The sequence below is a fragment of the Temnothorax americanus genome, unplaced genomic scaffold, assembly GCF_048541705.1.
Source record: "Temnothorax americanus isolate GAGA-0224 unplaced genomic scaffold, ASM4854170v1 Scaffold48, whole genome shotgun sequence".
Taxonomy (NCBI): domain Eukaryota; kingdom Metazoa; phylum Arthropoda; class Insecta; order Hymenoptera; family Formicidae; genus Temnothorax; species Temnothorax americanus.
In genome coordinates, this window is record NW_027509635.1 from 180,283 (window position 1) to 252,371 (window position 72,089).

Sequence of the window (72,089 nt, forward strand, 5' to 3'; positions counted from 1 at the left end):
TTTAAATAATTTAAGACTATAAATTAATAAAATATGTATATAAAATAAATACAAGTTTTTTTTTTTTAATGTCATATATATGTTTTTAGGGGGATAATTATAGTATAGCTGATTATTATTGGCCACTGAGCTTTTTTGAGATTTAAAATTAATTAATAAAGATTAAATATAATATTTTTTAACAATATTCAAACTGTTTTTTCATTAATTTAACATAAAAATATGTTTTAATTGTTATTGATTATTTGATAAATAACTGTAGAATATAGCAAAGAGTGATTCTCTCCAAATTTTTAGGAAATCACGTTCTTATGTGACAACAAAACGATTTAACAAGTATTTGCGACAAGACGCGGTTTCCCTTAATTATTATTAATTTTTTATTAATAATTTATTTTACTGCAATCGATAGCAAAGAGCGATTCTCTCTAAATTTTTAGGGAATCACGTTTTTGTGATAACAAAACGATTTAGCAAGTATTTGCGACAAGACGCGGTTTCCCTTAGAGATTCTTTATCGTGTCACGAAGATTTTTATTGATAAGTTCAATCATGTTTTAATAATAATAAAAAATGTAACAATTTTTTCAGAAAAAATCACGACAATTTTTTGAAAGTGTGACCATTTCCGTAATTTTTTTTTGAAAAATCCCTCTTGACACAATAAAGAATCTCATTAGGAATATGTATACAAAAATGAAGTTAATTGGACGAATGCTGAGGCAGTTATCATGCCCACCGTTTTGAAAAATGGTGTTTCGAGAAAAACGAGAAACCGCTACATTTATTTTTTTATTTTTTTTTTAGTGTATGTTTTCTTTCCAGCAAAAGACACTCTTCACAATAAAAAAGATTCAACTGAATTGGTCTAATAGTTTTCTGGCAATCCCTCAACCACTTTTTAGAGCCGAGAAACGTATATGACCCCTTAAGAGGCTCACAAAGAATCGAACTTAATAAATAAACATAATTAAAAGAATAACGCAAATACATTAGAATCTTAACTTACAAAATTAAAAACAAAGTTTAATCGCCGCGTATAAATTAATCTATTTCCTTCAGGATAGCGGTGGATTATGGGAATAATCTGGAAAAAAGAGGAATGAGTAAGTACTATATAATAATAAGTATGGAAATTCTATATAAGGAAAATAGACGGGGATAACGCCATTAGGATAAAGTCTAAATTTTTTAAGATTTTTAAATGTTGTTTTATTTTATTAATTTCTCAGTTAGTCTAGTCCGTCGATTCCGTCAATTCGATTGATCCTTAATAAGACAATATTAACAAAAAAGTGTGCAAATTAGAAACTTGCACATTGCTTCCTTATCATTACAGATCGCTACCATCCCAGGTAGCAAGCACTCGTCATTTTGACGTCAATATTTGGTCATAATTGATCAGTAACGTCATTCGTCGATTAAGTGACGTATATTTAACGTCATGTTTTAATACGTCAAACAGACTTTGTAAAATGACATTATATAGACGTTTAATTGACTACCCAGATAGCAGACAGTCGTCATAATGACGTGATTCTTACGTCATTTTATGACGCATGTTACGTCATTTATTCCTAAAGTTTAACGTAAAAATGACATATTTTTCACAATATTTTTCACAGGTATATTCCTACATTTATAAAGTGTTTCGTAACTTTATGATTGACGTGGTGAATTTATGGTATAAGTGGATCTAGTTGCGTGTGTAATTATAGTTTTCTGACAACTACTTCATGCAGTGTTAGAACTATCAAGAAGATATCATTACATAATTTTTTAACACTTTAAAGATGTACCTGTTATACACAAGTACAGTTAATAAGGAAGCATCAGGGTGAGAAGATCGTCACTGTCCACTGGATCATCGAAGTCAAGCGACTCCGACGCGGTACTGTACTAGAATGGGTGACCGCCTTGAGAGAGCGGCTATATGCACATGGCATGTAACGAAACAGTTAAAAAAGCTTTTTTTTCTTAAATAAAGAAAAAGAATATATTTTTATAAACGTTTATCAAGTAGACAATTTAAAATTTTAATTTCATAAAAAACATTTCTAGAAACCGGTATGTCGTACATTGGACCTATTTTTGCCGTCAATAAAACGTCAGAAAATGACGTCTTTGGGATGTGACTTAGGACCGTGTAAAATACGTCATTTTTACGTTAAACTCTAGGAATAAATGACGTAACATACGTCATAAAATGACGTAAAAATCACGTCATTATGACGACTGTCTGCTACCTGGGATAGCTCCTATTTTATTTTGCTCACAAAGCTCTTTTTATGAGGAAGCTTGTATTTTATTTGATGCGTAATTATTAGTATTTATTAGTTTGGCTTCCTCATAGAGGAAGCTTTATGAGCGAAATAAAATAGGAGCAATGGTAGCGATCTGTAATGATGAGGAAGCAATGTGCAAATTTCTAATTTGCACACTTTTTTTCATTTTAAATTTAACCTTTTTATGAATTGAAAAAGGGTCAGCTTAGAAGCACAAGTGGGGTTTTACAATTGACGCAATGTCAAATTGATATTGACTTTGGGAGTTCAGGCTACATGGTCCATATATATGAACTTTCGCATATAGACCTTTGATCGCATATAAAGCTGGATCTAATCCATGAAGTAGTATAAGGAGACATGATTAGATAGTGTCAAGAAGCAAAAGATGGTCACGAAAAATGTTCTGTGTAGAGGGGAAGTTCGCTGAACGGAATAACTTGCAACATTTCGTCGCCATCTTTCCACCAATAAGTTAGAACAAGAGAAAAGTATATTTGTTTCATTCTAACCTATTGCACTTGCACTTGCTTGCACTAGTTCAAAAGTGTAACGAAAACGAACAGGTTTTATATGTGCAATGTGCAATGTGTGAATCTGTTGATTTGTAAAGGTTACTGATGCAATCGCATTTGGTCAATTCGTCCCAAAAGGACTTAAAAATTGTGGCCGTATCAGGCCGTATTGTGTCATCTTGTGTGACAGAAATCAAGTGCCAGCTTCGTTAAGAGGTAAGGAAGAAGAAGCTTTTATAACCTAAAATTATTTCCATGTATATTAAATTAAGTAATTATTAATATTTAATTTTGAGCAATATTTTTTTTGTTATTATTAATTAGATTTTGTATATTTTCTAAGTCCAAACACACATTAATATAAATAGTATATTTTTGCTGTATTAATATTTTCAACTTTTTACTCATAATAGATGTTTTACTTTAGATGTCTCAAGTTTAATGCTCTTAATTTTGATTACATTATAGATAAAGTAAATTCTGAAAAAAATGGCTTGTTGCGTTAAAGGATGCAGCAGCAGAGGAGGCAGAAAAGGAGACGAAAAGAAAAGTTTGTTTACACCTCGTACAGTAAGTATTTATATTTAAAGAAGTACTTTGTTTCAAGTTTTTTCTACAGTTAGAATAAAAAACAGTGAAAATAAGCATTGGGTCGAAAATAAAACGACTTATTTTGAATTATTCGCTGGCGACGGAAATTGTTTTGTTTAAAAAACAGTGAAGCCTATAGCACACACGATGCTTTTTTGCCTGCTAAATTGCTTGCAAGCTCTTGTGCTAGCGAATTGGCAGACAAAATGATTATCAACTCTGTCTATTGATTCGCTAGTACAGGAGCCGGCAAGTAATAAATAGCATTGTGTGCTGTAAGCTTAAGAGTATATTTATTTTAAGCATATTTGTTTATTACTGACAGTTCACTGTCAGTACTGAAAATCTATAATGTGCATGACATAAACTATAGATTTACAGTACTGGCAATGAACTGTCAGTAATAAACAAACATGCCTTTTATGTTATTTATTTTATTTCAAAACAAAAATTTAATTTTTTTTATAGAATGATATGTTTATCTCATGGTAAAATATTATGTGTACAAAAAATGTACAAATAAAAAAAGGTAGTAGAATTTGTGAGTTGCACTTCAAGTCCGAAGATATTATTAAAGAAAATGCATTTTTACAAAAAGAATATAAAACTAAAAAAATAATAAAAACTTGTTTTTTGAAAACATTAATTGTTTATAATTATAATATACATATATTTTATACCTATATTTTTTGTAAGTTTAATACCAAGTTAAACAAAATGTTTATTTTAGAAACTAAAAAGCACACAATTTTATTTTATAATACAATTATTTTATAAAATAATTTGTTTAACATTTATTTAATTTTTAATTTCTTTATAAAAATCACATATGTGTATATATATATATATATACATATATATATATATATATATACATAATTATACTACACGTAAAAATATGTATACATAATTTACATTAAAATAACATAATACCTGATATGATACTCTTTGATCTTTCATGATCGTACAAATATAACAATTTCAGTATCTAATATGAATTGAACTATCGAAATAAATATTACATATTACAATTAAATTTACATTTAAGCTATCTTAATTTCACGATTGTTTCTTTTTTCTCCCGACTGCTGCCAACCTTCGGTTGGCGAAGACAAGGGAGTATGCGTTTCACGGAGGCCGAATCTTTTTGTTACCTTAGTTCTCGATAACTACAACATACTTTTATATGTGCTTCCGTATATAAGTTTCTTATTGATCAAGCAGGGTTTATAGCGTATAATTATCATTAATCTTTGAGTTAATAAAAAAGCGAAAAAACGATATATTACATTTATATGTTCTCTTATTGGCTATCGACTGAGTTACAGAGGAAATTGATTAACCAATGACATGCATCCACATGGGGAATTTTAGTGAGATTTTAGTTGCCTCTATGGGCTTCGACAGAACGTATAGCTTTTCTATTCATCGCTGCACGCTCATTGGATATCGCGCGGCGTGCACGATGTTATCGCGCGCGCTGGCTGCTTTATTGCTCACATGTCATATTTGGCCGGTAGTTAGAGGTTAGGTTTGTTTATACAAGCTTAATCTTCACAAAATTAAATAAAAATATGGTAATTCTTCAGTTTAGCTACAGCAGCACAAAAAACGATGAACTTAGGTTCATTCGACGCGTTTTTGCACGAAACGAAAGAATCTGGCAGAAAAAAATGTCGCTCTGCCCCGCGACGCGAGATATTAATCGTTAAAGTTGACAGGAATCAGGTTATGATTCCTGTCATACCGACGACATGTAGCAACACTAAACGTGCCCTGCGGCCACATGCGCATGCTCAGTTGTCGCACGCGCATGTAAAACTGCGCCAATTTTAAATGAATCAATCGTGCAGAATAACCAAGCATCTCGATTCAAGCAGTTAGGTCTCACGCTGAGAGTTTCTTTAGTTTAATTATGCGTGGGAAGCATGCATGTGCTTTATAATTTCGCCGAAGGCCCCCCTCGCACCCCCGTGTGTGTGTGTGTGTGTGTGTGTGTGTGTGTGTGTGTGTGTGTGTGTGTGTGTGTGTGTGTGTGTGTGTGTGTGCTTCCCCCGCATAATTAAATTAAAGAAACTCCAAGCGTGAGACCTAATTGCTTGAATCGAGATGCTTGGTTATTCTGCACGATTTATCTGTTTAATGATTTTCGTTAAAGCAGGGCACACACACACGTGTGTATGTCCTGCTTTATAGAAGTTGTGATTTTCGTTAAAAACAAAGCGTCATTTAATCTATTGTACATAAGTTAGATGACGCGTTTTAAACACTTGGTAAATATGTATAATAGCGGATCCAGCCCCAATGACCTTGACCTTGACATATGTTGTCAAGGTCACCCTCCTGAATGACCTTCGGAAGGTTTTAGCCGTCGCTCGTTACACGTTAAAAAGTTATAAACAAAAAAAGTTTGGAAAATATAGCAGCTATTTTGAGTATTGAAAAGTTCACGCATACACTTTCCACGCGAACCTAGGTCCACCCCCACCCTCCCCCTGCTTTCGGGGGATGTGCGGTAGCCCGTTTCTTGTTTACGTGTATACTGTTTATGCATACACAATATATATGTCGAAATAGTTCACGCATACACTTTCCACGCGAACCTAGGTCCACCCCCACCCTCCCCCTGCTTTCGGGGGATGTGCGGTAGCCCGTTCCTTGTTTACGTGTATACTGTTTATGCATACACAATATATATGTCGAAATAGTTCACGCATACACTTTCCACGCGAACCTAGGTCCACCCCCACCCTCCCCCTGCTTTCGGGGGATGTGCGGTAGCCCGTTCCTTGTTTACGTGTATACTGTTTATGCATACACAATATATATGTCGAAATAGTTCACGCATACACTTTCCACGCGAACCTAGGTCCACCCCCACCCTCCCCCTGCTTTCGGGGGATGTGCGGTAGCCCGTTTCTTGTTTACGTGTATACTGTTTATGCATACACAATATATATGTCGTAATAGTTCACGCATACACTTTCCACGCGAACCTAGGTTCACCCCCACCCTCCCCCTGCTTTCAGGGGATGTGCGGTAGCGACATATATATTGTGTGTGCATAAACAGTACACACGTAAGCGAGAAAGGGGCTACCGCACATCCCCCGAAAGCAGGGGGAGGGTGGGGGTGGACCTAGGTTCGCGTGGAAAGTGTATGCGTGAACTATTTTGACATATATATTGTGTATGCATAAACAGTATACACGTAAACAAGGAACGGGCTACCGCACATCCCCCCAAAGCAGGGGGGTGGTGGGGGTGGACCTAGTTTCGCGTGGAAGTGTATGCGTGAACTATTTCGACATATATATTAGTTATTTATGCCTTTCAATATTCAAAATAGCTGCTATATTTCACTTTGCATGCGCGTGCGACCACTGAGCATGCGCATGTGGCCGCAGGGCATGGTCGTTAGTCGCTGCATCTCGTCGGTATGACAGGAATCATAACCTGATTCCTGTCAACTTTAACAATTAATATCTCGCGTCGCGGGGCAGAGCGACACTTTTTTCTGCCAGATTCTTTCGTTTCGTGCAAAAACGCGTCGAATGAACCTAAGTTCATCGTTTTTTGTGCTGCTGTAGCTAAACTGAAGAATTACCAAAAATATAATAAATAGTGTGATAAACAGTAATACACTGCCTAATACAAGTTTGTTTATTGAATCATTTCCTCGGAAATACCATGTGGTATCAGGTATCTTATATGTGTGTATACATACAGGGTGTCAAGTAATAATTAAGCGGATCACTGCTCGTGATGGGCAGCTAGAGCGGGTAAAACTGAATCGAAGTCTTACTGTTTTGTAAGTATTTCAATAATTAATAATAAAATAATTATTAAAGACACGCGAATCAAGATGCGTTTGTGCGATTCGACGAGAAGGAGCAGTCAAATGTTTATGTTGCTATTAGGCCGCGACGAGACATTAGGAGGAACGCTAATGTTTATAACAAAAATTATTAACTATACATAAGTGACACTCATTGTCATTATTGTTTATAAAGCACTCCTCTTTCATAATATTTCGCTATGCACATAGTAACGTAAACGTTGGGCTGCTCCTTCTCGGCAAATCGTGTGGATGCACACTGATTAATTCTCTTATCTTTATTAATTAATTTCTTATTAATTATTGAGAAACTTACAGTACGACAAAAGACGTTTAATTTGATTCAGTTTAAATCACTCTTCCTGTCCACGAGAAGTGGTCCGCTTATTATTACCTAATACCCTATATATATGGTTATATAATTGTAAATTTATTATATATATAAATAAAAATCATTAAAAATGTTAAAAAGATAGAGAAAATTACTTAAGTCATAATTAATCTCATACTATTGTGTATAAGATTTAGATTATGCCTATAGTACCTATATTTTCGTTTCTGCATAGCATAGAAATATATGTATTGCTTTTAAAAGTATAAAATAAATAAATAATTAAAATCTCGCAACAGCAGCAAAAAGATGAGTAAACAAAAATTATAATAATATAAAATAAATAAAAACCAAAAAATTAATTAGTAAAAAAACAGATTTAAAAAACTAAAAATTAAAAACTTAAAAAATTTAATAAAAAGGCAGAAAACAAATTAACAAACAAATTGTTAAAAAAAAAAAAGACTCGACTGCTGCCTAACCAGGTTAAATTAAAAATGCAGAAAATAAAAATTAATAAATAAAAACACTTATAAAAAAAATAAATATAATAACTAAAATTTAAAATACAATTTAAAAACAAAATTAAAAACAGAAACTTATATAAAAATTTAAAAACAAAAAATTATACAAAAACAAATTTAACCAAAAACAAAAACAAAAAATAAAAAAAATTTAAAAACTTAGAAAAAAATTAAAAACAAAAACTTATAATAAAAATTTAAAAAAATTTAAAAACAAAAATTTATAAAAAAAATTTAAAAACAAAAACTTATAATAAATAAATTTAATTAAAAAAATTAAAAACAAAACATAATTTAAATAAAAATTAGGAACAAAAAATTAAACAATAAAAAAATTGTTTTAAAAAAAAACTCCCGACTGCTGCCTAACTAGGTTAAATTAAATGCAAAAAATAAAAATTAAAAAAATTTAATAACTGCAATTTAAAAAAAGTAAAAACAAAATTTAAAATTGTTAAAAACAAAAACTTATATAAAAAAATTTAAAAACAATAACTTATACAAAAATTTAACCAAAAACAGGTTTATTTGGTAATAAAAATGTATATATATATAATACACATATAATAATAAGTATAAAATACAAAATTAAAAACTTTTCTAAAAATTTAAAATAATATTAATTATAAAATATTTATATATTATATATTTATATAATAATTACCATATTTTATTAATACAATTGACACACTATTAGGAAATATTATCTAATAACAAATATGATTGAAAATATATACAAATACTTGATTACTTACTACAATTTATTCTTCTTATTATTATATTAGGCATTACAGATATAATTATTAATTGAATTATTTAAAAGAGCAGTCGGGAGACGCCACGCCAAATTTTATACTTAATATTTCAACATATATTTTTGCTTCTCTTTTTTTGTATATATACGCAGTTAAACAACTTAAATACAGAATTTTCTTTGACATCTAAAACGTGATTGAGAAACACTTGGCGTAGCGTCTTCCGACTGCTCTTTTAAAATATGCAATTAATAATTATATCTGTAATGCCTAATATAATAATAAGAAGAATAAATTGTAGTAAGTAATCAAGTATTTGTATATATTTTCAATCATATTTGTTATTAGATAATATTTCCTAATAGTGTGTCAATTGTATTAAAATAATATGGTAATTATTATATAAATATATAATATATAAATATTTTATAATTAATATTATTTTAAATTTTTTTAGAAGTTTTTAATTTTGTATTTTATACTTATTATTATATGTGTATTATATATATATATATATATATACATTTTTATTACCAAATAAACCTGTTTTTGGTTAAATTTTTGTATAAGTTATTGTTTTTAAATTTTGTTTTTTCCTTTTTTAAATTGCAGTTATTAAATTTTTTTAATTTTTATTTTCTGCATTTAATTTAACCTAGTTAGGCAGCAGTCGGGAGTTTTTTTTTTTTAACAATTTTTTTATTGTTTAATTTTTTGTTTCTAATTTTTATTTAAATTGTTTTGTTTTTAATTTTTTTAATTAAATTTATTTATTATAAGTTTTTGTTTTTAAATTTTTTTTATTATAAGTTTTTGTTTTTAAATTTTTTATAAATTTTTGTTTTGAAATTTTTTTTAATTTTTATTATAAGTTTTTGTTTTTAATTTTTTTTCTAAGTTTTTAAATTTTTTTTATTTTTTGTTTTTGTTTTTGGTTAAATTTGTTTTTGTATAATTTTTTGTTTTTAAATTTTTATATAAGTTTTTGTTTTTAATTTTTTTTAAATTTTATTTTAAATTTTAGTTATTAAATTTATTTTTTTTATAAGTGTTTTTATTTATTAATTTTTATTTTCTGCATTTTTAATTTAACCCGGTTAGGCAGCAGTCGAGTCTTTTTTTTTAAACAATTTGTTTGTTAATTTGTTTTTTGCCTTTTTATTAAATTTTTTAATTTTTTAATTTTTAGTTTTTTAAATCTGTTTTTCTTATAATTTATCAACAACTTGTAACAATTCATTTAATTCTTCAATATTTACAATTACAATAAATTTTGAAAGAGAATGAATTTCATCATTTATATAAATATTAACCTGTCCATTTGATAAAAAAGCAATTCTTTTTTTTACACTATAATCACTTTCTACTTTTTGGAAACCAAAAAACTTTTCATTTCCTCTTGAATAACTCCACTCTGTAGACGGAAGAGTTATCAACTCCAAATTATCTTGCAAATATTTAAAATATATATGTCTATTCTTATGTTCCATTGTGTTTTATTCTTAAATTCCTTATGCTTCTCTACTTGTATCCGGGATTCGTCTTTCTGAAATATATTTAATTATATTAATTTTAATTAAGGTAAAGGTATTTAAATTATATATTTCATTTTAATTTTAACATTTATTTTTGCTTATTTATAATTATATAATATATACTTACGCGTATTATTATTTATTTTAGTATAGGCCCAATGAAAAACGTTTTTATACGTTTATAAAATATTATATTTACTTATGAAACACATTTCTGATATATTTTACATTTATTACCGTATACACGTGTGATCATGTGTTTCTAACCTTTTCGTGTCTCAACAGCTATCACAATTTCAAGATGGCGACGAAATGTTGCAAGCTATTCCATTTAGCGAACATTCCTCCATACGGAACATTTTTTGTGACCACTTCGTGACTACGGAGTCATGTCTCCTTATACTACTTCATGATCTAATCAACCAAATCTTAAAGAATTATATGTGAAATTTGGGGTAAAAAAGACTGAAGAATATAATAAAATTAGAAATAGACCAATATCTAAAAATTTGCGGAAGTTAGAGCAATCACAAACATTTCTACAAAAATTCTAAATTTTATTAAAAAATAACCGCTTTACCGATCATCGCCAAATTCAATCCCAACCTTCCTTACATGATACTCTATCGATTAAAAAAAAAAAAAAAATGCATCCCGATATCTAAAAAATTACGGAAGTTAGAGCATAAACGGACAACAAAACGTTACATACACACACACGCACACACACACACACACACACACACACACACACACTAATTTCCTTTTCGATTAGCCTTGCTGACGCGAGTACAAATGCCCAAGTGTATGAGACTAATGTTTATTATCTAAGATTAATTACTTTTAGGACCTCTGGCGTATGACGATCCCGAATTTATTGCCGCGAGTCTGGTAAAGAGATAAACCATCTGGAAGGTTTCTTACAATTTCTCTTACAATATCATTACATTTGTGTAGTGAAACATGCAAAGTAAACCTGTCAGTATAGCCCGCTTGCTGATCGACAAACCGTCAGTCCATACACGGTTAGTTTTTGTTTCTTATCCCGGTCTATTAGGTGTCTAAGAAAGAAATCGTGGAGTCTACAGAATGTAATACTAATAAAAATGTTTGTTTTTCAAAGTGATAAAAATAACTGCTGGATGAATTTCCTAAACAAATTTTTATTAGATGTCGGGCTTGTTCTAAAAGTTAATAAAAACATGTTACAATTTTTTTGCAGCAAATATATATATATTTATATTGATTTCTTTAACAAAAACTATAAAAAAATTTAAAAGCGAGTGTATGTGTTAGTTTGAAACAATATTTCATAATGTATAATTAATTTTACCACATATTAATAATATATTTTAACACACATATTTAAAAACATTAAAAATCGGAATGTTGCACAGCCAATCTTTTGAGCAAAACAAAAATAGATATTTGTTTAATATAAATTTTTTAATATAAAAATTTATTAAGCGAGAATAACAATCGTTTACGTTTCGATTTACTTTTAGTCTTTATTAGAACATAGATTAAATCGCTAAAATTACATTACAATAAATATAGAAAAAGTTATTAGCAGAAATAAAAAATTAATCTTATAAATAAATAATTTTAATAAGTCGTCGGGATCAAACGCATTATGTCGAAATAGATATTGAGAGATAATGGCTGATAGTCAATCTTAACCCTCCGTCTGTATGTTTTCTTTTAACCTTCCCAGTGCATACGTGAGTCTGTCGCGTTCGACGTTATTTTCTCTACTTTAAGTATTTTTAAAAATCTGAAAAAAATCACAAAACATCTACAGTGTAGTTGACGATTTTATAGTCATTTTGATAAACATTATTTATTTAATAGTTTATTTTTAATATATATATATATATATATATATATATATATATATATATAAACTTTGAATAAGAATAAAGGAAAGAGGTGAATTTCTTTAAAAATTCACAATTTTTTTTCTAGGCAGTAAAAAAAATCCTTTTAAGGTTTTTTACTTCAGAGGGAAGTGTTAAAAAAAAATATAATGCAGTTAATATCTTCAAAAAAGTTTAATTATTTAGGAGAGTCAAAATGGTACTTTTTAGGTAGGAAAGATCGTTGATAAATGAAAAATTAAAGATACAATTATTTATATTATGGCATATATGACATTTTTTTAAAATTTATTACAAATTTATGTAATATATGTTAAAAAAAATTCCTCTGCCAAACTTCGGCCACTGTCCAAAATTCAATTTTTTGGGAATAACTAAACTAGAGAAGCAACATTGTTACTTAGAGGGAGTTTCTCTAGTGGCGGACACCTAAGGTTTTCATTGGATAAATAAAAAACATAAACTTTAGTATTTTATTTTGCATTTAGGACAAGTTAACAATCATAGACATCAAAATTAAAGAAACAAAATAATCAACGTTGCCTTATTAATCAGCCAAAACTAACTCCAAACTTTGGTATACGGTTTTAAAAGAACGAAAAATGGCACTTAGTACCGGACATAGGTAAAATAAGAACTGTAACGTCGGACAGTCTCAAAATGGTTTACATCTATCACAAATATAATTACCTGAATTCTCGGGGATATCAACACAAGCCTCGTGAGCCCATCTCTGGCAAATGAAACATTGAATCCAGTCCTCATCATTGTCCTCTAAGCAAACTACACGAACTGTCTGTTTGTTCATAGTTTTGATATCAACACTTCGTAGTTTTCTTGATTTTCTCTTGCTGTGTGTGATCTGTCTTTTTAAATTGCTTTTTTAAGTTTTTTCTTTTTCTCTTTAACTTCTTTTTTCATTTTCTTTCTCTTCTGCTATTAATTTATAAGGAAATGAGGTGAGTATTTTACTTTTTTTGGACTTTCTTTTCCTTGACTCAGACCGCTTTTTTGCAGCATCAAGCAAAAGGGATAGTTTAAGAATGTTGTTGTAAACATTTTGAGCATTGCTTGTAGACGGTAGAACGTTTAAAGTCATCTCAACAGTGTTATTAAAAACAAATTTAGGATGACTAGAAACTTCAAGGTTTTCGTAGAATTGGAGGTCAAATCTTGATGTCTACTGCCAATAGTTTTTAAAAATGCTAATATTTTAAACGTTCAAGAATAGGGGACAAAGCTTTGTTCGACACCAAGGAATATCAGCACAAGCCTAAGCAAAAAATAAAACAACATACGCAAAAAATAAAACAAACTGTGTAAAACTATGTCTAATAAGTTGGGCAACACAAGTTAGGCAAACAAAATTTGTAAAATACTTATCAAATTGCATAAAAAACTATTTAAAATAATATTCATCACGATAACTTGATAGAAATAGCAATCTCCGCCTTAGAGGATGCAACGTTTTCCTACCAAACGCGACAATCAACCGCTCTTATAGTTACTGCGTGCACGACTGAAGCAAGTCGAAACGTGCATGGTTCTTTCGTTCCGTCCCCCCGTACTTTCCGCGGGTACAAACTGCTCTGTGGCATTTCTAGTTTTAAAGTTTATGTGTCCGGCAGTAGTGCCGTCCGGCGCCGGCGCTAAGAAAACTCCCTCTACAGATAAAAACTATGTCGAGTGTATACTTGGGTCTAAAACGTCCGTGCAAGATTTGATTTGCTCGGCTTTTTGCACTAAAAAAAATATTGTTCGTAGTATCAGTGAATGAGCTCATTGACTTGAAATTCATTGAACTTTTAATTGATAATATAAGATGACATTGAATATTTTTCATTAACAAATAATTTGATTTATTAATATAACAAATCACTGTTTATTAATATACTGTACTCAAGTATATCATAACTTAATGTAACATTTAATTAAACCAATGAAAAAGTTCATTCTTCTAATGAACGTGTTCAGTGGAATAAAAAAACTCATTCATTAAATGTGTACCATAAAATTTCGTAGAAGTGATAAAATACATTCATCATATTAACGTATTATTTTATAAATTAATAAAGTTTGTACATTGGCTCAATAACCGAATTTATTGAACCAATGTATCGAAATATCGATGAAAATCGTATGCATGATTCAATTATATTATTTATTGACTCAATAAAGTCTTTCGTTATTATAATAAATCCATGGCAGATTTTTAATGTACATATTTATTGTTACAATGAATTGTAGTAATAGTTTAATATTTAAATTATTCTTTTATAAACCCAAAATCATTATGATAATAAAATAACTCATTGAATCAATTTTAATAAATTTTTTATTACTACAATGAATGCTTTTATTGCATTCATGTACAGTTTTGGTTCAGTGTGGGTCCTTGGATTCCTTCCTACTTTTTTAGAGGAGGGAGCCAAACATGTAGGCTTGCCGGTTCTAAAGTTACGAGCAGATGTTGGCACAGACGCCGCCGTAGATCCACGTATACACACGGAGGGTTAAACATATAAGTCAATTATTACGGCGGTCAAAAGTGTGGTTGGAAATTAAAATTACAAGTCGCAATTAATAAACAGTTATAAAAACTTTTGTTGATAATAAAGTGCGAAAATGGAGTTCCGTACTATTAAAATTAAAGTTTAAAATGAAGTTAGAGTATGTATGAGCCCCGACTTATTGGTCATTATATATATGTATAAAATACAAAAAACAGAATAACTAACCCCATGCAGGCAAAATATAAATATATAATAAACTAGGATTAAAACTTATAAGTGGTCAATGTAATAAAAGGAAAGGATTCTAATAATCAACCGATAACGTCTTATCTGTATGATGTTTTGTGTCAGACTAACGCAGAACAAAGAATATATAATCGTTATACAAGAGAAAAACAAAATAATGAGAACGAAATATTTTTAGACTTCATGTTTTATCTTGGCTGTATTGGAAAGCTCCCTAAGAATGTCAAAATAAGAACCATTCAATAATTCCGTGTTTTTGTTTAAATTAATTCCACTGATCCAAGTGTGTTATTTTTACATGCATTTACATGCTAAAAATATGACACATTAAACTGAAACTTTTTTTACATGTTTTTTGTGTTAAATTACGTCATCTAACACGGTTAATCATATTAAATTAAAAGTTAATGCGTTCAATCGTGTTAAATGATGTGATTTAAAAGGTCAACAAGAAATGTGTGTAAGAAGAGCTTCAGCTAAAATAACACACTTGGATTTGCAGTGTTTGGAAATCAATTGTTTATGATAATTAAGCTCAGAATCCAGAATTCTAATATTATTTCAGTCAAATATGTGGTTGAACTGTAATAATATGTTCTGATGTCACTGAATGTTTAGCCTGATCCATTTTTATGTTGTTTTGATGTTCCTTTATTCTGTGATATGATGCGTAACTGTCTCTTGGTTTGGCCCACATAAGAGGCGTCGCACAGTGGTCCCAAAACCCCAAAACCTGGCCAAAAGTCAAATTTTCAAATATTTAATAGAGTATTCAAATATAAAATTATATTATTATCTTAAATGTTTAGTGAACCGGACGTGTTTCGCGTGTAGACACGGACGACACGTTTTAACGTGTTCGGACGTGTTCCGCCCAAACAAAAAAATTTTTTAAAGTATAGCGACTGATACTGTCTGCTTGCAATTGCTTTTTATAGACTTTGCCACTCAACCGTATAGTAACCAAACAATGAAAAACACTGGCCGTATTGACCTCGTACTAGAGGCAGGAGCCATTAAACCTAAGAAGAAGAAGAAGAAGTTTAGTGAACCAATTTATGCAATAATTATTTTATGAATATGCATTGCAACTTTGAAATACTTCCTCAAAGTCAGATAATCTTATGCACGCGTTTCATAGCATTTTACAACTATGACATTGTGCTGTCTCCCACAATGATAATATATTCTATAAATTTTTAATTCCTTTGAATGACAACTTAATAAGGTCTCATTTTAACATATATTGTAATAGAAAATGCAATATGATGTTTTTATTAACATTTATAATATATTCTTTAAACAGTAAAAATTTTACAAACGGATATGAACAAATTTGTCAATATAAAAAGTGCGACGCAGAGTAACGCATTCTTTCTTATTTTATAACAAAGATTACAAAGCATAGAAAAAAAATAGAATAAAAAAAGAATTAGCTGCTTATAGCTGGTCCTTGCAAAATAAAGCACAATGTAGTGGCGCCTAATGATAGAATTCAGAGACGCGGTAGTGTGTCTCGCGCCAAGTATACACAAAGCGACACCGCATATATTGCTAGTTCATAAGATTAGTAATGACATTAGATGATAGTCTAATGTCTCTTTGTCTTCTTTTGTTTATTTATCGCAGTATGTCAGTTGTATATGTATGGTTTGTCAACAGCTCAATAATGCCTTGTAGTTAGTTCTTTGTCTTAGTTCAACCCGAATAGAAGCACAATGTATTCGGGAAATATAAGTCGCCGCGAAATTCACGCAATTATTTTAGAAAATAAAAGTGAATCAGAGCATGTGCGGAAGCAATGTGTTTTATATTATTTAATCAATTTATTTAATTTAAGTGTGTAAAGATGAAAATATGGAAAAAAATAACTATAACAATGTATATGAGAATTAAAGCATTTTTTTCATATATATTTTAATAAATAGAGAAGTAGCAGCGTATTAATAAACATTTTTTATGTTAAAATAAATATATATGTCCGCCATATTGGATCCGCCATTTTTCATAATTTTGACTTTTGATTCGTAATCAGTGACCTCGAAAACCCCTGTATACCAAGTTTTGGCTAAATCTGATATTTTTTAAATATATATGTCCGCCATATTGAATACGCCATTTTGTTTTTCGTAATTTTGATTTTTGATTCGCACTCAGCGACCTCGAAAACCTCTGTATACCAAGTTTTATTTAAATTGAAAAACGCCTTCATATTTGGCCCAAGTTTTTTGGATTTTGGACCACTGTGCGTCGCAGTCTTTGCACTATAAACTACATTGTTTTTTGTAAACCGAGAATTCCTATCCTTGTGGATTTTTATAAATTTATTTAACTTATTTAGACGACACACAGTATTGCAAATTTTGATTTATTTATTATAGAAACAACGCGTTCTGTGGCAGCATTTATAAAAGGAATAAGTACAACATATTGCTATAACATTTTGCTATCTTAGCTATCGGTGTCGCTATTGTTAACTATGCTGTTATCATTTAATGGTTTATTAAAAACTAACTTTCTCTGTCTGAATTAAATTGATCTGTGAAAACACCTAATCAATAGGTGAACCATTGCCAATTAATATGTTGATAATTAATTCTAAATTTTTATTGTTATAATGCACGGGTGAAACTATAAATTCTCTATCTACTAAACTGTATATAGCTCCCTTTTTGTGTTGTATAAGGGGTGGAAAAAAAGAATAATACTCTTTCCAAAAATCTTTGTTTATAAAACCAATCTGTAACAATTTTATTGTCTCTAAAAATTAATGAGGTCTAAAAAACTCAACCAACGGTTCTCTTCATATTCTATAGTAAATTGTAGACGTTTAAGGTAACTATTAAACTTGTTCAGTATATCGGGAATCATATCTACTGGCACCGCTAATATGATATCATGTATCGGCGGTATGACGGGAATCGAATAGATTAAGTTAATTATTAAGGAGATTGGTTGCCGTCACACATTGCGAGGCAGGCGGCGAGAGAGAACGGCTGCCAACTTTAAGTAATCAAATTTTTCGACTTGTGAAATAAACAAGTTTGAGTAAATGAATATGTGAAATACATTTAATTATTATAGCTATTTCTTAAGGTTTTAAATTGTTGTTTGTACAATTGAAACCAAAATACATTGAAATGTTGCAATATGCTGTTTCATTTTTACAATTTCTTGATAACTATGCAGACAAATCACTTCAGTCGTAAAAGTTCTTCCTAAATATGTAAATAATTATTTGCATCTATTTTTATTAAATTCTTATTATTATTAATATGCTTTCGAGAGTTACATTACAGGTGTCGTAACATTTTTGCTATGTCGCCTATGTATAAGAAAGAGAGATAAAGAGTATAACTTCAATAATTAATTACTCGACAACCGTGCAGACAATTGTCTCCAACTTTGGCATGGACGACAGATTCCCATAGATGAATAGCCTCCATAAATTTGAACTAATTTTTATCACATTGATTTGAGCAACCAACCTTCTTAATTACCCGTTTCTCCAGAAATTCTGCATAACGATATCTGCGATGATTGGGGATAGTGGAGATTCTATCAGTAATCTAAATGCTTGTTCATGAATAGTATTGTTAAAAACAAAAAATAATTTGAAGATATGTCAAACTTTACGGCGGAGATGAATTTATTTCGTGGTATCTTGATGGTTGGTTCTATAAATTCTCACCTTTAATTATGCCATCAATAGCAAAATTGATAGGAACGTTCGTAAATAACAATGTGACATCACGCGTTATTTTTAAGAAATCGTTGCATAATTCGAAGCTATTGTTAACAGTTTCAAGGATTTGGAAGATGTAAAGTGAGGATTTTTTGCAAGAAAGTTGCTAAAGAATAAAGGGCAGTTAACTGAGGATACAATAATTCTAAACGGCAAATTTTTTTTGTAAAATTTGGATGGGCCATAGGCTTTAAGAAGAGTCGAGTCACTGGATTATAGAGGAAGTTCAGGTATTTCGAACCACCCTAAGGTTTCTTCAATATAACTTGAAAACAAATTAATTAAAAGACGGCGATACGAGTCAAGCGCGGCGCGGTACGTGGTGCGCAACTAGAGAATTAATAGTTACAGAAGTAACGAATTACAATGTATATACGTATATACATATATATTCCAACTTAATAAACTGCGCGCCGATTGTTTGTCGGACTTGAAACACAGTTATCGTTGGAACATTAATACCCTTCCCTCCCCGGAATTAAATCTATACGATTTGTTTCAAGTCCAACAAACAATCGGCGCGCAGTTTATTAAGTTGGAATATATGTATATACGTATACAATACATTGTAATTCATTACTTCTGTAACTATTAATTCTCTAGTTGCGCACCACGTACCGCGCTTGACTCGTATCGCCGTCTTTTAATTCATTTGTTGACATTTTCACGAGTCTAATGATATATTTATAACTTGAAAACTATTAAGGACGTTCACCGGTCCTTATACTAGAGAAAATCGATTTTCTCTAGATTTTCTTGAAACTGTGAATATACGTTAATTTAGGTGTGCTTTATGCGTGATATAAATTTCAGTACCTCTTGCGGTATAAAAATTGAGATACTGACCCTCAAAGTTTCAACTTTTACTAAATTTTGGTAAAAGTTAAAACTTTGAGGCTCATTGTCAGTGTCTCAATTTTAATACCGCAAGAGGTACCTAAATTTATACCACTCATAAAGCACACCTAAATTAACGTATATTCACAGTCACAGTTTCAAGAAAATCTATAGAATTTCGATTTTCTCTAGTATAAGGACCGGTGAACGTCCTTAAAAGATAGCTGAACTTTGTTTACGCTGAGTTATAATGCAAAATGTTTGTTACAACGTGTTTCTAATTTCGTTTATTTATAGTGAGTTTAATGTTATAGTAAAATTTTCAAAGGTAGATTTTTTTTAGGTAATTTGAATTTTATTGGGCATTTATTAATCTTGCAAAAAAAATAATTTTTATCATGTTTTAAGGCGTTAGCAATAAGTGTTTAAGGTATTAATAATAAAATAGTCTCTAATAAATTATTATATCATACATTTATTTTATTGTAATTGTTGTACCGTACCTCTGATTCGAGGGATCGGCACGGAGTTTTTTTGGATCCGCCGGGAGGAAGGAGGAATAATGTTGCCAGAGTTTTCTACTTGACGATTATTTTAATAAAAGACCTTTTATTCTTGATACACTTGTTTCGTTGATTTCGTTGCCCTGACTCGTGGGCGTTCTCAATAGGATAGTTTTCGTTGGTCGTGCGCGATTAGCCTTACGTTCTAGACTGCCCGCCGCTTCTCGAAAGGGCGGGCTTTTATCACTCGCGTATTTGCTTCCGCGATGCTGACTTAGCTGTCAGCGCTTTTGCTTCCGGGTGAGTGACCGAGATGTCACTTGCAACACCCGGAATGCCAGCTCAGGTGGATTTGGCAATATTCGGAAGAAGCGCTGACAGCTAGGTGTCGAAATAACGACACGGCGACTTCCGCCTCACAACATCCCTCCCCCCTGGGGGAAAGAAAAACTGAGATTTCAAATTGAAGTTTTTCGCATTTATTCATCTTGTGATGTATTGTCATTTTCTAAAATTTTGTGTTTCTATTGTTATTATTATTATTTTATGCTCTTCGTTGTGTGAGGAAGTCGCGTCGCGTATTTTTGTTTGTTTTTCTTTTTACGCTCTTACATAGATCTGCACCTCGCATGATGCGTGCGCTGTTATGAGATATACGGGATAGGTTGTATCGCATACAAATTCTGTTGTGTCGGAGCGCGTACATTTGTCTAGGTTATTTCCTTTTAGTGTTAGGTAATTTCGATCTTCTTTATTAATAACCAATAGAGTATATGAGGTTTTGGGGATTATGAATACATTTTTATTGTCGTACATCGGCGGGGGGGTTTACTCGCACATTTTTCGTAATTGGGATAGGTGGTAATCGGGAAGGTTAGGATTGTGTAGACGTTGGAATTGTTGTAGTACGCATTTATTTTTACAAATTTTTCGATGTTTTTTAAATTGTCTATTTGTAATTTAAAAGGGGAGTGTGTCCCTCGGGGTAGGTGGGTTGTCGCTTCTCTTAATTCCGATACTAATGTTTCGAGTGGCAGTAGCTTTCATTTCTTTATAAATGCTTTTAGACGGTTGGCGTCTAAACACGGCGATTTTCGCCACACAACCTCCCTCCCCCCGTGGAAAAAAATACTGAGGCGTTCGAAGTTTTTCTTTATTTAGGTGTGTTTTTCTTTTCCCTGGGAGGTTACAATCTACTTTTCTTATGCTACTTTTGTGTTATTATTTTACCCTTTAACATCTTATCAAGTCCCTTTTTTCTTTCTACTGCTTAGTTTTCTATTGTGCGTGAGCCTTATTCCTCGATGAACGCTTTTAGCCTATTTGCATGTACGCGTATCGTCTTGCGTTTTACTTTAATGGTGTAGTTTACGTCGCTGTGTTTTTCCACGATCACGTACGGTCCTACCCATTGCGAATCGAGTTTTTTAGATCGTCCTCTTCGTACTGTTTCGTCGTGTAATAGTACCTTGTCTCCTATTTTGAATGTTTCCTTGTTGCATTTTTTGTCGAATTGCTGCTTTGCTTTTTCTTTCTCTTCTTTGGTATGCTCTCTCGCGACTTGATTCGTGGCGCGTATTCGTTCTCGTAATTCTTTCGCGTAATCTTCGTACGAATATGTTAGTTTCGGGGGCCTTGTTAGGGCTGTCGGTAGGTTCGCTTGGTGTCCGTAGACAAGTTCGAACGGTGTGAGTCCTGTCGTTGTATGAGGCGTCGTATTATACGTGAACATTGCGTAGGGTATCCACTCATCCCAGTCGGTTTGGTCCTTATTTATGTAATGTCTTAGGTACTCTGCCAGAGTACGATGCGATCTTTCCAGCGCTCCATTACTTTCGGGATGATATGCTGTTGTCTGTATTTTTTCGATTTTCAGTAGCTTTCACATGTTCTTAAATATCTCGCTTGTGAAATTTGTTCCTTGGTCCGTGAAAATTTTTTCCGGTATTCCGTGTTCTAGGACTACTTTCGTTACAAAGGCTTTTGCTACTGTATTTGCCTCCGGATTTTCTACGGGTACTGCTTTGCTAAACTTTGTTAGATTGTCTTGGAACGTGAGGAGGTATTTATTTCCGTTATTCGTGACTGTTAGTGGGCCTACTATGTCGAGCGCGCATTTTTCGAATGGTCGCTCGGGCGTATCTGTAATAGTCATTGGCATTTTCGTTTTCCTACTCAATTTGTTCTTCTGGCAGTACTCGCATTTATTTATGTAATCTTCTACATACGCCGTAATTCCACGCCAGCTGTGCTGTAATCGGATACGGTTTAGTGTTCGCGTGACTCCTTGGTGCCCTCCCGTAGGCGAGTCGTGATACTCGTAGAGTATTTGCCGCTTTTCCTCCTCCGAGTACTCTCTCGGGGAGTCGTCGTCCTGTTGCGTTACATTTATCGCTGATGTTTCGGCTATCGGATTTCGGCTCAATGCATCGGCATTCACGTTGTTTTTTCCTGCTTTATGTACGATCTCGTAATCGTATTCCTCTAGTTTTAGCCTCCATCTTATTAGTCTGGAGCGTGGTCGTTTACATTAAATAGCCAGATCAATGGTTTGTGATCGGTTATAATTTTAAATCTAACGCCATATAAGTAGGGACGGAAATGTTTTACCGCCCAGACGATTGCTAATAGCTCTTTTTCTGTGGTATTATAATTTTGCTCTGCCTTGCATAATACTCGGCTGGCGTACGCTATCGGTCGGTCTTGGCCTACTGTTCCTTGTGAGAGCACGGCTCCGATGGCGTAATCTGACGCGTCGGTAGTTACCAAGAACTCTTTGCTAAAGTCAGGGTAATTCAATACCGGGGCTGTCGTTAATTTTTCTTTAAGTAGATCAAACGCGTTCTGTTGTTTGATTGACCAATTGAATTTTTCTCCTTTCTTTGTGAGCTTTGTTAGAGGCTTGGCTATCTTTGAGAAATTTTCGATAAATTTTCTGTAGTATCCGGCTAACCCGATGAAAAATTGTATATCTTTCACTCTTCTCGGTGTCGGAAATTCTTTTACTGCTTGTAACTTAGACGGGTCTGGCGATATTCCGTCTTCGGATATCACATGCCCTAGGTAAATGACCTCTTTTCGTAAGAATGCGCACTTGTTCGGTTGTAACTTAAGATTGTATTTTCGTAGTCTGTGCAGTACTGCGATTAACCGCTTAACGTGCTTCGTCAGCGATGATCCGTATATAACGATTTCATCGATATACACGAAACATTTTAATCCTAACAGTCCGGCTAATGCCGCATACATTAACCGCTGAAAGGCCGCTGGTGCATTTTTTAGACCGAATGGCATTCTGTTGTGCTCGAAATGTCCGTCTGGAGTTGAAAATGCCGTTTTCTGCTTATGTTCTTCGTGCATCGGGATTTGGTGATATCCCGAGGCTAAATCTAGTACATAAAAATATTTCGCATTGCCTAGCTGATCAAGTATATCTGTAATGTTTGGCATGGGGAAGGAGTCTCCCATTGTGAGATCGTTCATTTTTCTGAAGTCGATCACTACGCGAAATTTTATTCTGCCGAACGCGTCAGGTTTCTTGGCGACAACTACTATTGGCGCGTTCCACTGGCTTGTGCTCGGACGAATTATGCCGTCGTCCAACATTTTCCGTATTTGTTTCCTTACTTCGGCCTTATGTTTCTTGGGTAACCGGTATGGTTTTACATTTACTGGCGCACTATCGGGTCGTGTATTTATTTCGTGTTTTATTGCTGTAGTGGCGCTTAGTTTATCTCCGTCTAGGTAAAAAACGTCGTAAAATTCGTCGCAAATTTTTTCTACTGCCTCTCGCTCTTCTGTGTTTAGGTGATCGAGCTGTACTTGGTCGCGCACTTTCTTTTGTCGCTCTGTGACAGTTTCGTATTCTTCATTTGCCTGTAACGTGAGTACGCTCGCGGCGTCGTCCGCCGGCAGGTCTTCTAACGTTACGTGTGGAGTGAGGATCTCCACCGGCTTGTCCGTCACGTTCAATATGCTGACCGGGCAAGTAAATTCGACGGGTTTTACGAGGCAATGCCCGATGAAAACTCCGGGAGCAGGTTCACCGCTTTTCACTATGCCTACCCGGTTATGACCTGTGACGGCTTTTACAATGGTTTCACTGCGGGGAGGTAGCTTTATTTTTTTATACGGTCGTAACTTGAACATGGCTTTGCCTATTTTCAACTGTTTTGATGTGTTTGAGATAACGGCTTTATGTTTAGTTAGGAAGTCGTTTCCTAATATTCCTTCGTATTCGATGGGGAAGTTATCTTTTACTACGTACATTGTGTGACGTATTTTCTTTTTTCCGAGATCTATGGTCGCTTTTACTTTTCCTAGCGTGTTAATTTGGTGTCCTGTTACGCCGATTAATGCCAGTTTCTCCTCTCGCACCATTGTTTTTCCCTTTAGGTTGCCTACTTTAATCAATGTTAGAGTTGCTCCGGAATCCAATAGAAGATTCATTTCTCCTCGTTCCGCTTCCTGTATAGGCAGTGTTATGATATCTAGCGGGCCCTTCTTGTGTTTCTCCGTTACCTGAGACACTCGGTATGTCTCGGCGGCGCGTGCCTTATTTCTTTTCGGCTTCTCTTCCTCCTCGCTACTGCTGTCGGAGGGTGCGTCTTCGCTAGATTCGCTCGCTTTGGTTTTTCTTACTGTGCCTATCGGTGCTTTTTTCGCACTTTCCTGTTTTGGTCGGCGCGGTCGCTCGGATTTCGGCCGTCCGTTTAACGACCAGCACTCGTCGCGCTTGTGCCCTGCTTTCTTGCAGTAGGTACACTCGATTATATTTATGCCACCGGGCTTATCCGCTCGCGGCAGCAGGAATTTATTAGCTTGTTGGCTCATACGGCAATCTCGCCCGTAATGGCCGGTCTTACCACATTTGTAGCATTTTACAGTCGCGTTTCCCGCATTTCGCGCGTTTCCCTGATTAAATCTATTTCTGTTTACCGTTTGTCCGTTTCGCGGGGAGGGGCCTCTAACTTTTTCCTCGGCACTGGCGCCGGTTATTGCCTCCTGTAGGCTTGGATATCGCTGTGCTCGGACCAGCATCTTGATATCATCATGCAGCCCGATTTGGAAGTTATGCAGAGCTTGCATTTTAATACTTTCCAATATCGCTTTTTGCTGCTCTTGCGAGTGCCCTTGGCCTTCTTCCATGGCCTCATACAGTTCTCTCGCGAGCTTCTCGACTCGACGCCCGAATTCCTGCGCGCTTTCTCCCGCTTTTTGTTTTAACGAGTTGAATTCTAGCTGCAGATGGGTCATGCCGCGTTTTCCGAGATATTCCGTTTCGAGTTCGCGTTTTAGCTGCTCGAAGTCGCGAATATCACGCGTGTCGAAGTCGGTCATTGCCTTGCCCTTGAACTTTGTGCACAAGATTGCTTTTAGGAGCATGGTTTCGTCCGCGGGCTGTATATTTTTCATCGCGTAAGTGCTTGCATTAATAAATTCGCGAACGCGTTCTCGGGATTCTCCGTTCATTTCGGGAATCATGTTACGGGCTTCCTTTAGGCTGAGGAACCCGAGATGGTGCCCTGGCTGACTACGGACGTCGCTGTGCGTTCGTCCGTAGGTCACGTCCAGCGGGCCCTGGCTGGTCCGTACGCGTCGTTCTCGCGCATCGGGGCGGTCGTAAGTGGCGGATTCCATTTGACTCATGCGTTCCCGTATCTCGCGGATTGCGTGCAGGACTTGTACGGAGCGCTCGAACTCTGCGGCCTCTGTACGGTCCATGCGTTCCTGCATGTCGCGCATCATGCGTAGGACATCGCTGAGCACGGAGCTCATTGCTCCGGGGCTTACCTGCGTCGGCTCGGGGGCTCGACCTTGGTCGCCTTCGGGCGGTTGCCCATTTTCCGCAGGTCTAAACCGCTCTATTTCCGCGTTAATTTGCGCCGGGGATATGTCCTCTCGCGGCGCGATGGTCGCGGCAGCTCGTGGCTGGCTCATTCTGTCGGCCCGGGGGGTATAATCCTCTTCCTCGGGGTCGAATATATCGCTTTCGTATGACGTCAGGGAGAATTCTCCTCTTCCTGCGTTTTCGCTCTGAGTATCGGCCGAGGTGTCCGATCGTGCGTCACCGTCGGTCGGGGGCAATCTGTGTGCGTCACTGTCGCTGCTTGTGTTGTCGACGCTATCTCGTGGGTTTCTGTTTGCGTCGCAGAGACTAGCGTCTAAGAATTCGAATTTACGTTCTACGATGACGTTAGGATGTAGCTCGAGCACCGGCGAGCTTGCGTCGTCGAGTTGCGCGTCTAAGTTTCTTCGCACGCGATCTGTTTCGTCGTTCGCGAGTCGTGTAGCGCGAAAACGATTCCTGATACTATTTTCGATGGTTCGTTGCGCGCGCTCGCTTAACACAAATGATGCGTTGCTGACAGGGGGATGCCGGGACAAGTCGTCCGACATCTATCGGCGCTTATGCTTTAGCGTCCTGAAACGCGAAAATCTTTCGGCGCTTCGCGGTTGTATTGCCTGCAATCGCGAAAATTTCTCTCGCTATCCGGTTTTCGCTATCGCGGGGTACGCACGCAGAGATATAACGGTTGCGTCGCGGCGCGTGCCGGTATCGGCTTACAATAGCGTGTTGACTTACAGTACCGCCGCGTAGTGCATCGTGACCGCTTTCTGCCGCGTCGAGTCTGACAGGGCCGTTTCACTGCTTCTGCGTTGTCTGCTTTGCTGCGTCCTTGCTGCGCTGCTTCGCTGGCTCGCTGCGTCCCTGCGTCGCTGCGTCGGGCTGGCGAGTCCGTGCGGTAGGTCGGGGCCTCTCCGGTGTCGCTGATAGCACGCGGGGCTACTGCCGTCGTTTCACGCACTCGGGATCCGGCTGGCTTTTCCTCTCCGGGATATTTAACCACCGTCTAACGATCCGTTCCCTTCGCAGGCGCAATCTGGCAGAACGTCCTCCCGTCCGGTTGGCAGATCCCACCGCTGCCACCAATTGTTGTGCCGTATCTCTGATTCGAGGGATCGGCACGGAGTTCTTTTGGATCCGCCGGGAGGAAGGAGGAATAATGTTGCCAGTGTTTTCTACTTGACGATTATTTTAATAAAAGACCTTTTATTCTTGATACACTTGTTTCGTTGATTTCGTTGCCCTGACTCGCGGGCGTTCTCAATAGGATAGTTTTCGTTGGTCGTGCGCGATTAGCCTTACGTTCTAGACTGCCCGCCGCTTCTCGGAAGGGCGGGCTTTTATCACTCGCGTATTTGCTTCCGCGATGCTGACTTAGCTGTCAGCGCTTTTGCTTCCGGGTGAGTGACCGGGATGTCACTTGCAACACCCGGAATGCCAGCTCAGGTGGATTTGGCAATATTCGGAAGAAGCGCTGACAGCTAGGTGTCGAAATAATGACACGGCGACTTCCGCCTCACAACATAATTTATTACAATCTTTACGCGCGGCTTTTCGATCATGAAATAGATTTTATAGCTGCTTATTCCGGATAACGAATTGATAGGCCATGGATCTCAAGTTTCGTTAAGCCGTAGAATTTTGCTTCCACTATCTCGATTTGGTAATTCTTCAGTTTAGCTACAGCAGCACAAAAAACGATGAATTTAGGCTCATTCGACGCGTTTTTGCACGAAACGAAAGAATCTGGCAAAAAAAAGTGTCGCTCTGTCCCGCGACGCGAGATATTAATCATTAAAATTGACAGGAATCAAGTTATGATTCCTGTCATACCGACGACATGTAGCAACACTGAACGTGCCCTGCGGCTACATGCGAATGCTCAGTGGTCGCATGCGCATGTAAAACTGCGCCAATTTTAAATAAATCAATCGTGCAGAATAACCAAGCATCTCGATTCAAGCAGTTAGGTCTCACGCTGGGAGTTTCTTTAATTTAATTATGCGGGGAAAAAAAAACACACACACACACACGGGGGGGGTGCGAGAGGGGGCCTTCGGCCCCCCCTTCCGTGCACCCACCCCACCGGTAGGCAGCGTTGACCTCGCTTTACAACATAAAGTACATGCTAAGTTGTAAAGCGAAATTATAAAGTACATGCATGGGAGGGGGTGTAGGGGAGAAAAGCCTTCCTGTTCACGTGCGCTCACGCATGTAAGCCCCCTTGCACCCCTCCATGCATGTGCTTTATAATTTTGCTTTACAACTTAAAGTACATGCTAAATTGTAAAGTGAAATTATAAAGCACATGCATGGAGGGGTGCAAGGGGGCAGAAGGCCCCTCTCTCGCACCCCCCCCCCGTGTGTGTGTGTGTGTGTGTGTGTGTGTGTGTGTATGTATGTGTGTGTGTGTGTGTGTGTGTGTGCTTCCCACGCATAATTAAACTAAAGAAACTCCCAGCGTCAACCCTAACTGCTTGAATCGAGATGCTTGGTTATTCTGCACGATTGATTTATTTAAAATTGGCGCAGTTTTACATGCACGTGCGACCACTGAGCATGCGCATGTGGCCACAGGACATGGTCGTAGTCGCTACAGCTCGTCGGTATGACAGAAATCATAACCTGATTTCTGTCAACTTTAACGTTTAATATCTCGCGTCGCGGGGCAGAGCGACACTTTTTTTTGCCAGATTCTTTCGTTTCGTGCAAAAACGCGTCGAATGAGCCTAAATTCATCGTATTTTGTGCTGCTGTAGCTGAACTAAAGAATTACTACATTTTTGGTTTAAATTTTGTTTTAAAAAATCGGAAACGTAGAGCAGCACTAAATTATGAAATGGAGGAACCTGCAAAGGCCAAAAAAAATAAATTTTTTTTTATAATTTTCAGGAATTACATCGTTCATAGGTCGATTAGTTTTAAATGAAATATGTTGTATGTAGGATTTGTTACCGATTTTCTGGAAACCGGTTTTTCTAATTTTTCGGGAAATAATTGACCAAATTTCAAAGAGTTATATATGAAACAGGGTTAGAATTTTCCGGGGAGTGCTATAAAGTGTATAATTTTTTGTTACCGATCTTTTTGGAAGCCGGTATCAAAAATTTTTCAAATTTTTCGAGAATTAACCAGTTACTTTAATTCGTGACTGTCGCGAGCAATTAAGACCGGTTTTTGGAAACTGGTTACGAAATTTTTCCAATTTCTCGGAAAATAACAAGTAGTTCGCGGTCAGACAGACAAACATACAGACGTCAGGTACTTATATATACATATATAGATAGGGGTAGAAAGAACTAAAGAATGTAATAGAATTAGAAAAATTGTTAATAGTAAAATGATGTACGATTTCTGTTAAAAAAGAAAATATACGTGATTGCTCCAATTTCCGCAAACTTTGAGATATCAAGCTGAATTTCTTTATGGATAATTTTTTTAATAGATAATTTTTATAAATAATTTTTTGTTACCGATTTTTAGAAACCGGTTTAGAAATTATTAAAATTTTGAGAAATAATAAGTACCTATTAATTGACCGATTTTTTTAAAACCAGTGCCAAAATTTTTAAAATTTTTAGAGGATAAGTTTAATTTTTTATTAATGGATAATTTTTTATTAATGGACTGATTTTCTTGAAATTGGTGTCAAAATTTTTCTAATTTTTTGTTTATGATTTTGATAAAATTGGTACCAAAAGATTACTAATTTTATGGAGATGGCTACTATGGGATTGAAAATTGGGTTTTATGAGGTTCTATTGGTGCTTCTAATTAATGAGTGAGTTTAGGGAGAGGGGAATAGATTTTGAGCCCGCGCGAAGCGCGGGCGAAAAATCTAGTAATATATATATATATATATATATATATATATAATATGTATATATATATATATATAATATATAATATATAATAAATTAAAATATGTAATAAATTAAAATTATTTAACTACTTATTACTTTAACATAAACTATACTTAGGTGAAACAAATATTTCCTCTGCAAACCTTCGGCCGGCAGCAGTCGGGAATAAAAAGTTTGGTTAGAAAAACTGCCAGTAATGTGTTCATCTGGTTGCCAGAATTAAGAACATAAAATTTAGAGGTTACCAGTATTTAAAAAAAAAGATTAAAAAAAGCGCCAAGTTCACGCATAGTAGTGTATATATGTTGTTGCCTCGAAAAAAAAGAAAGTGGTAGGGGAGAATGGGGGAATTACAGTCATCAGGCAATGCCGGTCACCTATATTTTACATAAACCAATAGTTATATCAAACTTTTTTGTCTCTATCCGTTTACATACATGATTATCGAGTAATTTATTATCCCGTGCCTATTAAACCAACATAAATTAATAAAAATCTGGTGATTCTTACTTTACGCAGTTTTTCTTATAAGAATCGATGTACTTTTAATAAAGGTTTTGCAAAATTTTTAGTAGTTAAAATTACATCTAACCGTTATTTATGACTTTTTTGGTTTTTTAGCTTCCATTTCGCCTATATTAAAAAACGATAACATCGTATAAATATATTATTATTTAATATAACAAATTCACTCGGTTTTTGGGGTAACGGTAGTCGCTTGCACGGGGAAATTGCAGTTGTGGCGCATTTGTTTATCATCGGGCACATGCCTGCAAACGTCGAGTGACAGCGTAAACATCACGGTATGTATACCTATATTTATACCACAAATTTGGTAGAATTTATCCAAACTCAGTGAGAAATGAATAATATATATGATTTACATAGACAATATTTTCAATTTGATGGACATTTCAGTCTTGAAATAACGCCGAAATATTAGGTTAAAATTTCAATTTTTCTGTTAATCATTAATTGTAATTATATTTTCAATTTAAGTTGCCTCGTTGTGTAGACCACGAAAAACCGAAAGAGGAAAATGGTCCTCAGACGAGCTCAGAGCAGCTATCGGGGCAGTAAAAGCTGGAATTCCCATTCGTCAGGCTGCGACTGCATCGAACATTCCCTTCAGCACTATCCAGCAGAGACTCAAGACCGGAGACAATTCCTCAGAGCCAAGAATGGGTCGAAAGCCTGTTTTTACAGCAGCCCAAGAAGCTGCGTTGGCTGATACTTTAATAAAGTTAGCGAAAGTGTTTTACGGACAGACATCTCTTCAAGTGCGCTGCGCAACATTTGAGTTTGCTAAACGCCACACAACATCCCCAATAATTTTAATAAAGAAAAAAGGTGTGCTGGCGTAGATTGGTTCTATGGATTCCAAACTCGTAATCCCTCAATCAGCGTGAGGAAACCAGAGGCAACAAGCCTCAATCGTGTGACTGCATTCAATCCGGAGGCTGTAAAAATGTTCTTTGATAACCTGAGGATCGTGATGGACAAATATAACTTCTCGCCATCCCAAATTTGGAATATGGACGAAACAGGAATTACAACATTCCAACAGCCCCAAAATGTGATCGCTGCAAAAGGTCAGGTGCTATGACCAGTGGTGAACGTGGAAGAACTGTCACAGTCATCTGTGCTGTCAACGCTGCGGGGAGTTTTGTTCCCCCAATGTTCATTTTTCCTCGTCAGAGAATGGCAGCTGGCTTATCAACTGATGGCCCTATCGGAGCAATTTACCATTGCTCGAAAAACGGTTGGACGACTGCAGAACTGTTCCTTGTATGGCTGAAGCACTTTGTGGAGAATTCAAAATGTTCAAAAGAGACGCCAGTCTTACTGGTTTTGGATAATCACGCAAGTCATATTTCTCTAGAAGCCTACAAATTTTGTCGTGACCATGGCATAGTGATGGTTTCATTGCCTCCACATACTTCACATCGACTTCAGCCATTAGATGTTACTTTTTTCGGTCCATTCAAAGCTGCGTTCCGCAAGGAAAGTGATAATATGATGAAATCTGAGCCGCTGCGTAAAATAACTGAATATGATCTGGCTTCACTTTTCAGAAAAGCCTACGTAAAAGTTGCTTCAATCGAAAAAGGGATTTTTGGATTTAGCTCGACCGGAATCTGTCCACTCAATTCAAAGAGCATAATTCCGCAAGAAGATTTCGCGGCTGCCTCACTGCTACGGCCAATAAATTCGAATCCACTCAGCAACGAAAACATCACACCGGAAGAAGATTTCGTGGCTGCTTCGCCGTTACAGCCAATAAATTCGAATTTACTCAGCAATGAAAACATCACACCGGAAATACTGCAACAAATAGAGCCATCGCAGACTGCTATTCACGACGATACCTTGATATCACTATTGATTATCGCAGATGCAGCATTCAATATCGACGAGCTTCCAACGTTGCTTGTGGATTCATGTGACGAAACTTCGAGAAATGATCTTGGCGGAGAAGAAATTTTATTCGCTCAGGTATCGACGAGCACCATGACGGCTGTAAGAACATCGCCGATTGTTGAACCTACTGTTTCCCGCTGTCGAACATGAGCGACATTGCACCCTGCCTGTTGCCGAAAGAAAATGTGCCACCACAGAATTCTGTACCGAAAAGAGCTGGTCGGAAGAAACAGCAATCAATAATCATCACCAGTTCTCCCATGAGAGAAGAATTAGAAGTAAAGAAGCAGAAGAAAATAATTAAGGAAGAAAAGTTGCAAGTGAATCCAAAAGGGAATCGAAAACGGAACGAAGAAAAAAGGATAATGAAGAAAAAAGAACCGATTAAAAAAAGGCAGAGAGGAAGGCCGAAAAAACCGAAAGAGAAAGAGCAGGCGAAAGAAGAAGGGAAAGAGAAGCTAAAAAAACAAACTAATGAGACTGTAAAAGATGTAAGAAAAGAAAGTTATAGTACAAAGTTGCGCTGTTGAAAGCATTTAACTTATTTTTCGTTTTTTGTTTGAGAGATATACTGTTACCTATATAATACCTAAAATGTTTAAGTAAGACAGTATTAAAAAAGGTCCTATTATTTATAATAGTTATAGGTAAGCGCATAGTTAAATAAAAAAAACTTATTTCTATTTATTTTTATGTCTGACAATCTTTTTTTTTTTTACCGATACAAGATTTTTTGGCTTCCTATCAAAATATAGCCCGCCGAACCCTGGCTGCTATATAGCGACCGGCTGGTATTACCCCAAACGTGACCGTAGTTACCCCCGAAAGCTGACCGCGGTTATCCAAGAGGCGACCGTAATTACCCAACACGTCGGACAATTGCGGTCAATTCAGAGATTTTTATAATCAATGCAGGCTTAATTATTTATTAGCTTTCTTGACTTTTTTATGCTTTTACTTTCGAAGAATGATTGATGAAGTATCCGTCAACTATTCCATTTTGGTTCTAAAAACATTTCTTTTTCAGAAAATAAGAAATAATTCTTACTGACTGCAATTCCTCCATTCTCCCCTAGTATTATACCTCGAAAAAACCTAAGTAACAAGTGGTAGACGTAATCTTTATATCTCGAAAAATCTCGAAAAAATCTAAGCAGTAGTATCTTTATTTCCAAAAAATTATAATCCAAGAGATCACTTGGGTTATAATTTTTCGGAAATAAAGATACTACTGCTTACATTTTTTCGAAATTTTTCGAGATATAAAGATTACGTCTACCACTTGTTACTTAGGTTTTTTTGAGGTATAATACTACCATTGCACTTTCTTCTTTTTTCGAGGTAACAACATATAATACATTACTATGCGTGAACTTGGCGCTTTTTTTTACCTTTTTTGAAAAAAGGTAATTTTGTACGGATATCACGCCTTTTTGTAGTATTACGCATTTTATAAACAGTATGTACAGAGTAAAGCTATTTGGAGGTATAATAATACTACCACATGGTTTATTTCGAGGTAACAACATAACAGGGTAACAACATAATACATATACACTACTATGCGTGTACTTGGCGCCTTTTTTACCTTTTTTTTAAAAGGTAATTTTGTACGTTACGTAGTGTTTTTTGTAGTGTTACGCATCTTAATCATATAAACAATATATCTAATAATCTTATAAACAGTATATACAAGGTATGAAGCTAAAAGTGTTACAGACTATTATTTCTAAAAAAAACAACAATTTAATATATTTTGCTTAGTTTTTTAAAAATAATAATCTGTAACCCTTTCAGTTGCACACCTTGTATATATATTTCAATTTCAACATAAAACATAATCGCAATATAGCATGATTAATGTTAATAAGTCGTTAACTGTAAAATTCTTTATTTATTTTTATTCGCGTGTCCTTACTGAATGTTGTTCGCAACTGTATGTACCGATATCTTCAGGTATCGATATTTTTGATAATTACAGATGGACACCTGTAACACGTGTCTGAAATTTACCCGATTTATTTATTTTTTTATTTCTTTCAACTAATCGCAAATTAATTCTATTTGATAAAAGCAATTCTGTTAAATTTCTCATACATAACGCATCGTTTATAATTTTCTATTATAAATATTAAATAGTACGATATATATATATAATAGATATGATATATATATATATAATATCTTTAATAATAGATAAAATATATAGAGAGAATATATTATAATATTATATTATTATATATATATATATTTATATATATATTAATATTTATATTTATTATATAGATATAGTTTTATATATTAATCTATATATTTATTATATTATTTAGTATATTTATATTTATATTTATATTTCTATGTTATTATTGATATATAATATAAATATATATTTTATATATATATATATATATATATATATATATATATATATATCGTACTATTTAATATTTATAATAGAAAATTATAAACGATGCGTTATGTATGAGAAATTTAACAGAATTGCTTTTATCAAATAGAATTAATTTGCGATTAGTTGAAAGAAATAAAAAATTAAATAAATCGGGTAAATTTCAGACACGTGTTACAGGTGTCCATCTGTAATTATCAAAAATATCGATACCTGAAGATATCGGTACATACAGTTGCGAACAACATTCAGTAAGGACACGCGAATAAAAATAAATATATATATATATATATATATATATATATTCGTACTCACATCCTTGAAAATTATTTCGAGAATTCGAGCGAATGTCACAACTAAATAAAATTATCTTTCATATTTTGACAGTTGAGTAGGAACATATTTGAGTTGGCGAAAAATGATTCTCTGAAACCGCACGTGTGTGTGTAAATAATTCAGTAGAAAATATATAATCTTCATTTCAAAATACATTTGCACACTACGTACCAAAAATATCTATATATATAAGTCGCGTCGTCTGTCTGTCTGTCTGTCTGTATGTCTGTATGTACGCGAACTACTCATTCGTTAGTGGATCAAATTTTTACCAAAAATATATGAAATAGAGGTAGAATTTCCCGGGGATGAAAATGTCGCGGCCAATTTTTTGCTACCGATTTTCTGGAAACCAATTTTTCTAATTTTTTTAATTTTTCGGGAAATAATTGACCGAATTTAAAAGAATTATGTATGAAACAGAGATAGAATTTTCCGGGAAGTGCTATAAAGTGTATAATTTTTCGTTACCGATCTTTTTGGAATCCGGTTACAAAATTTTTCCAATTTTTCGGAAATTAATTGACCGAATCTTAAAAAGAATTATATGAAATAGGGGTAGAATTTCCCGGGGATTGCCATAAAATGTATAATTTTTTGTTACCGATCTTTCCACCTACCTACGTACGCAACATACGCACCTACGCGCATTTACTCATTCGTGGACCGAATTTTTACCAAAAGTATGTGAAGTAGGGGTAGAATTTCCCGGGGAGTGCCATAATGTGTATAGTTTTTTGCTACCGATTTTCTGAAAAACGGTTTTTCTAATTTTTCCAGTTTTTCGGAAATTAATTGACCAAATCGCAAAGAATTGCATATGAAGTAGGGGTAGAATTTCCCGGGAATTGCATTAAGTGTATAATTTTTTGTTACCGATCTTTTTGAAAACCAATTCCAAAATTTTTCTAATTTTTCTGGAAATATTTAACTGAATCTCAAAGAATTGTATATGCTGACACACACATACACGCGCGCACACATATAATTTATTCATTAAGCCTAAATTTTGCTAACATTACTCCTTAAAAGTGATATAGTTTATATTTTTTACGTGAGTAATTTTATAATTTTACGTGAGTCATTTTATAATAATTGACTATATACATAAATAGCTGGTTTCACATGTTAAATGTCATTAGATGAAATAAAACCGAATTAAATAGATGTCATCATGGATATGGAAAATGTGATTATAAGTGAAACAAATGGACATAAAATACAAAGTGTTATCAGTGGTTAAATAAATCAACAGAGTGCATTAGAAAATGGCAACACGAACAGCATGAGTGAAATAAGTAGAAGAGAAATCGAAGAATCTAGAAATGGTAAATACTAAATAATATTTATTTCTTTTTTCAGTTTATATATTTCTCTATTCTTTTTTTCTCCCTATTTTAGTAAATATATACTTCTTTTCTTCTCCCTATTTTAGTAAATATACTTATACTTATATATATAGATAAATATATTTATATATATATAAAGATCTATTTATAATTATAAATATCAGCATGGATGAAATGAAACTGAATAAAACGGAAATTGTGAATGAAACAAATGGATATGAAATACAAAATGGTAATGAAATAGCTAGAAGAGAAAGCAAAGAATTTAGTAATGGTAAATATTAGGAGGAGGGCGAATGGAAGAAGGGCCCGGCACGTCACCGGGCAGCCTCGAGTCGAACTCACGTTCGAAGGAGAAATACGAGCCGGACGTGCTGGTGAGAAACGCAAGACGAAATAGACCTTCGAGAGAGGTTCAGTGTCGATCTATGGGCGAGAGCGTAGTCGAAGCTAACACGGAAACGCGAAATCTGCTTCTTGGTACGATTAAGGAAAGCGACTTGAATAAAACGACGAACGTATGGTCTCGAAAAAATTATCCACACGAGACTGCTTCTCGGTCCGTTACGGATTGGCCCATGAACAAGAATGAAGCTACATACAAGGTGCATGCAGCAGCCCGGTAAACGCATGAAATCTAACGCGATCACGACTCTCGAGCTGCGAAGGAGAAACTCCGATCCAGCTACGAAAATTTCGGGTTTAAGTGAAGATAAAACGGGTTTGCAGGAAGTGGTAAAACCTACTTATTTAACACATTTTCTAAGTGTTATTCGAGGAAGAAACGAGATAGTTCTTCCATGTGCCTCGACTGGAATTACAGCAACACTTCTAAAAGGAGGAAGAACTTATCACTTCCTATTCAAGCTTTCAATTCCAATTGATGATAGTGCTAAATCTAATATCAGAGGAAATTCTCAAGCTGCACGAGAACTGATCATTGCCAAACTAATCATATGGGATGAGGTGAGCATGACTGTTGGACATGCTTTAACAGCGGTTGATAAACTTTTAAGAGATTTAATGAAAAATTCTCGACTATTTGGAGGAAAAGTAATTTTATTTGCAGGAGATTTTAAACAAAATCTTCCCGTAGTGCCACATGCACAGAAAACAGCCATAATTGAGTCGACTGTAAAATACAGTTCTATATGGAGGAATGTAACTCAGGTTAAACTAAAGCAAAATATGAGAACTGGGGAAGAAAAAGAATTTGCAATTGGCTAATGCAACTCGGAGATGGTAAATTATCAAATACGGATGGACTACATCTCGATACAATTGAAATTCCCCAGAATTTTATATCAAAAGAATCTCTTATTGCTGAAATTTTTGGTGATAGAATCACCGCAAGGAACAGATTAAAAAAAATCCAGATCGAACGATTTTTTGTCTTAAGAATGAGGATATATTCAAAATTAATGACGAAATTTTTTGTCTAATGGAAGGAGAAGAAAAAGAGTATCTCAATTGACTCTATTGTAAGTGATGATCCACAAGAGCAATTGAATTTTTCAACTGAGTTTTTAAACTCTCTGACACCTTCTGAAATGCCAGTTCATCGATTTAAAATAAAAGTCAGTGCTACAATAATCCTATTAAGAAATTTAAATACTAAAAAAGGACTCTGTAATGGCACAAGATTTATTGTTACTAATTTGAAAAATAATCTAATTTATGCAGAGGTTCTAACTGGTCTCCTGCTCGAGGACAGATTGCCTTTATTCCAAGAATATATTTAATTACAAGTGAAGTGAACTGCCATTTAAGTTTAAACAAAGACAGTTTCCTATTCGAGTGTCATTTGCTATGACAATCAATAAATCACAAAGACAAAGTTTAGAAAAAGTTGGGATTTATTTGTTACATCCTGTATTTGCTCATAGTCAACTTTATGTGGCATTTTCTAGAGCAACCAGAAAAGAAAGTGTAAAAATTAAGATTGATGAATTAAGCAATCAAGGACATCTAATAAAAAGAAGTAAAAAATGTTTTACAAAAAATGTAATATACAGAGAAATTTTATAAATTGAAAAATTATAAAATTGTATAAATGAATATAATATAGATAATTAAAATGTTAATAAAATATATATTTAATTAATTTTTAAATAAATTACATAAAAAATTATAAATATTAAAATTGTAAAAATAATTTTACAAATAATAATTAATTTTTAGCATGAGTGTAAGTGTGCAGTACGAAGTACGTTTTGAAATGTCAAAAAAGTAAATTGCGATCGATTCCCTCAAAATTGGTACCAAAATTTTTTTTATAGTGGAATAGGCCTACTATTGGGGAAACCACTAAAAAAAGAAACGCATTTACAATAGTACCTTAAAGGTGATGCAGAAATCTATTGGCGTTAAATGTAAATATACGCTAGCACCTATTTGCGTGTTTTATTACATATGTCCTCCGGGGCTAAGCCTTTATAGATTTATAGTTTCCTAGTTTTGAGGTCCACGCGCTAGCTTTGAGGCCCGCGCGAAGCGCGGGCCGAAACGCTAGTATAATATAATAACGTAGTTTTTGCTATTTAATTGATTGAATTTCAGAAAAGAAAAATATTTAAAAATATATAACTATGTCAGTCAATAAAGAGACATAGACGCAAATTGAATCATATATATTTAATTGCCGGCTCATTAAATATAAAGTGCACACACATAGAAATTGTATATTTTTCTATACTTAAATGCAATAGAAGAAATAATTAAATAAGTATCCTTGCATAGGAATATTGTGTACAATTTTTACAAAACAGAGATTCGCGCAATTAAGATACGTAATAAAATTAATAACGATTCTATAAATCTTAGTTATATGTTAATAATACAACCTGATCTTTTTAATCATGAAACTTACAAATTAACGGAAAAAGATTCGTATCCTAAATCGAAAACAAATTATGTGTAAACATAATAAAAATTGTATGAATTAAAATTATGTGTATACACATAATAAAAATGCGGAGTTAATTTTGTCGGACATAATTTTAATTCATCCAATTTTTATTAGACATAATTTTAATTCGTCCAATTTTTATTATGTCTAGACATAATTTTAATTCAGCGAATTTTTATTATGTCATGACAATTTTAATTCTGCCACTAGGGAATTTGTAAGTCGATTTTTATATGAATCAAGCTTGAATTTGATGTCTAGGTGTCCCAGGTTGCCGATGACGAGGTCCACATAATGCGCTCTATAGTTTTCGGTATCCAGATGTATTAATATCTTGAATTCGATGTCCACGTGTTCCAGGTTGCCGATGACGGGTTCCAGATAGTGCGCTTTATAGTTTTTGGTGTCCAGATGTAATAATACGTTGAATTCGATGTCTAGGTGTCCCACGTTGCCAATGACGAGGTCCACATAGTGCGCTCCGTAGTTTTCGGTGTCTACGTGTATTAATACTTTGAATTCGATATCTACGTGTCCTACATTCAGATTTAAAGTTATTAATACACCTAGACAACGAAAACTACAAAGCGCACTATGTGGACCTCGTCATCGACAACCTGAGACACGTAGACATCGAATTCGAGGTATTATTACACCTAGACACCGAAAACTACGGAGAGCGCTATCAGGACTTTGTCATCAGCAACCTGGGACACCTAGACATCAATTTCAAGGTACTAATACACGTAGACACTGAAAACTACGGAGCGCACTATGTGGACTCGTCATCGGCAACCTAGGACACCTAGACATCAAATTCAAGGTATTAATACACGTAGACACCGAAAACTACGAAACTCACTATCTAGACATTGTCATCGGCAACCTGGGACACGCGGACATCGAATTCAAGGTATTAATACACCTAGACACCGAAAACTACGGAGAGCGCTATCAGGACTTTGTCATCAGCAACCTGGGACACCTAGACATCAATTTCAAGGTACTAATACACGTAGACACTGAAAACTACGGAGCGCACTATGTGGACTCGTCATCGGCAACCTAGGACACCTAGACATCAAATTCAAGGTATTAATACACGTAGACACCGAAAACTACGAAACTCACTATCTAGACATTGTCATCGGCAACCTGGGACACCTAGACATCGCATTCAACGTATTATTACACCTGGACATCGAAAACTACGAAGCGCACTATGTGGACCTCGTCATCGGCAACCTGGGACACCTTGACACCGAATTCAACGTATGATTACACCTAGATACCGAAAACTATGAAACGCACTATTTGGATCCAGTCATCGGCAACCTGTGACACGTAGACATCGAATTAAAGGTATTAATACACGTAGACACCGAAAACTACGGAACGCACTATGTGGACCTCGTCATCGGCAACCTGGGACACCTAGACATCGAATTCAACGTACGATATTACACCTGGACACACCGAAAACTATGAAGCGCACTATCTGGATCCCGTCATCGGCAACCTGGGACACGTGGACATCGAATTCAAGAATTAATACACGTAGACACCGAAAACTACGGAGCGCACTATGTGGACCTCGTCATCGGCAACCTGGGACACGTAGACATCGAATTCAACGTATTATTACACCTGGACACCGAAAACTATGAAGCGCACTATCTGAACCTCGTCATCGGCAACCTGGGATACCTAGACATCGAATTCAAGCTTGATTCATAAGAATCGACTTAAAAATTCCTTAGCGGCACTTTCTGCCAAGCGTAGAGAACCTTCTTTTCCGTTGACTCAATATATATTATATATATACCTAATTTACCTAAATAGAAATCTTCCTCCTGACTGATAAGTCTATCGACCTAATTTCGAAATACGCGCGCGATATCAAAACTGGCGATACCTGCGCCGCCAGTGTCGAAAAAGTGAAAGGGACGTTTCTCTGATAATCATAATAATATTGAGATGAAAGCGGTCGGCGTAGAAGTAGGAAGTATCTTAAAAATAAATTTTCACATTTGGACTTTGCGTCGCAATATCTCCGCTCGTAGGGCACGTAGCGGAAAATTATGAGAAACCCCCCCCCCCCTAATTGGACCCCAAGCTATCGATCAAGCCTACTTAGAACTTGATCCGTTCACTCGTTATCGAGATCTCAACATCTCGCGGTACTCACGGGTACTCGCAACTCGTCGCGTCGCGTAAAAGAGTCACGGTCGGTTTCGCTCCGCGTGTATGTACTTGGCGCGAGACACTACCGTGTCTCTTAATTAGGTGCAATTGAGCTTGGTCATTATTATATTAATTAAAAATTAAAAATCAATTTTATTTAAACTTTCTAATTTTATTTATAAAGTTTATAATTGGAGCAATCAGAAAATAATATTTTAAAAAGATAAAGTATCTCATCACACTTGTATATATATATTAAATCAATTACTACCGAATGCTTAATATGCCAGTAATTGGGTCTTTCACCCTAGCACTCTTCGAAAAATTCTACCCCTACTTTATATACAATACTTTGAAATGCAGTCCACTAACGAATGAGTAGTTCGCGGTCAAACAGACATACAGACATACAGGTATGAAGTGATTTATTCGAACACGCAATGTATGTAGGAATGCATTGCACATTTAATTAATAATAATTGTTTATTAATAACAGTTTTCTTATTACGGTATATATTTTTTTTAATAAAATATAAATCAATATCAAAATTTGATGTAAAAATATTTGGCATCAATATTACGCAACATAACATATATGTATAGGTATTTACTGATAGCGTATGAAAAAAAATACATTTTAATAATGTATAAGTTTACTTTATAGGTAATATAAATCATAACATATAATCAATATTTACACAGATTACACTTTACTAAATTGACATGAAAAGATAATTCAATAACGTAAATGTATTTACAGTAATAAAAAGTAGAATTTTATCATTATTTATCTTACGCAAATATATAAAAAAATCTGTAACTCATTGTCAGTCATGCACGGAGAGCACCGCGGCGAATTCTTCCTACTCGTGAATATAATTTTTAATACTTAAAAAGTTTCACTTTTAAATATGTATAAAAACTGAAAATCAACATATAAATTATATATTTGTGTTACAGAATAATTTATTATTATAAGATGATTCAGAAATAGACGTATTATCTATTGTACCTTTCTATGAACAATAGTTTTTTGTTAAACAAGAGGAATGCAAAATGTTTAGTTCTAGTGTTTTCAACGTATATAAATAGCATATAAATATGTAACTTTGTTATTAAATTTCATGAATTTATCTGCCTTATCTCGTATTTGTAAATCGCAAATCTATCCAAAGTGAATAAAAATCTTCCAATTATAATTACAAATCAAGAGACACGGCAGTGTCTCGCGCCAAGTACACGCGGAGCGAGACCGACCGTGACTCTTTTACGCGACGCGACGGGTTGCGAGTACCCGAGATGTTGAGATCTCGATAACGAGTGAACGGATCAAGTTCTAAGTAGGCTTGATCGATAGCTTGGGGTCCAATTAGGGGGGGGGGGGTTTCTCTCATAATATTCCGCTACGTGCACTACGAGCGGAGATATTGCGACGCAAAGTCCAAATGTGAAAATTTATTTTTAAGATACGTATACTACTTCTAACGCCGACGTCTGATATGATGACGTCATAATCAGAAACGTTACTTTCACTTTTTCGACGCTGGCGGCGCAGGTATCGCCAGTTTCGATATCGCGCGCGTATTTCGAAATTAGGTCGATAGACTTATCGGTCAGAAGGAAGATTTCTATTTAGGTAAAAATTAGGTATATATATAAATAATATATATTGAGTTAACGGAAAAGAAGATTCTCTACGCTTGGCAGAAAATGCCGCTAGGGAATTTTTAAGTCGATTCTTATGAATTAAGCTTGAATTCGATGTCTAGGTATCCCAGGTTGCCGATGACGAGGTCCAGATAGTGCGCTTCATAGTTTTCGGTGTCCAGGTGTAATAACACGTTGAATTCGATGTCTACGTGTCCCAGGTTGCCGATGACGAGGTCCTCATAGTGCGCTCCGTAGTTTTCGGTGTCTACGTGTATTAATACCTTGAATTCGATGTCAAGTGTCCCAGGTTGCCGATGACGAAGTCCACATAGTGCGCTTCATAGTTTTCGGTGTCTACGTGTATTAATACCTTGAATTCGATGTCCACGTGTCCCAGGTTGCTGATGACGGGATACAGATAGTGCGCTTCAGAGTTTTCGGTGTCTATGTGTAATCGTACGTTGAATTCGATGTCTAGGTGTCCCAGGTTGCCGATGACGAGGTCCACATAGTGCGCTTCGTAGTTTTCGGTGTCCAGGTGTAATAATACCTTGAATTTGATGTCCACGTGTTCCAGGTTGCCGATGACGGGATCCAGATAGTGCGCTTCATAGTTTTCGGTGTCCAGGTGTAATCGTACGTTGAATTCGATGTCTAGGTGTCCCAGGTTGCCGATGACGAGGTCCACATAGTGCGCTTCGTAGTTTTCGGTGTCCAGGTGTAATAATACGTTGAATGCGATGTCTAAGTGTTCCAGGTTGCCGATGACAAAGTCTACATAGTGCGCTTCATAGTTTTCGGTGTCCAGGTGTAAGAATACGTTGAATTCAATGTCTACGTGTCTCAGGTTGCCGATGACGAGGTCCACATAGTGCGCTTCGTAGTTTTCGACGTCCAGGTGTAATAATACGTTGAATGCGATGTCTAAGTGTTCCAGGTTGCCGATGACGATGTCTAGATAGTGAGCTCCGTAGTTTTCGGTGTCTACGTGTATTAATACCTTGAATTCGATGTTTAGGTGTCCCAGGTTGCTGATGACGAGGTCCAGATAGCGCGCTCGGTAATTTTTGGTGTGTAGGTGTAATAATACCTCGAATTCGATGTCTACGTGTTCCAGGTTGTCGATGACGAGGTCCACATAATGCGTTTCATAGTTTTTGGTGTCTATAGGTGTATTAATAACTTTAAATCTGAATGGGTGCGTTCAGCCGATACTCCGCTAGCCTAGCAATTGTGAGCAGTCGCTCGTTTTCGCTCGTTTCCTCTCCTTTCAATCCATTAGGTCAAAAGAGAGGAAACGAGCGAAAACGAGCGTCTGCTCACGATTGCTAGGCTAGCGGAGTATCGGCTGAACGCACCCAATGTAGGACACGTAGATATCAAATTCGAGGTATTAATACATGTAGACACTAAAAACTACGAAGCGCACTATGTGGACCTCGTCATCGGCAACTTGGAACACATGGCCATCGAATTCAAGGTATTAATACACCTGTACACCGAAAACTATAGAGCGCACTATGTGGACCTCGTCATTGGCAACCTGGGACACCTAGACATTGAATTCAAGCTTGATTCATAAGAATTGACTTAAAATTTCCCTAGCGGCAGAATTAGAATTATGTCATGACATAATAAAAATTGCTAAATTAAAATTATGTTTAGACATAATAAAAATTGGACAAAAATTATGTCTAGACATAATAAAAATTGGATGAATTAAAATTATGTCTGACGTAAAAATAATTATCAAAAATATTGATACCTGAAGATATCGGTACATATACAGTTGCGAACAACATTCAGTAAGACACTCAAATAAAAATAAATAAAGAATTTTACAGTTAACGACTTATTAACATTAATCATGCTTTATTGCGATTATGTTTTATGTTGAAATTGAAAAATATATACAAGGTGTACAACTAAAAGGGTTACAGATTATTATTTTAAAAAAACTAAGCAAAATATTAAATTGTTGTTTTCTTTAGAAATAATAGTCCGTAACAATTTTAGCTTCATACCTTGTATTATATACTGTTTATAAGATTATAAGATATATTGTTTATAAGATTAAGATGCGTAACACTACAAAATGGCGTGATATCCGTACAAAATTACCTTTTTAAAAAAAAGGTAAAAAAGAGCGCCAAGTACACGCATAGTAGTGTATATGTATTATGTTGTTACCCTGTTATGTTGTTACCTCGAAAAAAACAAAGTGGTAGTATTATACCTCCAAATAGCTTTATCCTGTACATACTGTTTATAAAATGCGTAATATACTACAAAAAGGCGTGATATCCGCACAAAATTACCTTTTTTAAAAAAAGGTAAAAAAAGGCGCCAAGTACACGTATAGTAGTGTATATGTTGTTACCTAAAAAAAAATGAAAGTGGTAGTATTATACCTCGAAAAAACCTAAGTAACAAGTGGTAGATTTTTATATCTCGAAAAATCTCGAAAAAATCTAAGCAGTAGTATCTTTATTTCCGAAAAATTATAACCCAAGTGATACACGTCACAAAATTATGTTACCTTATCAAAAAGAAGAGTCGCACTTCAAGTGATCTATTACAATTACAAAAAAGAAATGATATCTCTTTAAATTAGAGCGCCAATTACAGATAGAACTTGTATATTGCCTCAATAAATAATTGTTGCACTACTTTGAAAAATCTTTACATTGTGTCAATTAGAAAAAAATGTATGATAACAATTTTATAAGATTAAAAAATTTTATTTAAATTTAACAAGGGAATACAAGATATTTAAATACAAAGTTTACATGTGTATTTTTTAATGGTCACAAAGAATTACAGAGGTAACAGTACAAAATACAAATATTTTATTAAAATATTTAATCCAACGAGGGAATACAATTTGTATTTAAATATAAAATTTATATATGTATTTTTCAATAAAATAAAATATTTAATCACAAAGAATTACAAAGGTAACAGTACAAAATAAAAATATTTTATTAAAATACATAAATTTTTCTTGTAAAAAAAACTTGGCGCTGTTAGACTTCGAAAATTTAAATAAATAAATAAATTTATTCTATACTTAATTATAAGCCGCATTATCCGCCGTCCGCGTCGTCACGCACACCCATATCATTCACTCCCACATCCACGCTGATAATCATTTAATATTACTCCCATCGCATTTTTCTCTGAATTATTTTTATTTACTGTTGTCCTTATTTATTTAAAATTTCGAGGTCTAACAGCGCCAAGTTTTTTTACAAGAAAAATTTATGTATTTTAATAAAATATTTTTATTTTGTACTGTTACCTTTGTAATTCTTTGTCATTAAATAATTTATTCTATTGAAAAATACATATATAAATTTTATATTTAAATACAAATTGTATTCCCTCGTTGGATTAAATATTTTAATAAAATATTTGTATTTTGTACTGTTACCTCTGTAATTCTTTGTGACCATTAAAAAATACACAATGTAAACATTACAATGTAAACTTAGTATTTAAATATCTTGTATTCTTTTGTTAAATTTAAATAAAATTTTTTAATCTTATAAAATTGTTATCATACATTCTTTTCTAATTGACATAATGTAAAGATTTTTTAAAGTAGTGCAACAATTATTTATTGAGGCAATATACATGTTCTCTCTGTAATTGGCGCTCTAATTTAAAGAGATATCATTTCTTTTTTGTAATTGTAATAGATCACTTGAAGCGCGACTCTTCTTTTTGATAAGGTAACATAATTTTGTGACGTGTATCACTTGGGTTATAATTTTTCGGAAATAAAGATACTACTGCTTAGATTTTTTCGAGATTTTTCGAGATATAAAAATCTACCACTTGTTACTTAGGTTTTTTCGAGGTATAATACTACCACTTTTATTTTTTTTTAAGTAATAACATATACACTACTATACGTGTACTTGGCGCCTTTTTTTACCTTTTTTTAAAAAAGGTAATTTTGTGCGGCTATTATATACAAGTATTATACAAAAGTATTATACATGTTTCAAAATAACCGCAAACACACACACGCACACACATACACACACACACACATACACGCGCGCACACTCACACGCACGACACGCACGTATATGCACGCACACGCACGCACGCACATATATATATACTCTATATAACCATGTATAAATAATTATATATACCATGTATAATCTGTATAATCACTTAATAATAAAAGTTTTATAACAAACTAGCATGCCCCGCCGGGATTCGCCCCGGCCCCGGTATTTCTAATTTTTTTTTTTTTTTTTTTTTTTTTTTTTTTTTTTTTTTTTATTCTGCTATTCGGGGCGGAGACGAATCCAACAAATCATAGATCATTAAAATCTGTCCAGCCGTTCTTGAGTTATAAGTGCTGTAACTATCCCCGCGACTTTGTTTTATGTATATTAATTTTGAATAATCTTTTTCAGATAAAGAAAACATACAAATTATTTTAAACAAAAGACGCAATCACCCTCTATGTATGTTCCTTATGTATGTAATTTTTTTCTTTGTAAATTAATTTTTATATCTTCTATGTTGTAAATGTTTTAGATATTCGCATATATTATGTTTTGTAATTACAAAAACTACAATTATTATATAACTAGAATGATTATGGTTAAATTATATACTTATTTTTATTGTTGATATATATAATTTTAGGAAACAAATTTAAAAATTGATATTAAGATTTTCTTAGAAAACAATAAAATGTAGAAACAAAAATAGAAAACATTAAATTTAATATTCAAATTTTGTATAATAAAAAATTAAAAACTTTTATTGATGTGTCTCAAATTGGTTTTTTCAGATTGTTATTCAAGAAACATAATTAGATGCCACACAACATTCAATCGCTTATAAGTTTAATTTGAAGTTAGTAAACAAACATTTGACTACCTCAATAATAGTTAATTTCTTATTGTAATATCAATACTACTTCTAATGATTAACAAAATAATTGAATTATTTTCTATTTTCAACAAGAGTAATGGATATAATTACAACATTTGAGTCTAATAATTATTAAGTAACAGTAAAGCAATATACATAATATGCATTATTATTATTTATGTATAACAGAAAATGATAATATATCACAATGTAGTATGTTAAAACCAATATTCCAATATTTGAAGTCTATTTTATCACAACTTTAAAGAATAAAACTGTATTACATATTGTAACTGTATTACATATTAAAGCAATGCTATCTTGGCTATATAAATATGTGTGTACGTGTATGCGTCCGTTTCCTTTTTATTTCATTTGTATTTTAAAGGGTATAAAATTTTTTTTTTTTTTACAAGTTATAAAGTTTTTGACAAAGAATAATTTTTCAAAAGATTGTAAATTATGTATTTCTATTTTAACTGAAATAAAATGTATTATAAACAAGTGACAAACATAATAAAGGTAAAGCGTAAAGAATATGTAACTATATACAAGAAAAGTGTAATTGCACTTAGATAAAAGTGTAAAAATAATATGTATGTAATGTCCATTTAATTTTACCTTTATAAATATTTTTTTTTATAACAATTATTTTAAAGATATTATCAAAACATGAATATATACATACATAACGTGTCCAATTTTAATAAAACCAGTCAGAAATAAACAAATATCTAAAAAAATGAATAGATTTATACAAAAATAGCTTATGCAATAATTGTTTTGTTTTAAGTAAGACATTCTGTAGGAAAAAATATTATAATGAGAGCATTAAGAAAGGGAACTTTTCGCTAAATATTTTATATTTTATTTTATGTAATAATGAGTGAATATCTGAGTAAAATCCTAATATAATTTTGTACAATATTGTTCAAATATTGTATCAAATATTAAATAATATAATTTGCAAGTACATATAAATTTCCATTTTTATTTTTAGCAAACATTCGATCATCAAAAAAACAAATGCAATAATAATAAAAAATAATAATAATAATGCAATAATAATAGATATATGTATGTGCAAAATTTAATAATGTATATAAATTTCATCATGTATATAATTGCTCATTTCCCTGTAATCATTATACTACTAGTCCAGTCAATGTAGGAAAATACTTAGAAATTTCTCCTCGAAGAGTAAACTTTTTTGGAAAGTGTTCTTTTGGGTTTCAGAAAACATGTCCCAAAAGTTTACCAACGTAAACCCTGTGCTAAATGTTTTATTTAACAAAAAAGACCGAAAAAATCGGTTTTTTTTTAGTATAACTAAAAAAACATTAATTTTATGAAAAAATAAACCATGCCAATCGAAAGAGGAGAAAATTTTACTAAAGAAACAAAACTAAAGTTTTCTTAATATTAATATGTGTAGGAGTAATAATTTTTTAATTAACGCTTCAAAGTGCGTCGATGTCGATGCTGTCCCGTGTGAAGCCGCCTGCAGAGTACGCGAGCGCGCGCGCACTTTTTAAAAAGAGTTGTAACTTTTGATTGGATCGATAGAATCAAATTTTACAAAAAACATTCGAAAGTAGACGTAATTTACTCATTTTCAAGTGGTTTAGAAAAATTGAGAAAGCATTTTGAGTATATTTAAATCGAATTTGAAGAGAGGCGATGTGAAATTTATGACTTATTTTACTAATATCATTGCCATTTATTTAAATTTGCAGATTTTCACTTTTAAATTAAAGCATTATATTCTTAAAATATGTGCTGATAACATGTAATAAGTGAAAAAAATTACAAAAATTTATTTTTTAACAGTTGGGACCTCAAAATTGATAGTTTTCTTAAAATTTCGTTATTTCAAAATTGATCAACAAGTTTGACTGCAGATATTATTGCTTAAGAAATAGATATTGAAATTTAATAATAGGGTTTTTTAAAGCTGAAAATATGTACTTTAAGATGATACATGTTTTATTTGAAAAACAAAATATTAAGCAGGTGTATTTTTCAAAAAAGTATATAAAAATAAATGTCAAACTATAAGAAAATATGAAAATTTCTCTATTTTCAAAATCGAAAAAGTAATATCTTAAAGAATTATATATGAAACAGGAGTAGAATTTTCCGGGGAGTGATATAAAGTGTATAATTTTTGGTTACCGATCTTTTTTGGAACCGGTATCCGAAATTTTTCCAACTTTTTGGGAAACAATTGACCGAATCTTAAAGAATTGTATATGAAACAGAGGTAAAATTTCCTGGGGAGTGCTATAAACTGTATAGGATTTCTCGGCTCGCGCGCGGAGAACCGCAGCGTGCGAGTAAGCGGGTGCTCGCTGCAAATAAATGTTACGCTGTCTCCATCCTTTTTCTAACATTCTTTTGTTTTAAGAATCGTTCACATATATTTTTGAGGTTTAACAAAAGGAAATCAGTTTGCGAAGCGCCTCCGCCACAGAACAGTCTCCGTAATTGTTGGAAGTGCTTTTTACCCGCCCTTTTGAGTCGCCATTTTATAATGTTGAAAATTTTACTTCAGATTCGTATTCAGCAACCTTGAAAACACAGTACCTATGAATTTCATGATTATATATACATTTAACATTTTTTTAATTATAATTACTTTTTCACATTTTTCTTTAAAAAAATCGGTTTTTTTCGTTTTTTTCCGAAAATAGGTAAGAGCACATAAAATAAATAGGTAAACTTTTCCATTTAAGGGTAGAAAAGCACTTTCCAAAAGGTTTCAAGTGAATTCATTCTTCGAGAACAAATTTCCAAATAACGCATGTTTTTCGCCTACGTTGCCTGGACTATACTTTTACACACAAGAAGAAAACAAATTTAAAAATAAAGTAAATTATATTTATATTTTCCAAATAATTTTTTCCTAATATTTCCTATATTATTAAAATTATTTTTTGGTTTCCGCTTTTCATTCATATTCATATAACAGAACATTCCTAAATGACAAGGTTATACTCAAAATGTAACTTTTTTAAATATTTAATAAATTTTTTTATTAAATATCAATTTAATAAATATTTTTTAAATACTATATATATATACGATACAAAAGTTTGTTATTTAGGAATATAGCATAACATGGTTTTGAGAAAAAAGCGTTTAAAGTTTCAAGTTCTTGGAGCGCGCGCTTTACTTGCGTAACGCTCAGTATTTCAAGTTCGAATTTCGCTCTGGAACTTTGGGAACATATTCTAGAGATATTGGGTGACCCATTTTAACTTAGGCAGCCAAATAACTCGAAGAATAAGCACACTACGAAAAAATGTTTCGAGTCAAAATTTTGTCATTTCAAGGGGGACGTACAATGACGTTAAAATTAGCCCCCTCACCCTTCCCCCTGGGTGGTGAGGAGGGGCAAGTTTGAAATCTTAAATGGGAACCCCTATTTTTTATTGCATATTCGGAATCTTTGGCTACAAACACATACAATTTGTCTGAAACATTTTTCTCGATTCATGATAGATGGCGCTGTAATCGACGAAATTCAATTTCTTTGATTTCTCTTACTGAGAACCCATGCTTGCGATTCTGCAATAAATTAACAATAAAAATACCACGTTTTCATTGTTAACACTCGAAATTTTGGAGGGATACTTAGAGGAACTCCATCAGATGGAAAGTCCAAAATGTCTCGGTACTTTGGACCATTCAAGTTGCCTAAAGACTGTGATTTAGCGCTGTACTAACACCAGCCAAATTCAGAAGCGCGTCCGCACCTTCTGCAATCTTTCTTTGTTCATCATCTGTGGATTTAGTTCCTCCTCGTTAGAATGTTTGCTTTCCAATTTTATCGAGTTGACACAGCTATAAGTATGATCTTCACTGGAACTCCTGGTGATTACAGGCACCAGCTTTTCCGATTCTGGCAATTTTCGTTTACGATCTTTATTGTGATTCAGAATGATAGATCCATGCTTGAAGGAAAGCATAGCGGCAGCTGCTGCATCGACGTCGCTGTCTATCTCGGTTTCTGCGCTATCATTAATATTGCCAGTCTTTTGGATAGATACGGAAAGAGAACCGGATCTGGGAGACGTGCATTTACGCATAAACGGTAGGTTACGCTAAAAGCAGTTTCTTGAGAAGTAATTAATGAGTAATAAAAAATAATGAGAAGTTTGTTTTAAGACTAATTTCGAATGTTAACAATGAAAACGTGGTATTTTTATTGTTAATTTATTGCAGAATCGCAAGCATGGGTTCTCAGTAAGAGAAATCAAAGAAATTGAATTTCGTCGATTACAGCGCCATCTATCATGAATCGAGAAAAATGTTTCAGACAAATTGTATGTGTTTTTAGCCAAAGATTCCGAATATGCAATAAAAAATAGGAGTTCCCATTTAAGATTTCAAATTTGCCCCCCCTCACTACCCAGGGGGAAGGGTGAGGGGACTAATTTTAACGTCATTGTACGTTCCCCTCGAAATGACGAAATTTTGACTCGAAACATTTTTTCGTAGTGTGCTTATTTTTCGAGTTATTTGGCTGCCTAAGTTAAAATGGGTCACCCGGTATTAATAATTTATGACGATTAATCGGACCAAAACCAATGGTCTAATCGTCACGATGATTAAATTATTTGCCAATTGTAGTCGATGAAATAAACGTTTAATGTTTATTGTATTGTTGGCGAATTACGAATATACTTTCGGTAAACTTAATAACTTTAATAACTTAATGCTTTATATAAAAAAACTGACTTATGGAGAAGAAATTTATGGTTACCTATATTTAAAAAAAATCTAAATACACTCTTATACAGGTGCATTATTACTACATCTGTAAAGAAAGCAACACAACAAAAATTGTAAGTACAACTTTGATTATTTTGTTTATTATCTTTTTTTCTCTCATTAATCATACTTATCTCAGATCGTGCATGCACTTATAATTCCTTGATTACTATTACAATATTACAAAATATAATATCAAAAATAAGTCGATACATATCTAATATGTAAATATATATTATTTTATTATGTATTATTTACCTTAATTGATCTTGAATGTCCTCATGTAATAATCATTGAACTTGTCTTAAAAAGGATTGTCATATAAAATAAATATAGCACTCTATTAAAAAAATGAAGTTACTAAACGTTGAAATATCCTCAACGCCTCCACTTATAAAATAATCGTTTCCACTATATGATGTCCTCTCCCTTATATTGAACATGTCTGTATATATAAATCTAATTCTAGATTTTAAGTATTTCAATTTAATATCTTTCTTACACGCGCAGAATGACTGATTTATGTAACAAAAAATAAATAAAAATATGAAAATTGATATATTTTATGTTAAAAACAATTAATATTTTTTAGAAAATATTTCGTATTTTATCTTAATATGTTTTCGACATAAAATGTAAAATATGTCATAAAGTATTCACTGTCTAATAACCATATTTTATTTTTATATACAGAATAAAAATGAGAAAAATCGATTATGTGATATAAAAAACACGGCTATTTAAAAAAAATAAATATTTAAAGAAAAAAACTGTGATTGTACATTGCAAATGTATTGATGCCTACATGTATTGATGTCTACACAAAGAACAGAATCACCGATCGATTTCTCTTGTCATTTTTATGTAAATATAAAATTATTAACAATAAAATTACATCGTACAAAAGTAAACACTACTGCAAAATATGTTATAATTTTTAAATAAGTATTAAAATATACTTAAAAAATGTATGTCAAAGTGTCTCCAAAACATTCAAAAATATAAAAGAAAGATTTTTTATACATGACCATATTTTCGAGAAAAATAAATTTTAAAATTAAAAATTTAATAACATTTTTACGTTTCTTTAAACTTGAATGTTTAAAATATTTGTCATGTGTTGCGTGTCATACTTCAACTAATTTATCTCGCTACAGTTACCAAAATATGTATAAAATGAATGCTACATTGAAATGAAAAACAAAAGTAATATATAACAAAACAAATATATAAATAAAGATATTGTAAATAAATGTATAATTATATATAAAATCTAATTGCGCAAAAGAAACCAATAATGCTGCTAATTTCTTTAATGTATTTAGTAGATATATTATATTCTAAAATGTTATTAAATATGTATAATGTATTGTAATGTATATATAATATAATAATGTATTGTAATGTATTGTAGTGTATAATAAAATCAATAAACAAATAATAATTTTTAACATATGTCAGAAAACATTAATTTTATTTTTATTCTGACACGACAACAAATTTTATTTCTAATACCTTTTTTCTAAATACTATATCTCCTCCAAAACATTTTAGTATCAGTATTAAGTATTTAGTATTTTGCATAATTATATCCTATAATATATGTGTTTGGTAAACAACTATTCTTTGCACTATTTTGTAAAACGATATTGTAGACGTGGATTTCAACAATCTACATATTCTGCAGTATGTTTAAGCCACGTTGATCCACGATAAAATCAAGTTTTTATACAAGTGCCCGAAAACGTTTGATAGTACTTTAAATATTCCAGAAGGCTGCGTCCGCATACCGCACATCCCATGAATTCGTGAATACCTTAAAACTGCACAAAAATGGATAAAGCGGTATGCATACATTCGTAAAACATACCATTCGTTATATGGCTAGATAAAAATTTGAACCTTACATATAAGATATATTTCCGAATTTTAATTTTTACCAATTTATTCTTTCGCCCGAGATGTTTTTTGTATCTCCACACATTGCTATTTTATATTACCGTATAAAAAACAGCATTTTCATTACTTTTTTAAGCAATACCAGTAATAGGTGCTGTAACTGTGATTTTGGTTTCAATCCTAATCATTTATTATTATTGATATTATTTTATCAGTGATACTGTTCAAAAACTTATTAATGCGTGTGTTAATGCGTGTAATTTTTATTCTATTTATTTAAGCTATTATTTCCACGCGTGTGTCAATAAACAAAAATCCCATTGTAAACAAAAAAGTTATAGTGTATATATAACAGAAATTATTCTAAAAAATTACAGTTTCGTAGTTGTAACACTCGTATGGTGGCATATAGTCAGTACGTTTAAATAGAATAAGTATCGATATATGTAGTAAAATGCATTAAACATCAGTAATTAACATCGTTGATCTTTGCAATGCATAATTCTGACATTCGAAAATTTTTTATGTACACGTAATGTCAATTCATATATAATATTGATAAATAATTTAAACTACATCGGGTGGCAAAAGGATTATCTGTCTTTAAATAAGCGTATGAAGTTAAAATTCCGCGCGCAAGCCGATTATCCATAGATAACAATTAATAGAGATAAAAGCGACAGGATATAAGCAAATTTTTGCTTGCAATGTAAAACAGAGGACATGATTATTTTTACCTTGGATACATCCAAAAAGGAGCAACAGCGATGCAAGGAAGCAGCAGTGGTTTCTCGTCAACATGTTCTTCTATCCGTGATCACGCGCGAAGTTTATCCCGAAAGCACAAAGCACTTGACGGAATACCAGGCACCTCATACACGCACTTATAAGCACTTCCTGCAGCGATATACACTGTGCATGAACGATTTCGTAGCAAACTTCCTCAGGCGAGACAAGGGGTTACGACAGTAGGGAGCGAGCTTCTCTCTCTTTCGAACGGATCAGTGTGCGGAACGACGACTGCAATTGAAAACGCACGAGAACCTCGCACAACACAGAACGGAAGCGAACTGAGCCATGGCTAGCTGTTCAAAGTCCGAATCAAACCCCTTCCCTTCCGCTACCTCATCGAGTTCTCCCCCACTATCCGTCGGTTATAACCTCCCACCATCCCTTGCTCACGCGCTCACCTCGCATTTCGCGTTCCACCGTTCGCACCATCAGACAAACCTCCCTCTTTGCGTTCGAAACCCCTCCTGACACTTCCGGCAGCGAGTTTGCATCACGCTTCTCTCTCATTTTTTCATTCCCGCAGATCGTTCCGTCCTTTTTCGACATCCTGCTCTCGACGTCCACTCCCTTGATGCAACCCCTTGATGTCGTAGTGCTACTCCAACATGCTTATTCCTACATGTCAATTTATCAAGACATCGCGTCTCGAGTTTATCGAACGTAGGATTATCGCGTTGCGACGCCACATCGCACACGTTTTGTCATCCGCTCGAGTATCTCTCGCGGATAATATATGTTTTACCGTGCGCGCCGCTATATCGATCGCGCCCTTTCAGTATTGTAATGAATCATGACATTTACCAGAACTGTGCGAGGTACAATTTTTCTTTATTTAATTTTCTTCTGCCTCAAAAAAAATATATATCACTCGCCACCATGTACACTGCATTATCCGCTGAACACTGCATATTTTAATGCGCGCGCGTGTGTGTGTGTCTATGTATTTAATCTTCAACAAATTTACAAAATTAGAAAATTTTTAGCTACATAATTGAGTGATTGTCTTATTTTCTTTCCATTATTTTTGATATGCACTTCATTATTTTTCAACTTATTGATGCTTGGAAAAAAAATTTTTATATACATATAATTATATATATTTTTTAAAAAAGAGAAAAAAATATATGTCAAGTACATAAAAAATATTTAATGATGTATATGTTACGGGCATTGCCGACACTGCACACCATGCGGACTTTGCGCGTAACATATACATCATTAAATAAAATCTTAACAGCTCAGAAATAAATATAAAATTAATTTAATTAGCCAAGTATTACTGATTGTGAGTCTATTTCTAATAAGTGTTGTATATAATATATATTTTTTATTTTGTTAAATACCCGAGCACGCCAAGTTTTCATGCTTTATTTTAATTTTATTTTAATTTTGTTTTGTATGACTTAAACTTTGCCTGAAATCACAAAAGATTTACAGAAAAATAAAATAAAAATTTATTAATTAAACATATGTGGCATCTTGAACAATATTATTTTTGAGACTTAAATTTGTCTCATAATAAGTAGTACTTGGGTAATTAAATAAATTATACGTATATTTATTTTTGAGGTGTCAAGTTTTTATTTAATGCTGCATATATACATTTAAGTATTTTTTATGTACTTAAATGTATCCGTAACGTATCTTTTCTTCTTAAAAAAAAACTTTTTTTAATTATCTTCTTAAAATTGTAATAAATAAAATTTAAATTTCCACAGAGATTGTTGTGTTAGGATTTCATTGCTTTTTATATGTATCTTTATCTGTACGTATCTTTACTGTAGGTACACATTTAATATTGAAATTTGTTAATTTTCTTTATTATTAGCAGTTTTAAATAACCATAGTTTAAAAATAAATATATATTTTGTTATTATTATTATCTGTTCGGGCGTCGCTTTTCGACGGTCGCCCTGAATCTGGATTTCGTTCAGAGTTGAGCGAGAAGCGTGGATAACGCGAGTCGTAAATTCGCGGGAGGAATGAGGATTAAAGCACTCGGAACACAGATTGCACAAAGAAATATATAATCTTTATTTCAAGAACGGAAAAGACGCGAGGGGGAACAACGAATCGTGCGCCGCGGATTCGGAAATCTTCTGAGTCGTTCGTACTTTTCTGCCAGGTATCGCGAACGGAAATCTTGTCTCAGCTTCTCGCATCGAAGCCTCTCGCGGAGCGGAGATCTTGTACGCGTCGAACGGAAATCTTGAGCGCGCGGCAGAAGAACGATCGCGAGCGGAGCACGACCGGAAGTTTTCGGACCCCTCGCTAAGTAGTACACTTAATGAAAAAATATAAGTAACTTTGATCCGCACTTTAAGACGAAACGAGCGAATAGCGATTCAAGCAGCGATTTAAGAGGGAGAGAGCCGTGCTGTCTTTAGACGAGGATTGATACGCGACGACTTTCGGCTATGAGTTTTGGCCCACGACTTGAGGCTAGGAATCCTCAGCAACGACTGACTGTCCGGCGAGCGAATTCACCGTTTACTCAAAAGGGTTGTTTTTCAGGAACGAACGCGCGATGAGAGCTGAATCGCTATTCGTCCGTATGGTCACATCACGCGTCACAACAGCCGTTTCCGTGCTTCGACAAATAAGGGAGCACTCTCGTAACGCGTGATCGCGATCGATGGGCTTCGATGGCGCGGGGATCGCGGGGAACGTATGTTTCGCACAAGTTCGACAGAGCTCGAACCACATAAACATCGGTATTTCTCGATGTTAAATATAATAATGTTTTCGAGCCGATGTTTCGCGTAGGAAAGTTCGACGGATCTCGAACATTATCTTTTTTCAATTGCAAAGTTTGCTCCACAATTAGTATATTATATAATTTTGCACCGTCATTTCAACATATAAAATTATATTTTATTAATTTTTGTAAAGTGTATGATTTTTCCAGACAATTTTCAGACAATTTAAGTAATATAATATAATTTAGTTGAATATCTATATTAAATCAAGAGACACGGTAGTGTCTCGCGCCAAGTACACGCGGAGCGAGACCGACCGTGAACTCTTTTACAATAACGAGTGAACGAATCAAGTTCTAAGTAGGCTTGATCGATAGCTTGGGGTCCAATTAGGGGGGGGGGGGGGGGTTTCTCTCATAATATTCCGCTACGTGCCCTACGAGCGGAGATATTGCGACGCAAAGTCCAAATGCGAAAATTTACTTTTAAGATACGTCGTCGTCTACGTCGACCGCTCTTTATAACATACATGTAACAAACAGAGAACGTCACTTTCACTTTTTCGACACTGGCGGCGCAGGTATCGCCAGTTTCGATATCGCGCGCGTATTTCGAAATTAGGTAGATAGACTTATCGGTCAGGAGGAAGATTTCTATTTAGGTAAAAATTAGGTATATATATAATAAATATTGAGTCAACGGAAAAGAAGGTTCTCTACGCTTGGCAGAAAGTGCCGCTAAGGAATTTTTAAGTCGATTCTTATGAATCAAGCTTGAATTTGATGTTTATGTATCCCAGGTTGCCGATGACGAGGTCCAGATAGTGCGCTTTATAGTTTTCGGTGTCCAGGTGTAATAATACGTTGAATTCGATGTCTACGTGTCCCAGGTTGCCGATGACGAGGTCCACACAGTGCGCTCCGTAGTTTTCGGTGTCTACGTGTATTAATACCTTGAATTCGATGTTCACGTATCCCAGGTTGCCGATGACGAGATCCAGATAATGCGCTTCATAGTTTTCGGTGTCCAGGTGTAATCGTACGTTGAATTCGATGTCAAGGTGTCCCAGGTTGCCGATGACAAGGTCCACATAGTGCGCTCCGTAGTTTTCGGTGTCCACGTGTATTAATGCCTTGGATTTGATGTCCACGTGTCTCAGGTTGCCGATGACGAGGTCCAGATATCGCGCTCCGTAGTTTTCGGTGTCTAGGTGTAATAATACCTCGAATTCGATGTTCACGTGTCCCAGGTTGCCGATGACGAGATCCAGATAGTGCGCTTCATAGTTTTCGGTGTCCAGGTGTAATTGTACGTTGAATTCGATGTCTAGGTGTCCCAGGTTGCCGATGACAAGGTCCACATAGTGCGCTCCGTAGTTTTCGGTGTCTACGTGTATTAATATTTTGAATTCGATGTCCACGTATCCCAGGTTGCCGATGACGGGATCCAGATAGTGCGCTTCGTAGTTTTCGGTGTCCAGGTGTAATAATATGTTGAATTCAATGTTTAGGTGTCCCAGGTTGCCGATGACGAGGTCCACATAGTGCGCTCCGTAGTTTTCGGTGTCTACGTGTATTAATACCTTGAATTCGATGTCCACGTGTCCCAGGTTGCCGATGACGAGGTCCACATAGTGCGCTCCGTAGTTTTCGGTGTCTACGTGTATTAATACCTTGAATTCGATGTCCACGTGTCCCAGGTTGCCGATGACGAGGTCCACACAGTGCGCTTCGTAGTTTTCGGTGTCCAGGTGTAATAATACGTTGAATTCGATGTCCACGTGTCCCAGGTTGCCGATGACGAGGTCCACACAGTGCGCTTCGTAGTTTTCGGTGTCCAGGTGTAATAATACGTTGAATGCGATGTCTACGTGTCCCAGGTTGCCGATGACGAGGTCCACATAATGCGCTTCATAGTTTTTGGTGTCTAGGTGTATTAATAACTTTAAATCTGAATGGGTGCGTTCAGCCGATACTCCGCTAGCCTAGCAATCGTGAGCAGTTGCTCGTTTTTGCTCGTTTCTTCTCTTTTTAATCCAGTAAGTCAAAAAAGAGGAAACGAGCGAAAACGAGCGACTGCTCACGATTGATAGGCTAGCAAAGTATCGGCTGAACGCACCCAATGTAGGACACGTAGATATCGAATTCGAGGTATTAATACATGTAGACACCGAAAACTACGAAGCGCACTATGTGGACCTCGTCATCGGCAACTTGGAACACGTGGCCATCGAATTCAAGGTATTAATACACCTGGACACCGAAAACTATAGAGCGCGCTATGTGGACATCGTCATCGGCAACCTGGGACACCTAAACATTGAATTCAAGCTTGATTCATAACAATCGACTTAAAATTTCCTTAGCGGCAGAATTAAAATTATGTCATGACATAATAAAAATCGCTGAATTAAAATTATGTCTAGACATAATAAAAATTGGACAAAAATTATGTCTAGACATAATAAAAATTGGATGAATTAAAATTATATCTGACGTAAAAATAATTATCAAAAATATCGATACCTGAAGATATCGGTACATATACAGTTGCGAACAACATTCAGTAAGACACGCAAATAAAAATAAATAAAGAATTTTACAGTTAACGACTTATTAATATTAATCATGCTTTATTGCGATTATGTTTTATGTTGAAATTGAAAAATATATACAAAGTGTACAACTAAAAGGGTTACAGATTATTATTTTAAAAAAACTAAGCAAAATATTAAATTGTTGTTTTCTTTAGAAATAATAGTCCGTAACACTTTTAGCTTCATACTTTGTATTATATACGGTTTATAAGATTATAAGATATATTGTTTATAAGATTAAGATGCGTAACACTACAAAAAGGCGTGATATCCGTACAAAATTACCTTTTTAAAAAAAAGGTAAAAAAGAGCGCCAAGTACACGCATAATAGTGTATATGTATTATGTTGTTACCCTGTTATGTTGTTACCTCGAAAAAAAAACAAAGTGGTAGTATTATACCTCCAAATAGCTTTATCCTGTACATACTGTTTATACAATGCGTAATATACTACAAAAAGGCGTGATATCTGCACAAAATTACCTTTTTTAAAAAAAGGTAAAAAAAGGCGCCAAGTACACGTATAGTAGTGTATATGTTGTTACCTAAAAAAAAAAAGAAAGTGGTAGTGTTATACCTCGAAAAAACCTAAGTAACATGTGGTAGATCTTTATATTTCGAAAAATCTCGAAAAAATCTAAGCAGTAGTATCTTTATTTCCGAAAAATTATAACCCAAGTGATACACGTCACAAAATTATGTTACCTTATCAAAAAGAAGAGTCGCGCTTCAAGTGATCTATTACTATTACAAAAAAAAAATGATATCTCTTTAAATTAGAGCGCCAATTACAGAGTGAACATGTATATTGCCTCAAAAAATAATTGTTGCACTACTTTGAAAAATCTTTACATTGTGTCAATTAGAAAAGAATGTATAATAACAATTTTATAAAATTAAAAAATTTTATTTAAATTTAACAAGGGAATACAAGATATTTAAATACAAAGTTATTTACATGTGTATTTTTTAATGGCCACAAAGAATTACAGAGGTAACAGTACAAAATAAAAATATTTTATTAAAATACATAAATTTTTCTTGTAAAAAAACTTGGCGCTGCTAGACCTCGAAATTTTAAATAAATAAATAAACTTATTCTATACTTAATTATAAGCCGCATTATCCGCCGTCCGCGTAGTCACGCACACCCATATCACTCACTCCCACATCCATGCTGATAATCATTTAATATTACTCCCATCGCATTCTTCTCTGAATTATTTTTATTTATTGTTGTCTTTATTTATTTAAAATTTCGAGGTCTAGCAGCGCCAAGTTTTTTTACAAGAAAAATTTATGTATTTTAATAAAATATTTTTATTTTGTACTGTTACCTCTGTAATTCTTTGTGGCCATTAAAAAATACACATGTAAATAACTTTGTATTTAAACATCTTGTATTCCCTTGTTAAATTTAAATAAAATTTTTTAATCTTATAAAATTGTTATTATACATTCTTTTCTAATTGACACAATGTAAAGATTTTTTAAAGTAGTGCAACAATTATTTTTTGAGGCAATATACATGTTCACTCTGTAATTGGCGCTCTAATTTAAAGAAATATCATTTCTTTTTTGTAATTGTAATAAATCACTTGAAGCGCGATTCTTCTTTTTGATAAGGTAACATAATTTTGTGACGTGTATCACTTGGGTTATAATTTTTCGGAAATAAAGATATTACTGCTTAGATTTTTTCGAGATTTTTCGAGATATAAAGATCTACCACTTGTTACTTAGGTTTTTTCGTGGTATAAGTAACTACAAATTTTTTATCGTGTAGTTACATAATTCGTGTTCGATTGTATTTTCTGCACTATCTATTAATTCGGCATCTGTTTATTACAGCTATTAATAAGATCTGTAATAAATTGAATAGCATGTTGCTTAATATTTTGAAAGCATTAATCACCTGCCAGTTTACGTATTGAAGATGTATCCAAAGCTATATATATTATTTGAAACATAACAGTAAATTAACTTTCTCATAACATTGGTATGTTGCAAGGCAAAATAATATTTTTCTACGAAAAAAAAAATGAAAAATACATTAAGTCGAAGCATTTTAGCACACAGAGAGAACGATTTCTTTAGATTTAATAAATTTTATTAGATTCAAAGAAATTTACCTTTTGAAATATTCCAAACAAACCAATTGTTGATTCAACAAATACAATTATTGTTTAACCTTTCAAATAAAAAAATAGCTTTATACTTCAAATAAAATATTCAATTAATAAAAGAATAATATTTATTTGACATAGATATGTTGTTGTTTTATTAAAACATTTTTTTTCCAAAAAAAAATTATTTTTTACCTAAAAAATTTTTTTTATTTCAAGAAGTTTATTGTTGCATTTAAACAACTTAACCTCTTAGTTTAAACAGCTCCATTATTAGTATAAAAAACTTTATTATTTCAGTTAAACCATTTTATTGTTTTCTTTCCAAATGTCCACATTCAAATAGTTCCGCGTATCTTTATCTTAAACAATATTCTGCTTTAAACATAATAATAAATTACTAGTACGTATAATTTGGATTGTAAGTGGTGTCGTGTCTTTCATGAGTTTGTTTCATCCAGACATCCATAAATAATAAATTTGTTTATTAAAAACTGCTATATAATTTGTACAAAAAATTTCTTTGCAAAAAGATTGAAATATTTCTTACAATCATAGCAAAAAAGTTATTAAAATTTTATAAATGCGTTACATACTAAAAAATCAAGATACATTTGTACAAAATACATTTGTACAAGAAATAATAAATAACAGATCAATAAAAAAATGCATATATGCAAAAAAACGTATTTTATTTAAAATGTTAAATTTATATATTATATGCAAATAATATAATATATAATATAACGTATACATATATTATAAACAACGCGTTAATTTCCTGTTTCATCCTGATTTTGAAATTAAACTTTTATTTAAAGAAATAGAGGAAGCAATGCAGGTTTCTACTTGCACACTTAAAAACTATAAGGAAGCAATGTGCAAGTTTCTACTTGCACACTTTTTTTATGGATAGAGTATCATTAAAGATAGATTGGTGTTGAATATTTAGTAATGATCGGTGAAGGGGTTACCAATTTTTGCCTAAAAAGTGTACAAATCATATACACGTAATCTTATATATAAGGTATCATTAAAGGGAGGTTGTTTTGAATTTGGCGAAGATTAGTGAAAGGGTTATCGATTTCTGCCTAAAAAATATTAAGGGTAGACCGAGGCAAATCAGATTACTAATTAAGACGATAAAATAACTCGTTTAAAATAAAACACTAACGAAAATTGTTTCAAAACTTATATTAATCCGATTTGCCTCAATCTACCCTAAGTTATTTGATGAATAGCCGATCCTCAAAACCGATCCTCAAAAAATTTAAATTCGACGTTTTCGAACATAAGCAACACATTGGCATCGAAAACTCAAAAAACAATTTTTACTTCGGTCTTTTCTACCCCTATTTCATATATAATTCTTTTAAATTCGGTTGATTAGACTTAGCTTTATATGCGATCAAAATTATGGACCTTTGATCGCGTATAAAGCTGGGTCTAATCATCTAAATCTTAAAAAATTATAAATGAAATAAAGGTAAAAAAAACTGAAGAATATAATAAAATTAGAAATAGCCCAATATTTCAAAATTTACAAAAGTTAAAGCAACCACGGGCATTTCTAAAAAAATTCAAAAATTTTTTAAAAAAGAACCCCTTTACCGATTATCGCCGAATTCAATACCAACCTTCCTTGAATGATACTCTATCGATTAAAAAAAAAAACAGCCCAATATCTCAATATTTGCGGAAGTAAAGCCCGGTGTCCACGATGCAAGAACTGTGTCCAAGTTTTGATTTAAGCCAATCAACTTGCAGCTCTTACAGAAAAGTAGCAGTTTTATTGGCTTAAACCGAAACTTGGACATAGTTCTTGCATCGTGGACACCGGGCATTAGAGCAACCACAACATCAAATGTGCACATACATACATACATACGGACATTTTTTTAGGCGATATTTCGACGTTTTACAACAATCTGAACATATTGGCAGAAAAAACTCAAAAACCAATCTCTTCGTTGGTTTCTTCTACCCCTATTTTATATATAATTTTTTTTAATTTGGTTGACTAAACCCAACTGCTTTATACGCAATCAAAGGTTCATATACGAAATTCACGAAAACAAAGCTTCCTCTATGAGGTAACAATAAGAATTTATCAAATTTATCATTTTTCTGTAAATCTATTATATATTATATAATTTCAATATTTTTGACTTCCATATTGAATGCCATTTTGAATTAAAAATTTTTAAATTAATTAATTTATATATAGCAATCCAAAAAAACCCTGTACATATGTGTTTTGGTTGTAAATATATTTAATATTGTAAGTGAGATATCATATTCAATATCATTTCAAAATTTTTGACAGTCATTTTTAACCCGCAATTTTGAATTTAAACTTTGTTTTAAAAAACGCGTAATGCTATGTTATAGAGCATTTCATTACAAGCAAATCAAAAAAAAATTTTTGAAATCGGTTAAAAATTGCACTGTCGGTCAATTTTTGTCCAAAAAGTGAGCCTTTTTTCCCAAGCGTCGCGACGCCAAGTACATAAAAAGAGAGTTAGCAGACGACGCTATCAAGTAGTTTATCTGGAGTTTTCTGGCCGATCGATTTTCCGAATGAAATATCTCAAGAAAGAAAACTGCAATCAAAAATCTGACGACAGTTTTCTAATATAACGTTGATACGAGCTTTCGATTGCGACCAGTTTGATTAAGATTGGTGCAGTCAATACTGAGATCTCGAAATATCACTTGTCAAAAAGTAAATTTTTTTGGCGACATCTCAGGAAAAAGTTCAGATTTCAGTCACACGAACACACACACGCAAAGCCAGTTTGTCCCTCAAAATGCGTTCATACCGCTCTGGTCAATGCAACTGCATTCACACGCTCACATTCCTTGACGCTGATTGGTTACTTCGCTTATATGCAGATCGAATCTCGAAATTATCATAAAAGTGAAATTGATATTAAATGATGTTGGTTAGTTATCTCAACGGCTTGTCAATGCGTGTCAAAAAAGGTTAAATTTGTTTTGCGTTTGACAGTGCAAAATTACAGAAATAATTCCAAGAAAGAATTTTTCAAAAGAGAGAGAGAGAGAGAGAGAGAGAGAGAGAGAACGGAAAGGGATACAAAACTGTATATATATTCCAAAAATATTTTAACATATATTATATTTATGTATACATGTATGCATTATGTAAGTATGCATGTATGCATGTATATATTTAAAAGACTTTTCGATCCAGTTTTGCCCGCTCTGCCCACGAACAGTGCATATTACACACACATGATACTAAAATATTTTTAAAATATATTTGTAAATGTGTATTTTAAGTATGCATGTATGTATGTGTATATATTTGATTTCGATTACAGATTAGATACTCTTTCTCCTTAACATTATAAAAGACAAATAAGAGAAGAAGAGGAAAAAGAGAGGAAGAGGAAAGAGAGAAAAAAGACCTCTAGAACAAGCGAGAAAGAAAGAGAGAGAGAGAGAGAGAGAGAGAGAGAGAGAGAAAGAGAGAGAAGAAACAAAGAAAGAGGGGTACATTTAGATATATTTTAAAAAGAGTGTAATATATTTTAGTATCATGTAATACGCACTGTTCGTGGGCAGAGCGGGCAAAACTGGATCGAAAAGTCCTTTATCATTATATAAGTTTCTTAATAATTAATAAAAAATTACTTAACACAGATACGTGAATCAGGATGCGTCTGTGCGATTTGACGAAATGGAACAGCCCAACGTTCACGTTTTGTTAGGTGCGTGGCGAGAAATGGAAGGAGTGCATAACAACGGCTATACATGAACGACATTCGTGCGTAGCCATTGTTATTTATAAAGCGTTCCTCCTAATATTTCTCCACACAAATAACAACGTAAACGTTGGGCTGCTCCTCTTCGTCAAATCGCACGGACGCATCCTGATTCGCGTATCTGTACTATTCCTGTAAAATTCGTAATTTATTGCATATCCCCGTAGGGTTCGCAATCTACTACCAATACTATCCTTCTCCTCTCACTTTAAAGTGGGGAGCACACACTTCTGCACAACGCATAATGCGTAAGCATAAGAAAATTGATTGGTTTATTTCCTTATGCACATGTGTATGGACCAATCAATTTGCTTACGCATTATGCGTTGTGCAGAAGTGTGTGCTCCCCGCTTAACCCTTTGGACCGACGGCTTAACGTTTCTTTCCGAAAGATGGAGCCCAGTTTTCTCCGCACAAGAGCCTATTTTGCACGGAGGAACGCAGCTATAGGAAAAACATTCCATGTTACATGATTCTAGTGTGGACTCGAACCTGGTTCCTCAGATTACGAGTCTGGCGCTCTGCTACTAGACCACACTGCCGCCCGTATCTGTACATACTATTAAATTTCTCATTAATTATTACTAATAATAATTTGAATTTATAATAATCGATTCTTATTATTCTACGTATAAAGGTCTGCGCATAATAAAAAGAATAAGAAACAAAAAACGGGGAATAGGGAACAGTTCATTATTAATATATGAAATTCATTAACATATGTAATTTATTAACACAGAATAGTCAAACAGAGGAATAGTGCTAAGAAACAGTAATGCAATTTTATTCTATATTTTGTATGCCATGTACACAATGCATATATTAATATTAAGCTGTTTCCCTATTTCCTGTTCTCTGTTCCCTATTCCTTTCATTGTGTGCAGCCCTTAAAAGTATCAAGTTAAAGTCATCGAAAAGTGAATCCTTTATGAGATATTTTATATTTTATAATAAAAAATATGACAATTTAAAATATTTTAGAAAATTCTTAATTAAAGAGAGCTTTATTATAGCGTTTTGAACACGTTTCGACATCAGCTACAAGCCACAAGAATATGTGATAAAGAATAAGAGGATGTATATATGGAAAAATAAATTCGACCTTGAAATAGTGCTTTAACCCTGACCCAAGGTCAAACAAAAGATCCTCAAATTACTCTCTCAAGATTGAACAACTTTTGTCTGAAAACTTTCCTTCTTAAACTTACAACTTTTGAAATTTGAACGAATTAATTAAAATAAACTATCTTGTTTATTGTTACACATATAACAATACAGCTGTTTCTTACATGATAATATTGAGGCAAACTATCAAAAACGCATACATTTTCTTTGCTGAAAAAAAGTGTAATAAGATTTAATATTAAATTATATAACATTACAAAACATAAATAATTTCCACAAAAGACAATAAAATTCCAATATTAAATAACAGGACATTACCAATGTAAGAAAAAACATATGCCGAGTAAGTAGATATATCAATAACAGATCTACCTCGGGAGCTCCGAGGGGGGGTGAGGGGCGGGGGGGGGAAGGCGCCGGGGGGACGACTTGGTAGCGAGGGGGCTGCCGGGGGGGGGGGAGCCTGGTGGCGAGGGGTTAGCCGGGGGGGACGACTCGTAGGCGAGGGGTTAGCCGGGGGGGGGACGACTTGGTGGCGAGGGGTCAGCCGGGGGGGGGGGACGACTTGGTGACGAGGGGTCAGCCAGGGCGGGGCGGGGGGGGGACGACTCGTTGGTGAGGGGGAGCGGGGGGGTCGGCGAGCGTGTCGGGACATGTTTATTAAATATTAATAAACATATCGCATTGACAAGGGGTACCGCCGGGGGGGGGAGGGTTGTCACTTTATCGGCGCGGGGGTATTACAAAAGCGCCGTCCTCTCGTTCGCGTTCTCTCTCGCGCGCGTTCTCTCTCGCTCCCGTTCGCGTTATCTCTCCCTCGCGCGCTCGCTCCCGGTCCCCGTTCGCGTTATCTCTTTCTCGCGCGCGGTCTCTCTCTCGCTCTTCAATTTTTAGGTAAAAAAAAAGAAAAAAAAATACCTTAATTTTGACGAGGGGGGGCTCCATGGCCGCGGCCCACCGACATCCGTCTCAATGCTGCCGCCAGTGCCTCCCGTGGATTTTGGCGGCCAGGGCGGTTGACGGGAGGAGGAGAACCCGCGATGTGCACAATTTCAGCCTCGCCGAACACCAGTTCGTCCACCAATCTTTCGTCCTCTGGCGTTGGGCGATACGCGAGACCCTGCGCGAGGGAATCGGCGTAAGACTGCGCCCGCCCGCGTCCGACAGCCGGGAGGACGAGAGCGTTCCTCAGCGCTCGCCCGCGTGAAATCCCGGGTGGCGTGCCCACCTGAGTTGTTGGGAGCAGGGGCGCGGGTGGCTGACGCGGGGGAGCAGCGGACCTCTCCTCTCGAATGTCACTTATTTGTGCCCGCCCGCGTCCGACAGCCAGGAGGCCGAGAGCGTTCCTCAGCGCTCGCCCGCGTGAAATCCCGGGTGGCGTGCCCACCTGAGTTGTTGGGAGCCGGGGCGCGGGTGGCTGACGCGGGGGAGCAGCGGACCTCTCTTCTTCACTATCACTATCACTATCACTACTGTCTTCTAAATTGTCAATATCGATATCGGAATTGAAAAATTCCCCGATACTAACGTTTAACACACGCCGCCCCGGGGGGAAAAGCCGGCCGCGTCCAAGACCGAGCGTCCGCGGGATACGCGGGAAACGCGGGAGACGCGGGAGAGCAGCGGGCCTCTCCTCCTGATCACCAGCACCCACAAAGTCCTCGAAATCAAAATCGTTAGGATCGTTTAAAATTTCACTAATTTTTACGTATTTCGCGTTATACGGAGGAAGATCGTATGGAGGCATTACAAAAAATAATTTTAAAAATCACAAAAAAATGCGGACTCGTCGCGCACTGCTCTGCGACTGCAGTCAGAATACCACTTTTTTTCCGTCGTGAGTAGTGATGTCGATAAGAGTTTTAGGCGAGGATCTCAGGGGGGATAGTATTATAAACAGATGTCATTTCACACTACAAAAGCGAGCGTCGCCGGAGCATGGCTTCATAGTTTACGATAGGACGGCTCGAGTGTTTCGAGTCGAACGTCGCATATACTGCTCGAATGATAATGCGTGTGAAGAAATTAAGTCATGATTTATATTTCAAAAAATACATTTTTCCTTCCCCCATTATCATTAGTGTATGTACAAAAATTGAAGAATAAGTAGGTATCGTGACGAATTCTAACTCGATAGCTTCGATATCAGTTTTAGACGAACATGTTTGAACATGTTTCGCGGTTGATGTCTTGTGGAAGGGGAAGGGGGATATACGTCTTAATAAAGAAAAAAACATCTTACCTTAATCCCCCTCTCCTAAAATTCAGAGCGCTAATTGGGCGTTCCAGAAACATTAATTTCCCCCCTCCTTCATCATAGTTTTGTAAGTTGCCGCGTATATTCGATTAATTTTTTATACGACTAGTCTCGTATCGACTGCTTGTGCGAACGGTGTTCACTTCTCATAACCGAGAGAAAGAATGTATTCCGCTGAAGGAAGCAACGGCGGTAACAGCAGTGGCAGTAGACGTATGAATTATTACGTGCCGATTCTCGATGTTGAAACTCCAACGTGTGAAAACAAGTAAGTTTTGTATAATTTATAGAGCTTTATATTTTTTTATATCTTTTTTGCGAATTGTATTATTTTTGAAAGTAATCTCATTATTTTTTCTATAGCATTTCGTTGGAGCGTCGCGCGGTTCGTATACTAGGCAGACGATACGCATTGACAGCAACAGCTTATAAATATTTGGATATTGGGATCAACGTGGGACCTATGTCCTCTGTGGATATACATATTGGCGATAACCGAGGCAATCGAATAATTCTGCCTCATGCAACGTGGGTGACGTTCATCGAAAGACATGCGGATATTCAGCAACTCGTGCGGTCACCATCGCATGCAGGACTATCATCGCTAGCGTTTCGAGATCTCGAACTCGTTAAAATACGCGACGCAGATATTGTAAAATTTGCCTCGTGCGACACCAGCTTGTACATGAAACCGTCAACCGTACTCTTCTTGTTCAAACTAGAATATTGCGTCGAGAATGTGTATTTTCAACTGTGTCAAAATGTTCATGGCGTAAGTGAAAAATTTAAACAATTTGTAATCATTTTACGCCAAAATTGTATCACCGATAAATGTAACGCAGTTAGAATCTTGCGTGAATTTTATGATAAGAATTCAATTATTGATTGTGAACTGTTGGCGTATGCTGCAGATAATATTGTACATGATGCATTACATGAGAAATAAATGTATATATATATATATATATATATATATATATATTAAAATGCATATCACTGTATCTAAAATTATCTTTCCTTCTCTCAATTATTTATTATAATGAAAAGAAACGCGCGAACGGGGGCCGGGAGCGAGAGAGAACGCGCGCGAAAGAGAACGCAAACGGGGGACGGGAGCGAGAGAGAACGCGCGCGAGAGAGAACGCAAACGGGGGACGGGAGCGAGAGAGAAACTGCGCGCGAGAGAGAACGCAAACGGGGGACGGGAGCGAGAGAGAACGCGCGCGAGAGAGAACGCAAACGGGGGACGGGAGCGAGAGAGAACGCGAACGAGAAGACGGTCCTTTTCGAGAGGAAGACGAAGAAAAGAAGGAAAAAAGAAATAACGCGCAACGTCATAATCGAATGGCGCCGCAAAAAAACGTGATCCAGTGAACCTGTGACCCACATGTTCACCGAAAAAACCTCAATAAATTGCCCTAAAAAGACATGTCTGAAGAGGACATTGCGGCGGTATACGTGCACAGCGGGGGTCTCCGAGAGACTCCCAGGCCAACTTTTTTTTTTCCGGCGTTTTTCATTGTTTCTCTTTATTTTTTAGTGCGCTACCGTAGTACGTAAAAACAAAAAATATGTAAAAGAAGAAGAATAAAAAAATGTATTTTTTAAAATATAAATCATGACTTAATTTCTTCACACGCATTATCATTCGAGCAGTATATGCGACGTTCGACTCGAAACACTCGAGCCGTCCTATCGTAAACTATGAAGCCATGCTCCGGCGACGCTCGCTTTTGTAGTGTGAAATGACATCTGTTTATAATACTATCCCCCCTGAGATCCTCGCCTAAAACTCTTATTGACATCACTACTCACGACGGAAAAAAAGTGGCATTCTGACTGCAGTCGCAGAGCAGTGCGCGACGAGTCCGCATTTTTTTGTGATTTTTAAAATTATTTTTTGTAATGCCTCCATACGATCTTCCTCCGTATAACGCGAAATACGTAAAAATCAGTGAAATTTTAAACGATCCTAACGATTTTGATTTCGAGGACTTTGTGGGTGCTGGTGATCAGGAGGAGAGGCCCGCTGCTCTCCCGCGTCTCCCGCGTTTCCCGCGTATCCCGC

The 72,089-nt window shown here is 34.5% G+C and overlaps 1 long non-coding RNA gene across 4 annotated transcripts; it reads left to right on the forward strand.

Moving 5' to 3' along the window:
- The first annotated feature begins 2,712 nt into the window (after window positions 1–2,712).
- Window positions 2,713–48,693, forward strand: LOC143903526 (uncharacterized). Of its 4 annotated transcripts, XR_013258736.1 has the most exons (4): window positions 2,713–3,016; window positions 3,269–3,370; window positions 47,497–47,560; window positions 47,880–48,693. It is a non-coding gene; the product is annotated as an uncharacterized LOC143903526 (long non-coding RNA). The 4 variants fall into 4 exon arrangements; XR_013258733.1 differs by lacking the exon at window positions 47,880–48,693 and having other exon boundaries at window positions 2,714–3,016; window positions 47,497–47,865; XR_013258735.1 differs by lacking the exons at window positions 47,497–47,560; window positions 47,880–48,693 and adding an exon at window positions 11,221–11,381 and having other exon boundaries at window positions 2,714–3,016.
- The last annotated feature ends 23,396 nt before the right edge of the window (window positions 48,694–72,089 follow it).